Source organism: Labrus mixtus, chromosome 12 (genome assembly GCF_963584025.1).
Source record: "Labrus mixtus chromosome 12, fLabMix1.1, whole genome shotgun sequence".
Lineage (NCBI taxonomy): Eukaryota > Metazoa > Chordata > Actinopteri > Labriformes > Labridae > Labrus > Labrus mixtus.
This window is the reverse complement of record NC_083623.1, coordinates 22,588,601-22,647,481: the sequence shown is the minus strand read 5'-3', so window position 1 is coordinate 22,647,481 and position 58,881 is coordinate 22,588,601. Positions and strand designations below refer to the sequence as shown.

Below are 58,881 nucleotides of genomic sequence, written 5' to 3'. Positions count from 1 at the left end.
CAGGGAGCTAAAGCTAAAGTCAGCTTTGAGGAAGAGGAGGAGGAAACTGAATTTCAAGTTTAACTTCAAGACCAAACGAGTCGGGTTTTGGTTATTGCTATTAATAGAGACATTGTCATCTACTGTATAAGCACATACACCCATACATATAGATTTCAACACCAATAGGCTGATAGGCACGATGATGGCAGGTGTAGTCAAATATTCAAAATGTCCACACATCTGTAAAGATCACCTTTCAAATATAACATCAGGAAAAGTGAAAGGTAAATAAAGGTAAAATATATCTAGTCATATATCCTATAATGAACTATTTTTTCTCAAACACTTGACCCAATATTAAAAAACATTTCGGACACTACTTGCTCACTCAAGTCGCTAACAGTCACATCATTGTATAGTGGCGTGCAGCTTATCTCCATCCGAGGATCAAAAATAACGGTACACAATGGCATGAACTTCTGTGATTTCACATATTTTCGTCCCAAAACTCATTTATTTATGCTTACAGACTATAATCTCTCATGCCTGTCGTCATCATTAGGACAAACTAACGTTTGTATGAAAATCCTTTACATGTTATTAAAAACAGCTTCGAGATATAAGTTAGTAAGTAAATCTTTGAACCGCAATGCATGATGGTATAAATGACTTGGAAAGTGACCATCGGTTGTACACTACTTTTGGTGTATTCACCATAAAGTGCACTATATAGTGAATATTGAGCGATTTCAGACACAGCCAAAGTTTAAATGTGAAACGTAGAAACATACAACAAAACAATAATGTTATCTTTTAAGTTATAAGGTACAGTACTTATCTTTAGCACAGAGCTGCTTATTTACTCACAGTTTTGAATTGTATAATTGATGTGTTAATGTTCTCCTGACCCAGTGTGATATAAAATATATTTGAAATGAAGAAAGTTAAGAAAATCAACACATTTCTTTTTTGCTGCATTCACCAAGTTAGCCTTAATGCTTTGTATAGAAAAGTAAGCATGGATTTCTCTGCATTGTCATTTTGCCGTTCTTTTATTCATTTTACACCAACAAAGCTGTTGCGCAGAGTTAAAGAAGACAATAAAAAAGCTCTTTTATTGTGGGTTTGTTGCCCAGTCTCATGAAAAATTAGGATAAGCCCGGCTACAACAACAAATCAGGAGGAGGGAAAAATCTCAGACATTGAACAAATAAAAGCTGCTTCATCGTGCCGATTAAAACACCCTGATCGCTCTAATGTATTCATAAAAAGCAACCTGAAATAGACATCAACATAATGACAAATAATAAAAAATTGAATAAGTTGATGCAACAATTATTCTACAATCACCCAGTATAAATGAACGTTTGATTAAAAATAATCTTGATAGAAAAGAAGATGACCTATAGTTGGTGAATTCCATTTCTGCACTTTTACATGATTTGATTTGGTTTTATATTTGACTCTTTTTTTTGTTCTCTCTGAAGGTGTACACGTGTTTTCATGAAAATTACCTTACGTTCTTTTTAATGTATCATATGGTTTGAATTGTGGATTTTATGGTGTCTGAGAAACTGGATCGAACAAATCTGATTGGTTAATCATGTGTTGTACACCTTGAAGAAGCTCGAATATTCACTGACTTTAGACACGTTTTTTGTTGTTGTCTAAATTAACTTCCAAAGGGAAACATGTTGATTCTTTGGCTCCTAAATGAACCATTTTGTCAGCAGTATTTCCATGAATGCTTGGCTTGGTTCAATGAATGTTTAGACAGTGTGCCGGAGTTTACCTTCAAGTTTTTGATAGACACATTGATCTCCTACGCACCTGTCTTATGAAATGGATGTGCAAAGGTTTTTTCTAGTTATGCTCCTAAATGAACCATTTTGTTACCAACATTTCCATGAATGGTACGTCTTGACTTGGCTCAACTGGAAGCCAATGGTTTGGATATTTCCTCGTTCTACTTTTGGTACCTTGGTCAAGGTTCCAAGCGAGATGAGCTCATACTAATAAAAAGCAGTTGGAGTTAACCTAAGCAGTATAAACTTCTTTTAGTAGGAAAACTCTTTCTGAAATGTTATTCAGTTAAGACAGTGAAGACAAAGTGGGCAAGCAAGCACCTTCCATTCCTGCTGTGTGAATGAGTGAGTGCTAGAGGTAAAAAACTTATTTCCATGATGCTACCATCATGTCATCAACACTAATAAACACTCAATATGTATCATCGGATGTTTCATATAGAGAAAGCTCTCAGGACCTTGAGTCAGGTCTTGTTTTCTTCCCCGAATTTCATGCATGACTCATGCTAACATCCCTGCAGCAGACTCGGGCTGGGTATTTGCTCTATAGTGTTCAGTCTTTCATTCGCTGAGAAGAAAAAAGTCTCTTACTCAGGTGTGTCATAACCACCATCACAAAAGGCTTGTTTTTTCCCCCTCCTGCCCCAGCACTGAGAACCCATATCGATCCATGATCTTCTCCATGGCACTGCTTTCCTCCACTGTACACAACATACACTTCTTGAGTTAAAAATCTCATTTGAGGCGTTATTGTCTTCTCGACCTTGGCAGCAGGTCGCTGTTGAGGTCGAGGGTTTTATGGACACCTTAGACATAGGAATTCTGGATCAATCTCCTGGTGGATGATGCATATTTTTAGAGCCCCATTAGTTGGCTCGATGAAGACGAAGCTGGTGGCGTAGGCGATGCCTCCTACGTCATTGCGGGCCACGCTTTGTGTGCCTCTGTTCGGAAGGGTTTGTGCGTAACAGAATGGGGGAATCCACCCTCTCTCTTGCTCTCCTCTATGATGTGAATGGTGATATACAGGAGGAGGGAGGGGGGGAGAGATCTGGAGGGTTGAGCCAGGACGGAAGGGGTGTTGCCATTATAAGAAGCCTCAGAGGAGGCATGCTTTCAGTTGTTGAAACCCTTAGCCTAAGGATACCAGCTGAGCCACCAAACTCTCATTAAGACGCAGAAGGAGGACTCTGAGTGAATTTTCTACGTCACAGACACAGGTAAGGAAGAACTCAAGTTACACTTCTTTTACCTTTGAGTGATGTATGAGTGTGTTCCTGTACCTGTGTGTGGGGATTGTGCTGTTACATAGAAAAAAGCAGAGAGAAGACACTTGTTTAGAGATGTGAAATGAGTTCATTAGGAAAGTACTTGTTGTCTCCTGTATGCAGAAAGCAGCATCTAATAGATCTTGGGAGAATACTGCCGCACAAGGACAGACACCGAGAGTCCATCATTTGTGATTTATCTGTTGGTGGATCTGTGTTTTGTTTTTTATTTTGACCTCAGGTGATCCTAGAGTAATGTTCTTTTTCCCAATTACATTGTTTGTCCCCCTGAGGATTTCAAGGCACAACAGTCACCGTCAGCAGTGCTCACCTCGCACCTGATTACTACTTAATTAACACGAGAGAAAGTCACCGATCATGCTGAAAAAGCAGTTACTCACTCAGCTGCTTGGGGTTAAAGGCTGCCTGACTTTTATACAAAGCAAGTCAAGCACATACTGGAAAGATAAATCATATAAGAATGAATAAAACCTCTGATATCAGATGAAGCAAGTAGAAAAGGCGTTTTAGAAACATAAATACTCTCAGTAGTTTTCTATACTTTTAAGGCTGAATTATATTTTTTTGTCACTGAATGCCACTCCAAAAGCAGTCTTTTTTTTTTTTTTTAATGCTTTGCTTCTTCGATTGACCATGAAGTACTTAAAAGTCAGGTGAAATACACCGCAATGAAACAACAAAGAGACATTGACAAAAGCTGTTTTATTCTTCCCAGAGAAGCTTCAGTGTCGTCCCGAAACAAGAGGGGGGAAAAAGAGCCAGAGAAGTGAATCAGTTGAGCGCCGTTATTATGCTAAGCGCGTGATAATGATGATTTTGATGATAATGGTAATGAATGTGCATAATCTTTTCCCATTATCAGTAAAGAGGATACTGGCATAGACAGGGGAGAAAATGGGTGGTTAATGTGCCATTGGCAGATTGATGACTCCACACTGGAGAAATGTTTAATAAAGGATGGGACATGTTTACAGGACAGAGTCAAATATTGTATTTAAGAGGTGCTTCTTGTTAATCCAAACGATGTAGCCAAGTAAATTAGGTTGTTAGAATGTTTTTTTCTTCTAAATTCAAATGATTTCTATTAATTCTGTGTAAAAATGTTTATCTTAAATAAAAGCCCTCTTTGTTTCAGGGAGGCAAAATGTTGTCAGGTTGATGTGCTTGTAGGCTTTTTTTCAAAATGAATCCAAAATGATCTGATATTTGATTTAGAAACATTCTGTTTCCAATCCAAGATTTATTACATATCTAATCATACACCATGTTATGGCAAATTTAGTCACAATTAGCTTTGCAATTATTTGTTTATCCCTTTAGAAAAGGAACATTTTTTTCCCCCTGGTATGTCACGAGCAGTCCTGGCAAAAAAAAAAAACAACCTCTCATGATTGCTGCTGTCTATACAATTGTAAATTCATTGCACCGTTAATAGGATTTTTTGGCCTTACTGTGGATATCCATACAGCTTGTAGTGTTTTTTTTAGACGATCATTGACTGGTGTTCTGAGCGTTAAGAGTAGCAAAGTGTCCAGCGACGCTCATATCTGCTGCCCTCCCCTGCTCCAGTATTTTGCACCTCATCACATTCTCCAGCGTCACTGTCCTCACCTTGATAAAAGTGGGGAGCTCGTCTGGCTGTGCTAGATTGCATTCCTCTGACTCCATGTCCAATGGATTAGTGCAGGTGTCAACGCAGCTTAACAGCAACTAGATCAACGATGACACCACGTCAGCTGACGAACACTCTGCAGGATTTCAGCCATACAGTGTGTGGCTGAAAGCGTAAAACACTGCAGGAGTGAGTGCATCATTAAGGGCATTTGTCCTTCTTGTGTTAAAATCTTAAACTTTTTTCTGATGGCCAATAACTAATGTTGCTTTGAGAATAGACTTTTGATTTTCATGGTATTTTGAATGTTTTTATTTTTGTTGGTTTGTCTTGATTTCCGCATAAAGACATTTTGGCACATGTCCTTTTTGTTGGGGGCTAAATAACCTTAACTCCCTTTGTTTCTGTGGGGAGTGGCAATGCAACAAAGTGTCATGTGAATGCACTTCCTTTTAATCTCAAACATTGTCCATCCTCTATACTTTAGAGCAACACCCACAGACTCCCACACTTTATGACTGTTCATCAGTCAATGTGTCTGCACTGCACTCTGCGTTCTCACTGTGCTCTAATTTAAGCTGAACAGCAGCACACTGGAAAATGTTATAGTTTTGGGGGCTATTAACACAGCTTTGTGGGAACTAAAGGATATGATTGTTGGTGTGGTTTCTCCCCTATGAAGGACACATCAGATGCTGGGAATGATTGCTTTGGAGATGTCACCCAGTTGAGTGTACACCCTCAGGTGCAAATGTCTTCCCAATTAAAAGAAACCCTACATCTGCAATTGATGGAAACAATAGTAATGATATGCTCAATTGATCTGATATGATGGTGCCTCGAAAATGAACTGAATAGGAGTTTAAAGAGAATCATATCGCCACTAAATATTTGTACTAATGTGTGTGTGAGTGTTATAGCCTATGCGGGATACGAGGAAGATAAAAAAGATTGCGTGCTCTACAAGCTGTATAAGATAAGATTCCCTTAAGGCACATAGTTATCAAGAAGCATGAAGAATGATTCTTCCAGCAGATATGATAACAATACGACAAAGAAATGTTGAAAGTTAGAAGTGATAAAAAGTTTCTTAGTTCCATTTAAGTGCATGTTGTCTGAGTTATCTTCCTATGCTTGAATTTAGCAGCTTATACAACCAATTCTTGAACCTGACGCCATCAACTCTTGATCACTGTCCCCTTAATGATCCGTAAAATTCATATGTGAAGATAACGCCACGCAATCACTGCACCTCTGGATACCTTCTGACCTTAGATGCAACAAGAGAGCAGATAAACGGCATTATCAAGAAATCTGGTACAGCGGTGGCAGTCACGTCTTAATCACATTAGACATTACTTCAGGATCCTTTCTGAGAGGAAGGGTACTACTGCACCTTCTCTTGAGCAGTGACTCATGTCTCTTTAGACTTATTTCCTTGTTCCCTCTCTCCTTCACTTGACATCCTTGCATCTTTCCATGCATCGCTAATGGGAGGGACAAAGACGCAAGTAAAGGGCGCAAGTGTTGGATGCATGGATGCAATTTAAGAAACATAGGATGTACCCGTGGTCCTCTCAACCCTTTGTCTTAGGCTGCTCTGGATGGGTTTGAAATGCTGATTCAGAAACAATCCTGTGGCTGTGTGTGTGTGTGTTCATTTTCCTCAAAGGTCTACAAATCCCCCCAAATTCAGAGAAAAGTCCATCCTCTCTGTCTTTTGCCTGCTCCACTTTCCCACAGCTAGGTGTTTGTTCTGCCCTCGGAGTCTGCCTTCTCACCGTAAACAATAGGACATGGTGCAAGAAAGCCTGAGCCCTTGCAGAGGGGCGTGGTCATACACAGCTCATTTACATTTAAAGGTACAGACACAGAAACAGCCTGTTCTGAACAGGGCTGAAATAGAGGGGTTTATAGACATGATCAAATACAGGATCAGAGTGGATTTAGAAGAAACTTCACAGACATGTTTTGAGGAGCTCTGAGACTTATTTAAACTGGTTGAAAAGGAGGAAAATATGTGACCTTTAAGGTATTTTGGGAGTTTTTATGTGTCTTTCAAGTGGTCACATTTTGTGTAAAGGAAAAACAAGTCCTCTGGTCATTTACTGATTTCTGATCTCTAAACAAGAAATGCAAAATGTCTGATCTTTTTTGGAAGAATTTTGCTTTCGAAGACATCTCTTCAGGCCAGAGACAATTGTGATCAGCATTTCTCAACAATTTTGGATATGGATGGACTCAACAATTAATGAAACAATTAAATGGGGAAAAGCAGTTAACATAAATCAAAGGAATGACCACGTCTGCTGGTTTAGTTTCCTCTATAGTTGTGTCATATAACTTTGATTAACTTCAAAGATCACTGTGCGTTTATAGCTTGAATTTTTCACTTGAATTAACCGGAGAGAAAAGCTTTATTTTCAAAACTGATATAGGAATTCAATGTCAAAGCAGACAAATTAGGAGCCCTAAGAAGTATCCTCAAATAAACAAGATGACAGCCTTTTTTACAGCCTGAAAAGCAGAACTCAGGGCTGAGAAAAATAACAGAAATGACTAAAGCACCAGTCACTGCTGCTTGTTTAGCGCTTTGCTCTGAGCCTTACCTCTGGTTTTAACCTCAAGGAGACTCAACATTTTCATTAGTTCAGGTGTTCTGACATCTGGAGTTTGGCAGCTGGACATCCGGATAAATACATTTTAAAATCTAACACTAATAAAGTGGGAATTAAACCCCTTTAGAAATGCAATGGCCACATTTTGGATTGGGATTTTAATGAGTACAGGGACATTGCAGGCAGTCAGTGATCTATGAAGAACAGTATCATGTTTACTGTCTAGACACTACATAATGACAGTTATTGTCATATGTTGCAGGAAGCATGTTTTGCACCACTAAACTGGTTAAGATCAGTATAAGGATAATGCCTTACATAACATTTTAAAGGTTAAAAGCCACTTGATTAGTAATAACTGCATTAAAAGTTGAAGATGATTTTAAGGTATTTTTGTGGGAGCAGTCATTGATACAAATAATCTTTCTTTTTCTGGACTATCTATTTTGTTGAGAGCTGCAAAGAGTTCAAGTCAATCCTTTCTTACACTGAGCTTTAGGCATTGTGCTCCAGACAGATCGTCATCCTGAGACCATTTAATGATAGAGTGAAACACGACAGAGACGACAGAGAAGTGATTTGGAAAAAGTGCGAGAAATTAGGTTTTCGGTTAAATCATGAGAAGTATAGTGTTTGCCGTACTTCCAGTCTCTGCTGCATATTCATATTTAAGTCGGGTTCGAATCTGATTTGTGGCTCCTTCCCACATGTCATTCCCCATTCTCTCTATCTCCCCAATTTCTGTCCTATCTACTGTTCTATCCCTACATAAAAAAAAGCCATCAAAAGCCCAAAGAATGAACCGTCAAATAAAAAGAGAGAGGTCTTCTACGTTGCCTCAATAGCTCGTTGTCCATATGAGTATAAGCAGTGGATGAAGCCTCTATCATTGGTTTGTAGACTAAGGTTTTTATTTGTCAAGTTCAACATTAAGGTTGGGTCCATCATTGATCTTAGAGAGAAACTCAGCTTTATGTGTAGCTGAGTTGTCAGACACTAACTAGGATCAACATCTAACTTTTGATATGCGTAGAACATAACAGTCTTGATATAATAATCCAGATTCCCAGGGCCTTTGAAGATGATCATCACAGGAAATAGTTACCAATACCACCTGCTGGGAGGCGCTCTGCAGCAGCCTCTTCATGCCTGTGTTGCCTCCGCAATCAGCCTTTTTTCTGGGGACCTTTTTTTTTTCACGTAGCTTCTTCATTAGGTGAAGGGGACTGTGTGCATTACATATAGCAGATACAGATGAGCTTCAATGCTGTGTTACAATTTTTCAAACTTTTAACTAGTAAGCAAGATGCACATTTGGGTAGACTGAGCCTTGAGTTATTGGATAGGACAGCTGAAGAGAGACAGGAAATGTTGGGAGGAGAGAGTGAAGGAAGAGCTGCAGCAAAGGGCTGAGGTTGGATTTGAACCCACGGCCTCCATACATCACAAAACATTACCGCTAGGCTATCCAGCACCCTGGCACATTTGTCTTTAACTGAAACAACTTTCTTAAAGTTCATCATAATACCCTTAATCGTAGTGCTTTTCTTGCTTTAACAAAATCATAAAAAGTGTTTAGTTGCTCCAAGAATATTTAATTAAGAGGAGTTTATATTGTTGGGTCAAAAATAGAGATAAATAGTCAGTTGCAGACCATAAATATTAAAAGACGAAGCCTGAGTGACTTCACCCATCTGTTACTGCAGGGGGCTTTGGATTCTCATTGATGGTGGTCTCCATGCTGGAAATCCTGTCTCACCCTAACTTTTAGTCAATCTAACGACAGGCTGAGGACTGCCTGGAGCTGTGGCGGGTTTTAAGCCTCCTGACAAACCGTTATACTGCGCCCGCCTGTCAGTCAGTCAGGTCAGCTGTGTGTCTTATTGTGAGTAACGCTTATCCTTTATGAAATCAAGACTGTTTAAAAAAAAATTCACCTCCCATACAGTGTGTGCCGGTTTGAAACATGAGCTAATCAGACCTATTTCATGTTTTAAACCGGGCTGTAAACATGTTCATTTTTATGTTAATAATTTGAATGGGGTGTGTATGTGACTTCCAATGCTTCTGCAGCCAGCCTCAAGTGAACATTCAACAAACTGCAGGATTTTGCACTTCTGCATTGGCTTCAAATTTTTCAACACCGGAGGTCGCCGCTTGGAATGCAATTATATGAATATCGAAGGTTGCATTTTTCCATTGAACACTCCTTGTAACCTTGAATAATCCATAAACCTTACTGTTCGGATCAGAGTCCCCATGAATGTGTTTCTGTTGAACTTCACACGAGAGATCTGTGCGACTGCTATGGAGAACTTAAACAAGCACAACCCAACACATTTCTAGAACAGCATCAGAACCGAATTTGAAATAACCTAAGAACTCTAAACCTGTCGTTTGAGGCCTGTTGTCGTTTTTCCCCCATCTTCTTTTTATTGGTCAATTATCTCAGTTCAACACTTTTCCAACAAGCGATTAGAGAGAGGCAGGTGATAAAACACTCATCATTCTTCTCGGGTTATAAAGAATTAATCAAGCACCTTTAATGAACCCTGAGATGTAATAGCTAGAACGGGAATTTGAATAATTTTACCTTCCTATTAAGTGACACCCTCACGCCATCCATCTTTGGTGGCTCCTGGCTCTAGTTCGCCCGTAATGAAGAGGAGTTAACATCTTCAAACCACTAGAAGAAACTGGAAACCTCTGCAATATGCCATTAAAGGGGGCGGAGCTCAGCCGTAAACTCCCTAACGTGGGAGTGGAGAAGAAGAAACACTGGGTGATAAGCGGAGGAAGAGAAGGGAGTGTTGGGGCTGAGAAGAGTGGAGCATCAAGAAGAGGAAAGAGGATGCATGAGAGGGAGCGACAGAGAGGGACCCCTGGGTTATCTATGCATTAGCAGACTCCTTTGTGTTTTTCAGCTCCATGCAGACGCTAATGGATGAGATAGAGGGAGTAAGAGCTTTGTCAGAGAAGAGCAAGGAGCTTTTCTTCTCCTCAACTCACATTCATGACACCTTGGCCCCTTCTCCATCCTTCATTAGAGCTGCTAATGCTAATTTATTACCACTGTTAGCTATACTGATACAGCTCACATTGCAACTTTGTACACAGTGCATCAATCCCGCTCTCATCTGCTCTGTTAATGGCTTCAAAAAAATGTTTTTCCCTGAGACTGTTTACAAGCAGAAATGAGGTTGGGAGGGGGGGTTTAATCTAATAATTCTTATAAGGCAATAGTGCTGTAGTACGCGAGGTCGGTCTTTTTTTATCCGTCTCGTCTCGGTCTCAGATTGGGCCGACTTCGGATTTTAAACGAAGACTGGTCAAGACCATCACTGATGGGCTATTTTTCTATTTCATTACCGTGATGAGAAAGGAAAACCCCTTCTTATTATAACCACCCTTACCTGACATATCCAGATACACATCTTCTTTCAAGATATAAAGAAAAAGTTTATCTGGACTCGTCAGGGGAAGTATAATAACAAGAGGCTAGATGAACACATTCGCTTGAGAAGATTTGAGATTTTTTGCATTGTGGTGCTTTGAAAAAATAAAAGTGCAGAGATTTTGTTTGTTGTGGTTTAACGTCAGATAAAAAAAACTTAAATTTAAAAAACATCACAAACTTGTGATGATCTTTCATTGTTATTTATGGTCTTGGTCTTGCTTCAGTCATGATCCCTAAATGTTTTGGTCTTGTCTCGGTATCGTCCTGCCCTAGTCATGCACTTGATTCAGTCTCGATCCCTAAATGTTTTGGTCTTGTCTCGGTATCGTCCTGCCCTAGTCATGCACTTGATTCAGTCTCGATCCCTAAATGTCTTGGTCTTGTCTCGACCTTGGAGCACTCTGGTCTGGCATGTCTTGGTCTCAGTTAGTTTGGTCTTGACTTTTTTCACGCATGTCTCCTTCTTACCATATCTTCAACTTGGTATAAAAACGCAGAAAACAACAATATGTTGTTGTTGTTGTTTGTTGCTTTGTTTTAACGAGTAAAAGTTATCTAATATTAGAAATAATTAGATACCCTCTTAAAAAAAAAAACCTAAGAATAAATAACATCCCTTTTATTCCTACTCCTTCATCCCCCCACTCCAATTAACGCACACATACATTTTAAAAAGCTGATTAATGCTCTTTTGCCATTTCTGACTCACGCATTTACTCAGAAAACCAAATGCAAGAGACAGGGGCCCTTTTAGGAAGGTTTTGATTGCTTCCTGTTTGTTTGAAAAACCCTTTGAAAGATGTTCAGGGTCTTAGTTAACTCTAATGGAAGCACAAACAGTCTATTTGTTTTGGAAAGAACTGGGTAAAAGCATTCATTTGTGCAAGATGGAAAGACTCATCTAAAGGAAAAGAGACATTCGGTCCTTCACTATATAATCCATGTTCTTTTTTTTTCTTTCACCAGCATCATTTGGAGGGGCAAGGTTGTTTTTATTAGTGAATAAAAAAGATCTATTTTTAAATAAGACTTCCTGCAATGAGTTCACCGTCCCTGGATGAATCCATCTTGGTGATCTGTGAGAAGCCTTGTACGACGGAGCCTCCTTTTCTCAGTGATCATCATTTTATCCGTCATATATCAGCCCCCTGTGCCCAGTCAACTGTCTGCTCTGTCAGATAGATTAAACAAATGATTGCTCATGTGAAAGATCGCCGGAATAGAAAGCTAATTTATAGGCACTGGGGGCTAAAAGGCACCAGTGGCAATACCAAGACCGAGAGCTATATCATTACTGAAAGAGAGCAGAGAGAGGAGTGTGTCATGGTTTCAATCATGTGAAGACACCCTCTACTTTGAAGTTGAGATATGGAGAAGTTTGGAGTCTTTCTGGCCCCTTGCTGTCAGGAGCTCATGAGAAAAACGACAGGTTCATTTGTTAAACTACTTAGAAAAGTGTGATAACCAAGGCATAAGAATTCATTTTGAACATGCCATCCAGAAAATAACTCAAAACCTGCCTCACTGACTCCACAAGTACATTTGGTTAAATTAATACGTTTTTATTTGTTACATCGCTCAGTAGTACAATACTTGTTGTTGTTGTATGCTAACAATAAAATCTATATTTTTAAGATGTATTTCGGAGCTTTGTTGTCTTCATTTGAGAGGACTGTGGCTAGAGTACATATCTGGGAGAGAGAATGGCCAACGAAATGCGCAAAAGTACCCACTACTGTTTTGCAAAACCCTGAACTTCTTTGAGTCCACTTGAGACTTAGCTAGGAGCCCCGGAAGTCTCACACACAATACACAAAAAACTGTTTTTACAGTAGAAATGAACATGTTTACATCCTGGCTGGTACAATAAACGATTTTGTTCTGATTAGTTATTGTCCTCATGGGCACACACTGTATGGGGGTAGACATTTTTTTTTAACTCATCTGTTTTGATTTTATGAACGATATGTGCCATAGTTAGGCGCATAGCTGATATGAGATCTGCAGAGTCCCTCTGCACCTTTAAGAAAAAGCTAAAGACCCAGCTCTTTCATGAATACCTACTAACTTAATGATGATGGTCTCCATATTATTGATGATGATGATGGTTGTGACAATGGTTTTTGTTTGATAACGATGACTTATAAGATGGTTTCTATACTAATTAGAGCTCTCAAGAACTGCCGTCAATGTTGTGCTTTGCCTCTGTGCAATGCCTGTCTGCACCTGTGTGTCCTTACTGACATTGTTCCCTTTTTTCTAGATCCTTGCTTGTGTTGTACTTACTCTCTGATGTACGTCGCTTTGGATAAAAGCGTCTGCTAAGTGAATTGTAGAATTGTAGAATTGTAGATGAGGTGGGCGCGATGCAACGCTTTGTCAGGAGGCTTAAAACCCGCCTCATCTCAAAATCTTAGCCTGTCTTCAGGTTGACTGAAAGTTAGGCTGAGACAGGATTTCCAGCATGGCAGTTTCCTCGGATGAGCCTCTGGAGCCCCTTGTAGTAACCGATGACGTCACTCAGGCTTTGTCCATTATATTTACAGTCTATGCTGATAACTGGCAACCTTAACAAATCTGATCTTATCCAAATTAGTCGGTTCACCTTCTGAGCGATGAACTAAATGATTGACTAAGAGAATGGCTACACCCATGCTCCTGACATTCAGAGTCCAGTGTATCAGGTGACTCAAAAAGGATATCAGTCCAAAAGAGAGAAAACTTTGACAGTAACAGCCAAGTGCTTTTTCATTTATCGTTTTCAAGAAACAAACCAAACTTCCCAATTGACCTCAATATACCCTTGATGCTCTCAAAGGTAAAAAATGATATCTTTCCCTGCTCTTGAGTGACCACTGTTCAATTAAACGTGCACTCCAGCAATTTAGTGGTGCACTTCTATAGTTTGTGTCTCAAATAAGACATATTGAAAAACAGAATTGTAAAAATTGAAGCAGAAGAGGAAGATATATCCAGACTTTTCCTTTCCAGTGAAGCTTCAAACTTCTTAAACACTGACCTACATGTTCCATAATGGAACTGAAAAGCATCTTTCATTAACACCTCCTCTTTTACTATGAATCTATTTTAAGCAAAGCATTAACAGGATCAGGCTTTTTCCCATCAATCATAAAAGACAAATTTAAACCCATTATGCAACATACTGTAGCTCGATCGGCTGTTCAGACTCATAAATACACAACCTGGAAGTGGCCATATGATGGGTAATGCAAAAAGCGTGGTCAATGTCGCAAAGTCAGAGCAGGACTGTGTCATGTTAATGTGATGTAATTGTGGATATCCATCCATCCATCCATCCATCCATCTACCCATCCATCCATCTACCCATCCATCCATCCACCCATCCATCCATCTACCCATGCATCCATCTATCCATCCATCTACCCATCCATCCATCCATCTACCAATGCATCCATCCATCCATCCATCCATCTACCCATCTACCAATGCATCCATCCATCCATCCATCCATCTACCCATCTACCAATCCATCCATCCATCTACTCATCCATCCATCCATCCATCTACCCATCTACCAATCCATCCATCCATCCATCCATCCATCCATCTACCCATCCATCTATCCATCCATCTACCAATGCATCCATCCATCCATCCATCATCTACCCATCTACCAATCCATCCATCCATCTACTCATCCATCCATCCATCCATCTACCCATCCATCTGCCCATCCATCTATCCATCCATCATCTACCCATCCATCCATCCATCTACCCATCCATCTATCCATCCATCTACCAATGCATCCATCCATCCATCCATCCATCCATCTACCCATCCATCCATTTACCCATGCATCCATCTATCCATCCATCTACCAATGCATCCATCCATCCATCTACCCATCTACCAATCCATCCACCAATCTACTCATCCATCCATCCATCCATCCATCTATCCATCCATCCATCCATCCATCCATCTACCCATCCATCCATCCATCTACCCATCCATCCATCCATCCATCCATCTACCCATCCATCCATCCATCCATCCATCTACCCATCCATCTGCCCATCCATCTATCCATCCATCCATCTACCCATCCATCCATCCATCCATCCATCTACCCACCCATTCATCCATCTACCCATCCATCCATCCACCCATGCATCCATCCATCTACCCATGCATCCATCCATCTACCCATCCATCCAGTCACCCATGAATCCATCCATCCATCTACCCGTGCATCCATCCATCCATCCATCCATCCATCTACCCATGCATCCATCTGCTAGCTCAAGAAACTTTACATAAAGAGTAGGTCTAGCCAGTACTCTTTATTAAATTATTCACAAAGATCCAACAGTAATCCGCCATGGGTCCAAGCCCGAGCCGCTCGAACTACAGGATTTTATAATAAAGGCACGTTTTAAGTCTACTCTGAAAGGTAGAGAGGGTGTTCGTCTCCCAGTCCCATACAGGGAGACTCCAAAAGAGAGGGTCCTGATAACTTAAGGCTCTACCTCCCATAGTAAGAGGTAGTAAAGGGTTAGGTGTATTATGCCATGTAAGCTCAAGAGGTGTGCAAACAGAATAGAGTGTTTAATAAGCCAACAATGTACGAGTGCAGTAACTGCCAAATAACAAGTTAAGAGAGTCAAATCATTATCTCTGATATCCAAACACCTTGAAGCTGCAGCTCGATAGTGTAGCCTCTTGACATTTAATAACCTTGTCAATTGTTTCTTGCTAACAGAAATGGCGTCTATTCAAAAGAGAGAAGGCAGCAGGCGATGTCTTGATAATATTTGTTCTCTTAGTCAAAAACATGCAGCTCAGTAAATCATTGATTTCAAAATCAAAGGTGGTAATTAAAATAAATGAATAAACCAATCTCAATTAGAGGTTTGCACTCCTAAGCAGCTTTCATCAAAAGTTTAGTTTTAATCAGTGTCTCATCTCGTGCCTCTCATGTCGTGTCATCCTTTAAGTATACTATACTGGAAATACAGAGGAAATAGAATGGAATAGCAAGTTTCTTAATAAAGCACATTTCATTACAGGTTTGCGCTAAACGCTTTACATTAAGGGTACAAATACAAGAATACAAGAAACACAAGTTTTTTTAACAATCATGAATAAGATACAGAAATTCAATTTAAAAAAAACACACACAATCCACATCAGAGACATCACATAGAAATCAAACACCAATAAGTATCAAATAAAAATAAAATAAAAACCTAGAAATACATACTTCACTTACAACCAATGACACAAGTGATAACTGGGGCCCACATTGGGGCCCACATTTGGGTGCCCCATTTTGGGGTTTGATCTCTTGTTCCTGCAGCAGACATGTCTGATGTGTTCTCGGGCAAGACACTTGACCACAAGTTGTTCCTGGTGTTTCATTTGAGGCGTATAAATGTGTATAAATGGTATTAATTAATATACATATATACTAGCCTTAACCGCCAGTGTGTGAATGAGTAGGTGTGACCTGCGGTGTAAAAAGCACCATAAAAGTCCATATTCCATTTACATTCCCACTAACACACACACACACAAACACACATACACAAACAAACACGCACACACACACAAACAAACACACACACACAAACAAAGACACACACAGTAACTAGGCGAGGATCCAATGGAGTGTTTGAGGACGGGAGTGATATGTTCAAATGTTCTTGTCTGTGTCAGGACTCTAGCCGCTGAATTTGAAATAAGTTGAAGTTTTCTCACAAATGGTTTGGATAGTCCGGCATACAGAGCATTGCAGAAGTCTAACCTGATTAAAATGAATGCATGGACTCATTTCTCTGCGCCTGTTTGTGATATGAAGGATCAGGGTTTTGATATGTCCTTTAAATGGTAACATGCTGTTCTGGTAATTCAGGAGATATGAAATAAACCTAGAAAACAGCGACACTGTTTTTTCAAATTAAATACTTGATGAGATCCTTTAGTTGTGTTCACACTGATTATGTGATGAACTTCAGGTTCTCTGATACTGTCAACTTTTTGTTTAGCTAAAAGCCTAAATCACAATAGTCTAATATGATCCTTTGAGTGTGTGGAGGCAACAGACATTGTACATCTTTTCTCATTAGTGTTATTCAATAGTGATGGAGAAAAGGCCCACAGTGAACTCAAACGCTGGTTCCTATCAACACACTATTGCAAAATAATAATGCGTGAAAGCCTCATCTTTGTTGTGCTGGAGTGTATCCGGGAACGAGTTTACTCATTTTGTTCAATTAGCTCAGTAAGGGGCACCTAAGGGAGAGTATAACAAAATGAAAATGGCTTAATCAGCATGCTGGCAAACGATCATTGCATAAAACATCTCAGCAAGGCAAACAAACATGTTGCTTTAATGATTTCCCATAAAGCCATTTATGTATTTTTTAAAAGGGCCTTAGTCACACATGACCTGTTTCATCTGCTATTGACTAACAGTGGTAATGTGCTAAAGTGGAAATGGTCACAGTGCTGTAGTTTTTACTTTTCATTCACTCTCATCCGAGGCGTCTGCACACTGGGAGATCGGGATGCTTTCATTATGAGCAAACCTGCGGAACCATTGTAGACCAGCATGTGACCAGATAAAGATTAATGACATTGAATATATTTACATTTTATTTTGTCATTTATATTTGGAATGTTTCATTTAAGAAAATAGACAACTTTCTCATATCCCAAGTACAAATGTATCTCAACTTGTTTTTGGAAATTTACCTCTTAAATCAATAGTAGTAGTTTGTTTTCCTTGTTCCCCGCCTAAAGTCATATATTGCTGTCAAAAAGTAATACTAGTTTTAACAATACATAAAGTCCCATAACAATTGGCCTCTCAGACTCTTTCTAAACAAAATGCCTTTATTTAAACTCTCCATGGTGTTTTTGTTTGGTCCCTCTGTAAAGCATCCTTAGGTCCCTTGAAAGGCGCTTTATAAATGAAATCTATTATAGTGATAAGAATCACAATTATTATTATATGTGTAAACCTACTTCAATATGGGAAACCTGACCCGGTTGGGAACAACTGTTTTAAAGCATATCCACACCTGGTTGAAGTATTATTTATTTATTATTTATTATTTTATACCAGGGTATCAATGCCTGTGCTCCTACATATTATATATCAGTTATTTTTAGTTTGTTGATCTGTGCCATCTATACAAAAATTAGCTTTCACCTGACATCACACATACAGAGGCTTCCTACTGCTGCATGCTATGGAGAGGTTACTGGTCTCATTTGCTGCCTACGTGTTTTAATCAGTTTTATTTTTTTATTTTTCAAACAAAATACAGTCGTTGTTGAATTGTTTGCACTAACCAACAAGCGGAGAAGCCCAGGTTTTAATTCTACAGAATCCCATCTGGAAAAAAAAAAAAACAAGCTGTGAATGCAAGACTTTTGTTGTTTGTGGTTTTTCTTAGCAAAGCCATCCCAAGTTCTTCACCAGAAATCAGTCCACAGGATGTTAGAGGCAACTAAGGGACACAGGGATGTTCCACTACCATACACAAATCCACACCCTGGACTAGGCGCCAGCCTATCACATGGCTGACATACAGAGACAAACAAACTTTCATATTCAGACTCACACCAACAGGCAATTTCGAGTCACCAACTAACCTACTACTGTAACAAGCATGTCTTTGGAGTGTGAGAGGAAGCTGAAGTTGGTAATTCAACAGAATAAAGTACATTATAATTCTTTCAAATAGTACCTTAGAAATATAAAGGTCAAAGTAATAATTATCAAATTAAAACAATATCTTAAATCTCTGAAATATTTATTTTCTTAAACTCTGACCTTGGCTCATGTAAGACATGGTCTTGGCTTATAGATCTACAGAGGCTGCAGTCCGTGTGTCGTGTGAGACAGAGGCAATCTGTGATGTCCTGAGTGGATTTTTTTCTTTGTTATCTGTTATTGGATGATGTATCAGTGAGTGACAATTGATTGGAGTCAGAGAGTGGAGGTCAAGAAACAAACACTGTGCACCTGGTCACAGATTTGCAGCTGGCGTCAGAGACCAAAATATGATCTGAAGTTTACTCATCCCTGCAGTTATCTTCTTTCAGCTTACACATTTAATAATAGTTTTAACGTTTGGTGTACTAAAAAAAAGCCACCTCTTCTCCTAAAGTCTTTTATGTAGTTGAAACGTGCAGGTTTTATTCAAACACACCAATGCAATCCCTCCTTATATCAACTATCTGAATGTACACAGTTCTGTGTACCTTATTTTGGGGCTTTAAATGATACATGCTATGACCAACAAGGAACATCAAGCAAAGATCAACAAAGACAAGGTTCAAGGTTGTCTTTACTATGCCTGTAAGAGGGCAATTTGTTTTGCAGTGGGCAGTAAAAAGATACATATAGTAAATACAGCCAATAATCAGCATACAACCTAAGAAGGACGATATGAAGTAAATGAGACCAGTAGACAATAAATGCAATGGACAAAAAAAAAACGGTTTCAAAAGCAACACAATACTGTGATGGGACAAATTAACTTCTAAGTCTCGTTGTCCTACATGCTGGCAGGCTGACTCTGCGGACAGATGGAAGTAACCTAAACTCCTTAGACAAAGGATGACTGTGACTTCAAAGTCTTGAAGAAGGCCCAGGGCAGGGGCATGTCCAGAGGGGTGGCAAGGGGTGACATGGGCCCAATCTATGATTGGCTGTTTGTGTAATTAGAGGCGGGACTTAAGTACAAATCAACTTTTCTGGCTGTTTCAATAGGCTAATGGTTGTACCTTCAGTTATAAATAAATACTTTGCTCTTTCCATAAAAAATGAAAAAGAAAGAAAAGAAAAACGTGTGCACATTGTCTACCTTGTAATGGATTTAATTCCCAATAAATGTATTTGTGCAACTTAGACAGCGTATAAAGGCGTACTTGTAATTTTATACTTGAAATTGTGACTTTGCACAACCATATTTATTTTTGAGTCACTAGAGAATTAGTTAGATTTATATGTTTCCAAACTGTGTTTCACATTATTAGTGGGAATATGAAGGGTCAAAAAGTTAAATTCATTTTGAGCTTGTGCCCACAAACGTCATGCCACCCCTGCATTAGTCAGTGCCCCAGGTGGGCCACCCCAGTTTAAAAAAGTCTGAGTGACGAACCTGCAATTTTCCCACACAATTAAATAATACAATAATGCTGCGTGACCCGTACTATGTGACTATGTAGAAAGTTCAGACCGATTCAATAAAACAAAAACATCTTCATACAAGTGTTGAAATCTCAGAATCCTACTGCATAAGCTCCATCAATGACCAGACTAGGGACTGCTTCCTGCATACTAAAACCATTATCACTTAGAGCCCAGGTGTTGCTCTCCCAGCAGCACAACAGCATTGCCAATCACCTGTTGTTGGCAGATCTCTATGGGCCAACATTGTGACTGATGACTAAAATCAAGCTGTTGAGCTCTATGATTTGAGAATAACTAAATGTTTCTGTCACTTTGTCTGCTTTCACCCTATAGGCTGGACCCACACCTCAGACGCTTTATTTCTTACGTTCTCCAATTGCTGACACTTGTTGTAGAATCAACTCTTCGACCTGCTTGGCTCCTGTTTTTTTCCCCCCTGCCTGCCTGGCTGTGCTGAGCGATGAAGATCCCTCTGTGGTACCTGGTGGTGCTGCTGGCATGTCTCTTCTCTCCTGGACGCGGTGACTGCCAGGGGGAATGTGTAGCGTGTGGTCTGCTAATGCAGCAGCAGCAGCTGCAGCGAGCCTTCAACACCATGGTGAGTGTGTGTGTGTTTGTCCCTGCTAGAGTCACTGTAGATAAGAGCCTCCAATAATGCTTATCAACACTATAGTGTGTCAGTGTGGGTACAGCTGCCCCAAGCCCTCAACTACCTGATAATGGTGTTTGTTGTAGTGATTGTCTGAGAATTTTTGTTTTTTTTCATCACAGAGCAGATGTTGAAAATGCATTTTGGACAGTGTGCTCTTTCTCTGTTCATATACAAGTTTGAGGGCAGGCGACAATATGATTTTTGTTGTCACTAGTTTTTATTTTTCAAACAAGTATCTAAAAATAGATAAGAAATAATTCCTTTGTTAAATTGGGGATTTTGTTGAGGTAAAAACAAATACACTGTTCATATTTTTGTTGTCCTCTTGACTTTATACAAATCAACAAGTGAATAAAAGATTCCTGAAAGAGATTTTTTAACATAATCAGTAAAAATACATTTGTCTGTGTAACAATATGTTACAATATGTGGAGTAAAATGTCTGCATCGGGAAATCCAGACACCATTGTGTCATAGAAAAGCATAAAATGACCACAACTTGACTGCAGTTTTTGTTAGTGGCATGTAATGTGTGATCAATTGCATTTCTGAGGGCGCTGGTAGCTGTAGTGATTAGAGGGCACGCCCATAGGAGGACAATAGTCGTCCAAGCAGGTAGCTCAAACACCTAGCTGTGGTAGTGTCACCCACCTGGGGGAGGGGTTACTGCCATTTGTGATGTCACAAAGGGAAAATGTCCAAAAAAAAGGGGGAAAGTGGAGCAGGCAATAGACGGAGAGGGTGGAATTTTCTCATGATTGGGACAGACTAGAGACACACATGAGGGTTAGAAACATATGTTAAAGTGTTGCATAATATGTGGCCTTTAAATAAATTCAAAGCATCATTTAGCTCACTGGATATTGTCAGTAAGCTTTCATTTGCATTTTGCATCACTTGAAAGATAAAAAAATTACTAGTGTGGATCATTCTGTTACAATTCAGACTTATTTGTGCTTCAATTGTCCGTGTCCCTTTTTCTATTTAATTATTCACCACTTTAAAAAAAATGTTGAGTGGTTTATGAAAACAGAGGAATGAAGGTCCTCTGGTTGTAAAGTATCACAAATGCATGAAAGAGTGACAAGTGAATAATGTAATGGTTATCGTGACTTTCCCCTATTGGGTTGGAATTTAAATCTGAATTGGATTATTTGCATGAGTAATTATCTTAAGCACCTGTGTGAGGCTTCGTGACCAACGTTAAAATTCCTGCCTCTGCACTCAGAAAATGCGATAGCTCTCCAAACTCAAACCGAAAACTTCAATGCAGCACACAATCTCATTCCCAAACAGTGCAAGACACGACAGCGGGTAAAAATAGTCTGTGGAGCGTCCATGAATAGCTGTAGGACGGCTAATTTAGCTGATAATGATGCAGAGAAAGACAGCTGGGACCTTTTTGCGAGTTGTAATAGAACTCTGTAATTGACTGCTGCTCAGTATCATCAGCCCAGGCTTACATCGGTGACTGACACATTTTATCAGCCCCTCATTGTGTTAGCGGCTTTCCCATTGAGCCACAGATGGAATCCACTGAGCAATTCTATTGTTTCCTGCTCCAGACGGCAGGAGCATGTGCAAGGTGAAGGTGTTTCTCTCTCTCTCAGGAACCATTGATTTATCAGTACACACACCTTCACACTGGGAGCGTTTCACATCAAACATTATAGAGCATCATCCATTCCACTGAGTACATGCATTGTGTGAAGCTAATCGTAAAGGGAAATGCCAGCCTTTGTTTACATTTGTGCTAATTGTCTGTGCTACAGTTATTATTATTATCAGACAAATTTACATAATCCAGAGCATCCCATGCATATTTTCTTCTGTAAAATACCATCCTTTCTTTAACCCCCTGTAGGGGCCATTAGACATTACCCACTTCTGTCAGGCTAAAAAAACAAAACAGACAGTTTCAGTTGTGCTTAAAGGTCACATATTATACAAAATACACTTTATCATGTTTTATATCAAACACTGATTTGTGTCCCTATAGCTTGTCGCAAACCCCCAAATAATGAGGAAATTCCATCCTCTGTCTTTTGCCTGCTTAGTTGTTCAGAAAATGTGTGCTCAAAAAGGCTATTTGGAGATTTTCCCTTTGTGACATCACAAAGGGCAGTAACCCCTCCCCCATGTGGGTGACACTCCCACAGCTAGGTGTTTGTTCTGCCCTCTGAGTCTGCCTTCTCACCGTAAACAATTGGGGCATGGAGCGAGAAAGCCAGGGCCAACCAAGCCCTTCCAGAGAGGGGGCGTGGTCAGACACAGCTCATGTTTGTACCAGGCTGTAAACATGTTCATTTCTGCTGTTCAAATGGCTTTTTTGTTTGTAGTGTGTATGTGACTTCTGGTGTTTCTGGAGCCAGCGTCAAGCTAACTTGAAGAACTGCAGGATTATGCACTTCTGCGTCTGAGTCTGGCTTAATTTTTCAACACTGGAGGTTGCCGCTTGGCTTAAATACAGGATACAGGAGTGGATTTTTGAACTTTTTAAAGTTAAAAAAAAAAAAAACGAAAACATGAAAAAACTACACATTTAAGTGAAAGAATCAAAGATTACACAGTTAAGAAGTGACAACGTGGGTATCTACAGCAAGAGTGAGATTGACCCCTTGGTCAAGAATAAATCCTGTCTTAGTTGAGATTGTCTCACAACATTTTTAAGTACCCGGAGGTTGCTGGAACAAAATGGCAGTCAGCCAACAATGTGTATGCTCTGTATGGCATCAAGGAAGGCATCGCCATTTTCAGGGGTCACTTTTGCAAACCTCTGCTCTGCCAACAACATTATGCCAAATAATTTAGCTTCATGGTGGACATGTGACAAAGACTACGCTTTGCAAACCGTCCTGCAGACTCTGTCGATCCAAGTTTTTAAAAGTACACAACTGGAAGGAGGTGGAGTGAAAATCACAAGCGAGGAAAAATAGAATTACAGAGTGTTCTTGGCTGTCCTTAAACCTTATTGAAGCTCACACCACATTTATATCAATGGATAAATCATCATTTGTGAATGGTTTGCTTTTGATGTTGTCAGTGGTAACTTAAGCAGGACGAGGCAGGGGGATGCACTGCACCTCGGGCATCAGCAAAATGAGAAATCTGGTTCTTAGTTATTTTTTTACCCCTATATTTTAATTTAGTCTTTAAGGCATGAGCTGAAGGGAATGACCAGATGATATTTAACAGTGATTGTACACGTACATGTCTTTGTAGGATCAAGTTCATTAAAGTTACTTTTTGGGTCTTTTTGCCTTTATTAGATATGACAGCTGAAAAGCGACAGGAAATATGGGGAGAGGAGAGTGGGGGGGGGGGGGGATGGCACGCAGCCGAGGTCAGAGGCTGAATTTGAACCCACAGCCGCTGCGACAAGGACTATAGCCTCTGTACAAAGGACGCGCGACAAAACCGCTAGGCTATCAGCGCTCTTTGTAGGATCACGCTAACTCAAATAATTGACTGAAAGAGGTGAACCAGGGATTACGGCCTTTTTTAATCCCAACATTATAGTAAAGTGCCAACCTAATAAGCTAATAACCCTCACTCTTTGAAGCCATATGAACAAATCTGAAAACCTTTTTATCCTCCGGCCCTCTAAAGCATATAAACACACACACACACACACACACACACCGTCTCACTCATAAACTCCTCTAGATTGCTCCATTGATCTGACGTGGAGAATCCCCTGGTGTGCTCATTTCATTTACGATGGATAATTAATTTCCGTTGATAGATTCACAGCGGAACTCCCTCTTCCCTCGTTCCCTTGATGTGGGCAGGTTTTCTGATAACAATGCAATTTATCTCATTTGAGTGGGATTTGACGAGTAAATGGGATTTGCTTCTTACCTCAAGCAGAAATTGAACTCAGTGGGCTCGTGAGTTTGAAAAAAGGAGGAAAAGGAACAATTTGGTGCAAATAAGTATATCTACAGTGTACAAACACGGCCTGGCAGCTGTAGATTATTAGTTTATATATGAAGTCAGTCTGAAGGCAAACTGATGCACTGAGGTTTAAAATAATGTCAGTGTGAATCATTTCAGGAAGCATTAAATATAAGGAGAAATAGATTCAACATAAGAAAATATAAACGGTAAATATTATCCTTAAAGCAGTTCAAATCATTTTTTTCATTAAACTGCACCTGAAATGTTCTTCATACATCATCGTCCTTCCCTTGTGTTTCCACCAGGAGTGTATGAAGGTTTGGTCAGGTGTGACACTACAAGAGAGGACAGGAAGGTCGTTTAAAACGTCACAGAGTCCGTGATTCATCACAGAAAAAGTTCATTATATATTAAAAGTTCAATTTGAAAACACAATATATGTAATATTATTTTCTCTCAAAATCAGTCAGAAGTTAAAGAGCGAGTCTGAAAATCATTATGTCAGCAAAGGACATCGTTTACTCGCTGTCCTTCAAACTCATTTATAATTTTTTTTCCAATTTTGTGCTGTCAATCACTTTGCAGATGGAGACGTCAAACGTAATAAATGATTGACGTCCAAATTAGCACTAAACTTCATACACAATGAATGTAGCAGGAACAACGACTGACTCTCCAAGTCAGAGACTGCTGTCTCACCCTGGGTCTGAACACGGTCAGCTCACTAATAAGCTAGAAATGTGTTATTTCATCAAGAGCTACCCTGTGTGACTGCGATTTCATTTTTTTGCCTAAAATGCGAAGCCCACTTAGATTTAAATGAGCTTTCAACCTTCCCAATCCTAACTTCTTGAGTGATGAAGGGTAAGGTGACATGCACTCAGGAAGACGTTCTGCAGTTCTAGCTTATTCATATTTCAAGCTATAGTGAAGACCAAACATGGCTTAAAGATCAGCTCTCATTGGGCTTAATGAGGACTGACACCTGACTCCACAATCATGACACGACGTGTCTGCTGAATGTCAAACCCATCAGTCTGTAAATGTGCACACAGCAGCAGAGATACACCTCTCGCCGGTTGTGATGAAACACACAAGGGTCTGTTCAATTGCTTAAAGATTTAGATGCAATATGCAGAGTGAGCTTAGGCGGAGCGGCAGAAGCTCAGTCCGTATGGACTAATGCCGGTTGAGGTGCTAGTTCACTTCCTGAGCACCGTCGAGATGCCCTCGAGCAAGACACTGTCCATATGATCCTGTCTGTGCATGTGTGTATTCCTGCCCTATGTGTGTAGCATGTGGAATAACACAGTGAAAAACTGAATATGGCCTGAATTTGATTTCTGGTGTTGTCATAGTAATAAATCAGGTATTGAGAGTTTAACTGTAGTGGGTATTAATGGAGCTATAATTGTTGCAAAACCATTTGCAAAGTCATAAATAATTCTACAAATGCACAGCAACCGTTTATAATGTAAGTGTTAACAATTAATTGGTAAATGGACTTGAGCTTGTAAAGTTATTTTCTAGTCCTCTGACTACTCAAAGCCCTTTTACACTGCAGGTCACACCTACACATTCACACACTGATGGTAGAGGCTGCTGTGTAAAGTGACCATCAGTATTAACTCATCCATTCATACACATTCACATGGCGCTCATGAAGCAGTGGGACCAACTTGGAGTTAAGTGTCTTGCTCAAGGACACATCGAACATGTTGCTGCGAACCCCCGACCTTCCGATTGATAGACGACCGACTCTACCGCTGAGCCACAGCCGGCCATCCGTCACACCTGTTGCTTTTAGTTTCTGACTGAAATAGTCTGTTGCAATTTCCAGTTGCATTCTTTTAATCAATCAAGTTCATAAATGAACCATTCATTAAGTTCTGGCCCTCTATCTAGTTGCTTTTAAATATTTTGGCCTAAGACCAAACCAAACTAACTTCTGCAGACGTCTCCAGTAGACCAGCAAAGCTTGTAATAAGCTTGTGAAAGAGTGAAGCATCGAGCAGAGTTCATCATCAACTTGGGGTTAGGCCATCTAACCCCCAACCCCTCGGTAGAGGGTCGACCGACTCTACCATTGAGACACACCCACCAATTTGTCTCATTCCCAAACATTGTTTATCTGCTCTTCTGATTTGACTTTAAAAGTCACTGATTTTGGCTGCAAAAGACGTGTTACATGCAGTTGCATGATTGGCGGTGTCACTGCTGCCCTATTGGCACTGGAGGTACAGTGAGTTTCCCCTCTCGTAAGACTGGAGGTCTAATTCCAGCACATTGTACATGTCAATGTGTCCTTTCCCTGCATGGGCGAGACACTGAACCTTAATCCCATCTGAAGACATGTCCTTTGGTGTGTCAATGAATTATATTTAGATTTGATATGGAGGCTGGCATGTTGAAGGGTCGCCCTTTTTTGGATTTTGTCATGGATTTATACTTTCACGAAAAGGAAAAAAAAAAGATATAGCAACTAAGGAATCCTGAGCCTACCTGTCATTGACATTGCTACCATGGCTATAATCTTGTCTTTATATGGCTGCCTGTGAGGATTTAACTCAGTTTAATTGTCAGTGCCTTTCATTGGGTTGGCATGGTGAGAGACCAGGATGTTTGGCAGCCTGGTTAAAGGGCAGGGAAAGTGCAACATGAGGTTTGAATTTGGCTCTTAGGTGTTACACCAAAGGTAGGTTGGTGCTTAAAACTATCCAGCTATGACATGGCAGGATTTTGACCAGAGATCCTTTGGTCATCCAATTGTATCATGAAGTTAGTCACACTAATGTTTGAATGTGATACATTAACACACTGCTGTGTCTTCTCCCTCTGCAGGTGTGTTTGTTGGAGTGTGAGGGTCACGTCTCCTCTTCATTCACATGGAAGCTGTGTAAACGTGCCCTAAAGCTATCGCACCATCCGACAATATCTGAGGAGGGCGCTCTTTTCAAGAGAGCAGGAGGGGAGCTGACCTCTGTCGACCTGAACTCAGACAGTGAGCTGCTGCAGTCGGCAGCCGAAGAGCACTTCCAGGAGGGCGATCGGGATGAGACACCCTTTGAGCAGCGCAGTGTCCAGTATGACTCATCACTGCTGGAATCCTCTGAGGAGGGGGAGGGCCTGCGGGGTCTGGTGGATCTCAGTCTGGTGGATGAGGACAGGAAGCCAAGGGAGGAGAGGAACGTGGGGAGTGACAGCCAGCTAGAAGTGGATGAGGATGATGCCTCAGAGGCCATCACCTTATCCAAACGCTTTGGTGGATTTCAGAGGGGCCGCCATGGATACAGGAAGCTTATTGGCTCACCGATGAGGCCCCTACAGAAGCGCTATGGTGGGTTCATAGGTGTCCGGAAATCTGCCCGCAAGTGGAACAATCAGAAGCGGGTGAACCAGCTGCTCAGGCAGTACCTGGGCATGAGGAGCAGCCGCAGCGGCAGGTTCAACAACGTCCCTGTAACTCGCGTTTGGAGGCAAAACAAACTGTAATGAGAGTAGTCTCGAGCTCACAGAATCCTGTCCCTGTTACCTCGATCCGTCATGTTTTCAACAGCTCCACTCCACTCTCAAGTCACCGTCGCCACCAGAAGGACAGACTCTGCCATCTTATTTCACCGCTCTTTGTGTCTCTGAGTAACAAGGAATGTTTTGACCGTAATGTTCTTCTTAAGCATATTTACATGCCAGTCTGTGAAATAAAAGAATTAGAGAAGTGCAATTGAATATATTTTTGTGTGTTGGTATAATAAAAAGGGCCAAATAAGTTTGGTAAACTGGTTCACTGCATGTTTTTCCACCAGAGATGACACCTTAAAGTTTGACTTTCATGCATATCTCCATGGCACTGACAACTTGGCTTCAGCAGGGTCTTTTTCCACACTGTGGTTTGTGCTGAGAAATATTACTAATTCCCAGCCTCTTTAATGCACTAATGTGTTTCCACTTAGGTATCCCCATTTAAAATGACAAATGTTGACTGGCCATAACTGCCTACCCTCCCAAATGTTTGGAACGTGTAGCTAGTATTATCAAAGTGTGAAAGGACTCACTTTCAAATTTAGCAAAACTCTTCATCCCTCAAGAAAAGCCTTTCCATTTTGCTGCATTTAAAATACTGTGAAAAAGAATGTCCCTTACCTTCTTATTGTGTTCTCATTTCGTCCATTAGGAGGACTTTATCAGTGTAGACCCTGCAAGTGAGGAGTTCCTCTTAAGGAACGAGGAGCTGAAAGATGGCCGGCTGCTCTGGACTCTTTGCAGTGTAACAATACTGCCCTCTAGTGTTGGTGGAGGAAACTTTCTGCTCTTTGAAACTGACTTGAAATCAGTTTTGGCAGATATTCATTGGTTTGTAATTCTCTTGGATTGTTACCTCTTTTATGCATTTCTAATGAAATTTAAAAAATACATAAAATGACACACATAATAATGAGGGTGGTGAGCTAAAACTAATATATTTCTTCTCAATAAATAATCCTGAATCCATAAAAAAAAACCGCAACACTATTTTAACTTCTCTGAATCTGGTCATTGCCCTTGGAAGAAACTGCAAGAACCTACGCCCTATATGGGAATTATACTTTATTTTATATATTTTAAAAACAACACAATTCATTTTATTTTTTATAAGTTAGAAACCAGGGATGGAGAGAGTGGGGAGGGGGGGGGGGGAGCCACAGGTGGGATTGACCCTGGGCCGCCTGCTTGGAGGACTACAACCCCCGCACTAACCACTATCGCCCCTTCTAGGCGATGGCAAATTAAAAATTTGAACAGCTCCTTAGATTCAAGCATTAAAATGATAATATAAGAATGACAAGACTTTTGCAACACAACCATCTCCTCACCCCGTTTAAATAATCTTCATACAATCCATAACTCACCCTGACAAGTTTAACGTAGGTCAAACCCCAGAGTCAGGACAAACTGCCTCCCCACTTGTTCTCAAACAGGACAGATGGGTTTGTGCCACAATTTGTCTGAAGTGTTGAAGGCAGCAGGCCCTTTGGCTGTGTCTCACACTGTAAGAATGAAAAAGGTCATAAAAAAAAAGCCACCATCGTAATGAACCCAGTGAGGGAAAAAGTTAGAACTGAAGTGTGCATGTCAACTGTGATCATCGTTATACAGAGTAAGATGTTTCTGCTTTGGTTTAAAAAAACAAACAAAAGAAAAACATGCTGATTTATTTTGCTATCGAGATATTTTGCTCCATTGGCAGGTAACAGCTCCTTTCCTTTGGATCTACATCGTATTGTCGTGTTTACTGTTTGCTTTCTGATGTAATACAAAATGTATGAACATGAATGTGGGGGTGATTGCAGAGAGCGTGACTGTGACTGTGCATGTGTGTGTGTGTGTTTCCCTGTCCATACAAAACAAAAACATGCAATGTGAGAACAGTGTTCATTTCAGACAACATGCCTCTGTTCGGAGTCTTCATACAAAATGTGTATAGAGAAAAACGTCAATAAAATAGTTTGCTATTTCTTTTTGTGGACTGTCGTGCAGAAGAAAAAAAAAAGGAAACATAAACATTTTAAATTCTCAGTGCTTTTTAATTTGTGTTTGACAATATATTTCCTCTTTTTTTTTTTTATTGCTATTACAAACTCGTTTACTCTCTAATGCTAGTACCATTACCATGACTCCACAGCTTCATGGGTAAAACCTTTTAACACTGGTTGTATATCAACACATGGGCAGGAAGGATATAGAAAGGTGGTTGAGTCGAAACCAAATGTAGCTTATTCTTGTGAGTTTATATTTCATCAAAGTGCCAAAAAAAAAAAAAACACATTTTCCCCCAAATAGTCTGCCCGGTACGAGGGCGGAACAAAATGTTTAAAAAAAAAAAAAAAAAAAAGAGAGAAAAAATATTGGTATAAAATACTCGTCAAAGCACACGACATCAAGTACATCATAACAACTGTGTCACCACTGGAAGAAAGGGTTGGAATAAGAAAAACAGCCGAGCAGCAGTCTACCAAAACAGTGGAGCTAGAGGAGCGATAATATGAACTTTGGATAGTGGAGGAGTATTGTAGGCTTAGCACATCACATAGTCAAAGTCCAGCAACAGACTACGTTTTCAGGATCAAGTTACAAAGATACAGAAAAAACTCCGTTTGAATTTTCTTTAGGAAAAGAAACAAAACAGTTTTGGAAGAAGAAAACACGTCGTGTAGTAAGAGAACAGTTGTTTTTTCCTTGATGGCTCTCAGGCCCTGGTTTTAATATCCTCTTTGTGATAAAAGTCTTACTCATTCATTCATCCACCACTCCGACTCTCACTCTCTCATTCTCTCTCTCTCTCGCTCTCTCTCTCTCTCTCTCGGTCGGTCACACAGCTGCTCAGTCAGGAAAGCGCTGGCAGGCTTTTTTCCAGCGGCAGGCGGTGCACCACTGATCCTTGCGCTCCACTCCGTACACCTTACGGCACTTTTTGGCCTCTCCACGACCTTTCCTGCAGATTTAAAGGCAAAAAAAAAAAATCACATGGATGGAAAGTCGAGGAAAGATGAAGGGGGAAAGGAAAGGGCACTGCGGCACGTGCTTGATGTACTAAATCTCGAAATAAGAAATAAGACTGAGGGAAAACAGACTGATAACAAATAAGGAGGTTGATTGAATCAGTTTCATCTCTTCTGGCCGAGCCGTTCGTGTGAAATGAATTTACAGAGAGCAACAAAGATGACGAGTTAATGAAACGCTGATGGAGAAAGAAGGTTGAAGGAAACTTTTGCACTTCAGACGCTCCACAAATGGAGGTCGGTGATTTCAGAGAAGAACCACAGTGGACTCCTTCTCTCAGACATGAATCACTTAAGAAGATACCTTTTATTAATCCTGTGAGGGGAAATTCATTTTTACACTCTGTTGTTGAACATGCTACACACACACAGGCTGAAATACACACACATGCACAAACTGGATCTATATGGACATGCACTAATGGAGAGATGTCTGAGTGGGGGAGCTGCCCACAGTGAGCACTCCTGAGCTGGTGGGGGGGTCCGGTGCGTTGCTCAATGGCACCTGGCAGTGCTCAGGAAGTGATCTGGCACCTCTCCAGCTACCAGACCAATTTGCAGACTTGGTTCACACCGGGACTTTAACCGGCGACCCTCCGATACCCAACCCAAGACCCTACAGACTGAGCTACTGCCACGCCAAAAAAATACAAAGGACTAAAGACAAACATACTCTAATCTCATAATCATGATCTTTGAGGAAGAAGAAGCAGTGCATTTAAACGTTAGTCCTTTGCACCTAAATCAATCTGCCTTCAGTGATTTGTGTGCTTCAGTACTTTCTTTAGATCCTGTCTGAGAGAAGGAGTCCACTGAATTATATTTTGACTGGAGAAAGAAAAGCTTGTCAGGCTAGAAAACAGAAAAAAACATTTTTCACTCAATGTCCAAAAAAACGTTTACGTTTCTGAAGGTTCAGTTTAAGCACAATAACACTTTACAAAGTGAAGAGCAGAAACTGTTTCACTCCCAAACTTACTGACAGATGATTTGATTACAGCTGAAGTCAAATCAATCACACAAAAGTAGTGATGATCTTTTGATATCTAAATGTTTGTCAGAAATCTATTTATATGTGGAAACCATAATTATGTATGTTCTAATAGAAATAATAATGAAAGATTAATGACTAATGAAGGTAATACCCCCCACATTCAACTGGGAAACAAGCTCATTCAAGTGTCTCTACCAAAGTTTCTTTAGATAAAACAAGAATATTATCAAATATAAATAGAATCATTGGTGCTACGATGCAACACAGCTACAATGGCAGCTTTTATAATAATGAACTGTTTTAAACTTTAAGACCAAATATCTAAAAGGCTACAAACATATCCTCAGGTTTACTTCATGTTCACTGCTAATCAGCTAACGTTAGCGTCCTAACATTACCGATAACACTAAGCATGTTAGCATTTAGCTCGAAGCAGCTAGCCATGCTGTAGACTCTGTGCCATGTCAACAGCAGGTCAGTGATGGTAAATGTCAGATGGTGAATGGAAACAGACACAGACAGGTGATGCCTCACCTGAAGGAGCAGTGATTGCGGGAGGGCGACACACTTATAGGCTGCAGCCTGTTCTGTTGGAGCCACTGTTCCCCGACACTGACTGACCGGCAGCGAGGTTTAATCATCTGCAGAGACATCAAACCACAAAGCACAGGTTAAGACCACTCTACCATGTAGAATACATAATGAGAGTTGTTTGACACTCGTTCACATGTTTACTTCACAGGATTCTATATTTGGTAATGTTGCATTGATACTGTACTCCTTAAAGAAGAAGATTTGGACCCATAGGTGTAGGATGTCTGGGTGCTGCAGATTAGAACCCCATGCAAACAATTAAATCTGAATTTATAACAACGTTTGAATTTATGTTCACCAGTTTTTGTGAGATACAAAGATATATTACACCTATATGTGCAACTTCTTCTTCTACTACAGTGCTGTGTAACTAGTTAATAATACAGCCAGCAGCAGACTGGAGCTTATCCATCGTTGCAAACACATTTTGGCATGATTTACAAAAAAGGATTGACAGACTTTTCTGCACATTAAATCTTTGTGAATAAGACAAAAAGATGCTGTCTCATTCAATAAACACAAGAAAGGGTTAAATGCTCCTCTAACTGCCCTGCAGGACTAACAGCATCTGTGCACCGTTGTAGTTTTTGCATATTGCAAATGAGCCATTAAACAGTCATTTGGGGAAAAATGACCCCCACGCTCATTGCAAAAACTGTCTAATCCACAAAGTACAGCATTAACAGACAGGCACAGCTAGTGGAAAAACTACTGTAAGCAGAGACCAGGTGGTGATTGTGCTGCAGTATGTATTAAAGAGGACATATTATCCCCCTTTTCCACCGTTTCAAACAGTCCCCTGTGGTCTAAATGAAACATCTGTGCTGTGATTTGGTCAAAATATAACATGAATCAAGCACCAGAGGAGGTTTGTGACCCTGTATAAACCAGCTCTCTCAGAACGCTCTGTTTTGGTGTGTGTGTCTCTTTAAATGTAATGACCCCCCCTGAGTTTTCACTGTAGACATTACTCCTCTGTAGCGAGAGAAAAAATGGCGGACCTGTGCAAAAGTTTTGTTCTAGGCTGAGGGTGGAGTCCATGGGTGGAGATACCAGGAGGGGAGGGTATTTTTTTAACCAGAATCCCACTGTGACATCACAAGTTGAGAAAATTTGAAACAGAGCATATTTCTCTGTGTTTTAAGACTTATACAGACCACAAACAAAGGACTGGATGGATTTATTTCACATTTTGTGGGTCAGTAGACACTCAGGTTACCCAAATATATGTTCAAAAACACTGTAGAAGAGGATTTTTCATATTATATGTCCCCCTTTAAGGTTTTCACATACTAACTTTTCCAGTGATCATGACATATCATATTCCCCCTCTTCTCTGGATGACCTTAATAATAATTGTTGATTTAAAAAAAAAAGTCTTATGGACTCCTGAAGGTGCTGACACACATGAGAATACAACAGAAGAAGACCTACCGGAGTGTTACTGTGGCCGGAGACGGAGGCAGAAGGAGTCCAAACCTGGCAGCCGGGGGGGTTCTTGGAGGCCACAGAAACCTGGACGGGGCTACAGGCCTTCAAAGAGAGCGAGAGCAATGAGAAATCAGTCAATTCATCACATGTACAGGACGGATGACAACATTTTGCTCATGAGGAAGTTTTAGTCATTTAGGGGAAGCAGGACCAGCCCATTATCACAAAGATAATACGACATGTTAGCTAACTCATGAAAAATGTACACATCAACTCTGCTCGATGCTTCGCTATTTCACAAGCTAATTACAAGCTTTGCTGGTCTACTGCAGGCGTCCACATGTAAGTTTGGTCTCGGGTCAACATTTTTACAAGCAACTAGATGGCGGGCCAGAACATAACGCAAGGTTACTTTATGAGGTTGATTAATGAAAAGAATGCAACCGACATATGGTATCCACTCAATCTGCGCCTTTAGAGGAGGGACGTATGGACAGAGGACCTCTCTCTCCCTCTCTCTCTCTCTCTCTGAAGCTGACGACATGCTGCTCTCTCTTGGTTTCACTGCGTCTTGATAACAAGCCTCCCCACAAGAGGCTCACCTGTTGTGATAACGGGGTGGCGAGGGAAACTTTCTCTCGTTGTGTTACACAGCGCCCCCGACGTCTCAGTAAAAGAAAAACATTAAAAAGCTGTTAACAGGGGTGCTGGTGGCGCAGTGGTTAGTGCGCACAGCCCATGTATGGAGGCTATGGTCTTCCAAGCGGATGGCCCAAGTTCAAATCCCACCTGTGGCTCCTGTCCCGCATGTCACCCTTTCCATCTCTATCCACTATCCTATCTCTCCATTAAAGGCACAAAAAGCCCAAAAATTAAAATCTTTACAAAAAATAGAAACGCTGTTTGCAAATCAGAGTGCATGAAACCCCAATCAGTGGGGACGGCTTTATAACCGTGTTTATGGATTTGTGTCTAAAATCCGTGAACACAGTTTACAAATGAGTGCGCTCAGTGAGGTCTGGACGTTGTGCAGAGTATCAGTGCTCTCTCTCTCTCTCTTTCAGCACCAGACGCTGCTCACACACTGTTCAGTGGAGTGAATGTTTGTGTCTGTCCCTGATGGTCAGGGCATTGTTGTTGTTGAGTAAAATGATAAAATAAATAAAAGTCATAATTATCATCACTTGCCGTCCGGATATTATTGCTTGCCGGCCGCTGCTATACCGTATCTGCTGTGCGGGATGTGTGAGTTTATTTCAAATGGATTTTGACGTTTGAACCTAAACTGTTAAGTTTCATGCCACAAATTGTGAGCAATTAAGGGAATAAACTGGAACACTGTGCAGACTGTGTGATGGCGGGTTTGTGTACAGGGAGTTCCAACTGCTGCACAACTAAGAGAAATCACGTTGCTTTGTTGCCCTTTCAAAGGCTGGTGAGAGTCTAGACTCATTTAGTGTGTGAGCAAGTCGACAACTTACTCTCTCACTGTCACAAAGCATCTATTTACAGGCTCAGTGGTTCAGGGCAAACGCAGGTCAGGGGGAAATGTACTGCTTTGTGACGCATAAACAAAGAGGAGCTGGGAGTATGAAGGAGCTCTGAAAACAACAACAAATACATAAAAAACATAAAGCATGTAAACAGGACACAGCAGAGAAACTATGTTAAAATGAAGATCATGTTCTTTGGGATGTGAGGTCGAGAGGGGACACATTGAGGCCGTTTCTAATCCTTTCCTTTTTGATATTCTAAATTCAGGGAAAGGATGATTCTGTGACGTTTGGAAGTAAAAATGGAAAGTCCTGCATTCACGTTCTGAAACCTATGTCTGATATTTAATTATTCATTCTAACCAGGGCTGGCTGTCTCCTTCCATTGCTCTACAACAACATCAGGCCCCGCGGCACGCTCTGCTTTCAGAGGGACACTCGATTTCTTGGACGTAAACAACTTCAGAAATGAAGGATTATATACATTAAAAAGCTGCTTACCACTCTATTACTGGTTCAAGTCAACATGACCTAAACCATCTCAGATACAGGATAGAGTGTCAGCCTGAAAACAGCACTCTGATAATAACTACACAAACACAAATCTTCATTCACACTGGGACTCATTAGACTGTCTCAGTAAAGCTTTTATAGCTGTCTTCAGCACATTTACACCCATACAGGCTGCTGGAATCCTTTCACCTGGTCTGTTGTATAGAACAGAACATGTTAAAAAGTAAATGGACTTGAGCTTGTGTCGCTCTTTTCTAGCCTTCTGACTACTCAAAGCACTTTTACACCTCAGGTCACACCTACACATTCACACACTGATGGTAGAGGCTGATATGTAAAGTGTCCATCAGTATTAACTCATCCATCCATCCATCCATTTTCTTCCGCTTATCTAAGATCAGGTCGCAGCTGCAACAGTCAAAGTAAGTCTTCCAGCTCCTCCTGGAGGGATTCCGAGTAGTTCCCAGGCCAGACTGGATATATAATCCCTCCAGAGCTTCCTGGGTCTATCCCAGGGTCTCATCCCAGTTGGGTGTGCACGGAACAAAAAAACCTCAAAAGGGAGCCAACCAGATGCCTGAAACACCTCAACTGGCTCCTTTCCATGCAAAGAAGTAGCGGCTCTACTCCGAGTTTCTCACCCAATCTGTAAGGCTGAGTGCAGCAACCCTCTGGAGGAAACTCATGTCAGCCGCTTGTTTCCCCGTTCTTATTTTTTCGGTCACTACCCGTGACCAAACGTGAGGGTTGTAACGAAAAGATCGACCGGTAAATCGAGAGCTTTGCTTTCAGATTCAGCTCCCTATTACACCACATCGGTCCGGTACGACGCCCTGCATCACTGCCACTGATGAACCAATCCACCTGCAGATCTCACCGTCCATAAGGAGCCGGGGATCGAACCCGACCTTCTGGTTGAGAAGATAAAAACGTATCAACTCGGTGTGGTCTGGAAGTTACCTATGTCATACGATTGGCATAAGGCAACAAAAGGTGTTTTAACATTTGAAAAATGAAAAAGTATCACCTGGAAAAATGCTCAAAATTAAATAAACAAGCCGACGATTTGTACAAGAAGTGTGAGATTTTATGCAAATGTTTTCTTTGCTTTCTTGCTGGGAGATAACCGAGAGGATCAAGCATATTGTCATATCTGAAGAATCAAAGGAAGCTACAACAAACAGCCGGTAAGCTTAGCAAACTGTACAGACTTGAAAGAGAGAGACTAAAAAGGAAACAAAAGGCCAAAACTTCTGAGAGACTGAGTGAAGGATGCTCCACCCACCTGATAGAGATGTTCCGAGTGGATCTGCCAGAAGCTGCTGGGGGCCGACTGGCTGAGCGTACTGGACTGGCTTTGGCCGGGCCCGGAGCTGGAGTTGGACCTGGGCCTGTAGGCTGGAGAGATCTGGGGCTCTGAGGCAGAGGGGGAGCCGCAGGAGGCCCAGCTGAGATGAGAGGACGACGCCTGGACCAGAGCCGGCTGGAGGGGCACCGGAGTGGAGCCGGTGTCCACAGTCTCACAGGAGATCTTAGTGAAGTAAAAGTCCTCTTCCCTCTGGGACTGATCCGACCCACTGCTGTCCATGTGGGAGAAGTGTGTACAGATGTTTGTTTGTGTTTGGCAGACCAGACGATACCAAAATGAAGGAGAAGAGAAATACACAGTGAGTCATCTGTTTGGACCGTCAGTGAATGCAGCACTCACTGTGGCCCAGATATCATTCTGACAAATGTTTCAGCACGTTCTGCAACTAAGTCAGAGCTCTACTACAATCTGAACATTGTATTTTATCTTGTTTTTTTAATGTTGTTGTTGCAGCTCAGAAATGTCGGACTTTCACTACACTTCAGTCGTCCTCGGAGGAGAGTCAGAAGCCAAAGACGTAGAATACCCTCCTGATAAAACTCTGGAATACACACCTTTGTAATATCAAATACAAATTCAACTAATTACTTCATGTTTAAGAAATGACACACCAAAGGAACCTTGTTATTAAAACCACAAACAAGCTAAAGTAACAAGTTATCAACCCTGAAGATCTTTTTGGCTCCAGCTGAAATGTCCATATTAAGGAATTGGATGCAGAAGTAGTTAGAGTTGGTTTGAGAGCTAATGCTATGCTAAATAAACAAAATATTTTGAATTCAGAAATAATGTCACCCTTACAAGAAGCCTTCCTGCGTGGCTGTGAGAAGAGATCAGGAAGAAACAGGGCTCACACTTTGAAAAACACTTTTTTTGGTCAGAGCTTTAAGTATAAAAATTACTATGAAATATCAGAAATCAGTGTTTTATAATAAGAACTCAATCCTCCTTTCTTTTCTACGTAATGGTGATATTTTTATTTGAAGATATTATCAGGGAGATGGTGTTGGAGTTGGTCAAATGAACTCTTAGTTTCAGGTTCAGTCCTCGCCGCATTGACCCCGAGTTGAGTCCCGCTCTCTGCATTTAGGGTTCATGTGATCCTCACTCACTCTCTTTTCCATCATACCTCCTGATCTGTTTTCACAATCATGAAGGCCAAATAAATGAAAGGACCAATATGTAACTCTGACACCTGGTGTTTAAAAATGGGTACTGCGGTCCAAGTTCAAAACATTGGAGCGAGCTGTCTCCCTCCAGGACACATAGCAGGTTTCCATAATATCTGATGATGTAGTGAGGTCATTTTATCATTCCATAGATATCTTACAGACTGCTCCTTTAAGAGAGGTTTTACTGGGCGGGGCATTCCCTTTTTGAAAAAAGTGAAACTTTTCAGCCCCCTCCCCACTTAACTAAATTGGTACAATCTTTCAGTTAGGTATCTGTACCTAAACTCTGATATTACAGAAACAGAAGGATTGGAACATTTCAAACAATAAGGCAACTGATTGTGAAGATACATCCAGATTATTAGAACTCACCCCAGATGCAGCACACGGATGTGTCTTTTAATCCCAACTGAAGACGTAAGCACCTTGCCACAACTGGGCCACAGACATTTGTAAACACCTCTGAACGAGCTCTGTGAGAGAGGGAGTGTAGCACAGGTGAAGTAAACAGGAGAGAGGAGGCAATACAGAGACAGAGGAAACAGTGTGGTGCTGACGTCTCAGCAGCAAAACATGTTAGTTATTCACCTTTATTTTTTTGGCATTAAGCTCCTCCCCTTGCTCCAGCTCCATATGCAGGCCCTCATCGGGGCTGCTGTCCATCTCAGTGACGGATGGTGAAGGGGCGGGACTCCCGTTGCCGTGGTCCCAGCTCCAGTAGCCACTGCTTCCGCTGTCAGACAGCTCGCCGCCCCCACACTCCATGTCCACTGATGACGAGGAGCCAACTGAAAAACAGAGATTCAGAGTTAGGTTTAAAAAAGAACCTCCAGGTTTTTTGTTAACCTACAATACGATTGTTTTTCTTTTAATACAGGAAAGATGTAAATACTGAAAATATGTCAGCTATTATTCTGCAGTGGGTCAAGTCAGTTTGTGATCCTCAGACAAAATCACTGTAATAATGCATTCTCTCAAAGAGGGGGCATCCGCACTTCAGCTGACGGACATTGCAGGCCAGGGACAGAAAATCACAGCATGAGGGAAAACTTTTGAGCACATGATCCGTTCAGCTATTTGAATACGGTGCCAACACGCTGACGTTTCCTCAGTCAACAGAGAACGTATGTATGACTTCAAAACCGCTCTGTATTGAAAACGCTGCACCGATGACAATCCTTGAGGGACGCTGCCATTCACACGTCGTTCTCTGTTGACTCTGAGGAAGACTCCTGCTGTGTTACAGCGTCAGTCTGTTTGCACTGTATTCAAAGTGCTGAATTGGCCGTGTGCTCACAAGTTTTCCTCCATGCAGGTAATATTCTCTGTTGAGAACTTGACACTGCTCTCTTCTTTCTTTGCCTACCCTGCAGAGAACAGCAGGTAACACACACACAGTTGGAAAAGATGTGAAATGTGTGTGTGTGTGTGTGTGTGTGTGTGTGTGTGTGTGTTACCTGTTTCTGGATATTTTATATTTGACTTTGCCAGAATAGAAAATGTGAAAGTAAACTTTAGTTTACTCCTGCAAACTTTGAATAGGCTACAGCCCAAAGTAAAGCAAGTGGAACCTACTACATCAGTCTTTTCATTTTCTTTATTGAGGCCTGAGCCACAAACATGCAGACGCCCTGATTGTTTTTACTAGAACAACTTTGGGTGGACAGACACGGGTTCAGCTCAGCTAGGAGAGAGACATCAACCTGCAGCGCCGTGCACTGATAGGACGATGTAGGTGAAGGGTTACCAGAGCAGCAGCATCCTCACTATCTGCCTTACAGTCTTTTTTTCATCTCTCTGTCTAAAGAACACACACATTTATACGTGTGTGTGCAGCTATTTCTTAGCCAAAATGAGCACCAAGCCAATGTTGATAATGTGCAGGCATATGACTTCCCTGTTAAAGAAAGAAAAAATAAATGGCCTTGGTTTGAACCCAACCCTTTGCTGCATGTCATCTTTCCTTCTCTTTCCTCTCCTTTCATCATTTCCTGTCTTCAGCGTCATCCAAAAACGGCACAAAAAAAACCCCTTAAAATAAAAAAAACAACTTTGGTGCTGAGATGAAAAGCATTTTGAGGCTCTAAGGACACTCCTCAGTCGTCAGGCTGTGTGCCGGTGAGTTGAAACAAACCTGTCACAGGGTCTGTTTGTGGAGGACTCTGGACCACCGGGTTGCAGGAAAGACTGGTCAGAACCATGGCCGCCATGATCTCATCCATCTCCACCGACTCCGGGCTGCGGAAACTGGAGATCGCATCAACAAATATCATATAAGACTGTAAACGATGTCCATCGCCCCTCCTCCCCCAACGCATACCACTGTTATCCATCTCTCACCTGTATGGCGCCTCCCTAGCAGATGACACGTTGCCGAGGTGCACTGTGGATCCTGTAGTTTTGAAGGGTGCCGCCTTGCTGCTCCAGCCATGCTCCATCCCTCCCTGCTTCACTGACGTCTTGTTCTTTTGTTGCCCTCTCTCCCGAAATGCTTTGTCGGTCTGCACACAGCTCTGTGTTTTCAAAGATGGCAACAGGTGGTGTGTTTTTTTTAATGTTTTTGTCTTGACTTCAAACAGTGGGTGCTCTCAGTCAGTACATTGAAACAGGCGATGTTTGTCCTCCCGTACAAAATGCACAAAACAGAACTGGATTTAAAAAGTCAACAACATTTTGTGGTGAAATTTGGCAGCTAAATGTGTTCACAAATAAAATAAAAACCTGGATGCATAGAGTGATTGATTAAATGAGAAGTGAGGGATGATTATCAAAATAAAATATGATGTCTGACATGTTTAAATAACACGTGTTCTCTCAGTTAAGATGAAAAAGGGGGGCCCTGCCTTCTTTCTACTCACCAGGTTCTGTTGTCTTTCACACTCGCTGCTCTTATGCATCGCTGTGGAGACGCAGACCTGCTGTCCCGACGGGCAGACTGGCAGCCCGCCTGCCTCCGCTGCATCTCCGTCCTCAGGTGCTATAGCTGCCATGGTGCTGTTGCACACAGTGGGGGGGCCTGGGGGGGAGGGTGGGGGGGGGGGGACTCAGCACAGTGTCACTCCTGCATGTACACAAGACAACAGAGTCAACATGAGATTTGAAGCAAACTAATGTCTCTACAGAAATACAAATATTCCTCCAACTACTTCAACAAAAAAAAAAAAGGGTGCAAAGGACCAGCAGCACTGGGTGTCATAATGCAAGATGATTGCAATAGTCATTATATGCTGATGTGTGGTCTCTCATACGGGTCCAGCTTCAAAACACTGAATCCCACATTCACAATTCTGGAAATCGATGTCTTACATTTGAACCTCCCTCTCACCTAAATGTCCACTCTACACATTTCTTATTTCACTAAAGCTCGAGCTAAACACTCGCCTGACATCATCAGTTACCTCTCCTGATGAGCAAGCTCAACTTCAAGTGTTAACTCAATATATTTGACCTTTAAACTGCAAGTGAAATCCATTTTTATACACCAAGAACTTAACTACCACAATAAAAAAAAAAAAGATAGGCCTGTGACATTAAGCTTGGCAACAATTATAAGTATTATTGTCTTTCTGAAACATGAACACATTGATCACACAGAAGGCAGATCCAGTCCTGATTGTTTTAATGTTGGAAAACCCTCATTCACTTTAATCCATCTCGCTTTCCTCTGCCTGTCTGTGCAGAGAAAACACAACAACAGGGTGTTTAAAAATGATGTCAGGAATCTGAAGCGAACACAGGCTGGTTTGAATCTCCATCGTTTTCCAGTTAAAGCTTTGTCGTCTATTCAGTACGTGACAGAAACCGCGTCCCGCACACATAATCTGACGTTTCGGTGTATTCACTGTGTGGCCCGTCGACCAAAACAGATAAAATGGGGGCAATGACGCATTCAGGGCACGTAGGAATTACGAATATTCAATACAAGAGCGCAATAAGTGAACCTAATATTAATGTTTCTTGCTTGGTATGAAGTATTATGGAGAAAATAAGAAGTCCAGCTCATTCATGTCAAGGACTGAGAAAGTTTCACTGAACGACACCCCACCCCTCCCCTCCCCCATTTGATGCCCCAGGCCCCCCCATTTGAAAGGATATTTGTGTTTAGATAGGCTATTTAATAAAGCGTATCAAAACACATGACACAAGATGTATTTTTGGTATTGAAATGGTTATTAACAGCAATATTAAAACATATATATTATGGTTAAGATTATAATAATATATTTTTATAAGCATTACTTATAATTATTATATAGTAATAGTAATAAGCTACAAAATACAGACGTGAATTATCAATAAAGTTGTGTCCATAATACAGTTGAATAAGCTTCATATTGTACTCTATGTCTTCCAGTATAGGTCTCATAAAATGAGTATAATGATTAAATATACCCGTAGTTTATTCGCAAAACTTTTCTGACCGGGTTTTAAAGTCCTATTTTTATAAAGACGAAGAGGTCTGATGTGTCTACCATCTCCTCAATTTGTTCATCACTTCAAACACTGTTCTAAACAGGACTTTAGCGTGGAAGTTCAACTTTCCGATTCTTTCTAGAGCACTCAAACTCAGCATAAAGCCTGATTTCCCCTACCGCTCCCACCAATGAGCTTCCAGCTTCAGTAGTAAACAAGTGCCAAACTGTGGGCGGGGTGCCTCAGCTGATTGGCTGGGCTCAGGTTTTCAGGCACACACCCCCCACTCAGACAACGTGTTCAGGCACGAGTTTCGCCGGGAGGGTTGGAGCTGGTCTGGGGTCTATCGCAGGAAAAAAAGACGTACTTTGAACGCAAAGATTAAATGCACTTTTTAAATGTCAAAATCCAGCGTGTGGCACATTATGCAAAGATCGTCTATAAGATGAATGCAATACATGCGCGACCAGTGTTGCTAAAAATGAACACAATAATAACGATGAAACAACGATGTGTTGTAGTGCTGTAGCGGTTTAAATCCAACTTCTATTTATAGACACAAATGAGAATTCAAACACGGTTACAATAATGCATTAAATCCGTACGAGTCCTCCAACGTATGCTACTGCTAACGTGGTGCAAATACAACAAGAAGATGGATCATAAAGACACTTTTCCGAACAAATTATCAAAGCCCATGGCGGTGTTTTTGGTTAATAACCGAGTAAAAATCCTAGTTTCCCATCCTTCTACTACATCACTGATCTGCAACCGGCAACGCAGATTGAGATCAGGAACTACCCCCTCCCTCCCTCCCTCCTTCCCCCCCAGCTCAACCCACTAAAAGGAAACAGTATATTTACTTTGCTCGCTGCAACACAGAAAACCTACTCGATGAGACTAAAAGAGCGTATCTTGGTGGACTTACTCGGTCGGTGGAGACCTCTGTCCTGTCCGTCCCGTCAGAGCTGCTGCAGCAGCGGGTCGTCGGTGTCTGGCTGTCCCGCCGCTAGCCGGCTCTTCAGTCTGCCGGGGGAAAGAGGGGGTTGGTCGGTCGGATACGCGCCTACGTGTGTCTGCTTGGTGAGCCAATGCAGGCGGTGACAGCTGGACAGAGCGCAGAGACATCAACCTGCAGCGCCGAGCACTAAAAGGATGATGTAGGTGAAGGGTTACCAGAGCAGCAGCATCCTCACTGCTTCCAGTTCTTCTTCTTTTTTTATCTCTCTGTCTCAAGAATACACACATTTGTGTACGTGTGTGTGTGTGTGTGTGTGTGTGTGTGTGTGTGTGTGTGCAGCTGTTTCTTAGCCAAAATAAACACAAAGACAATATTGATGGTGTGTAGGCAAATGACTTCCCTTTCAAATAAAGAAAACATAGATTATTATCATAAATTACATGACATTAAAAAGGCAGATTCTTGACTAAAAAATGCTTTATTTTATTCCGATGCTGCACTGATTTATGCACATAATATATAACATCAAATGTAAAATACCATGTTAGGCTATATGTCAAACATATCTTTTTACTAACGTGCAGATAGAAAATCATATAATAGTATTGACCTTTTAAAAAAAAAATTGGCTTGAAGTTGCAGATTTAGTGACCATTACCCCTCAGGCATCATTAACAGATTTCATTAAAAAGCTCAAAATGAATAAAACCACAGTCACCAAGGCATACTGCATATCAACCCTCTGCATCGCAGGATACATTGCCTGCATAGAGACCAAACAAGACCTCCCTGTGTGTGTTGCAGACCCTGTTCCTGTGTGTGTTTCTGTGTGTGTTTGGGAGACCGGATTAGTGTCGGCTGTCTGCACCCTCTCTACCAGACAAGCAGTCAGCAGGGATTTTAGGGTCTGAGCAGCGACACATTGAGAGAGAGAGAGAGAAAGAGAGAGCGGCAGTAACCCAATCCTAGTCCCAATCTGATTTCCTAACCCGGACAGAAGTCCTCCTCTTCCTGTTTCATTCATTAATGACAGCTTGTAAACTCTACAGGCCTTCTGGCAGCTGCTTTGAGTGCAGGGTTTAACAGTGACCAGATAGTGAATTTACATAGCAGGGTTTACTACATAAACATGTAGAGACCTCAATAAAAACATTTTCAACACATTGCAGGCTCATTTACACAACAGGGAATTATGATTGTTAGTGGACAGCAGGCTATTTAAACAATGTAAGGGTTTATTTCTGGGCTTTTTATGGCTTTATTTGAGAGAACAGTGGATATATTCAGATATCAGGGAGAGAGAGAGAGAGAGAGAGAGAGAGAGAGAGAGTGAGGAATGACATGCGGGAAAGGAGCCACAGGTCAGCTGCTTAAGAGACTACAGCCTCCATACATGGCACAGTATCTGTTATGCTATTGGCGCCCTAACAGCAGGCAAATTTGAAAAACATTAGCTGTGGTTCATGAGAAAATGGTTTCCTCGTCAAGAACTTAAAGTGTCTATCAACAAATCTTGATGCATGCAGCACAAGACAAACTCCATGGGCTAAACTTAAAACAACTTTGAAGGCCCAAGCCAAGTAGTATCAGAACAAAAACATGCAAGCTAATTGTTAAAGCCAAACAACAAACCATTCGTGTTGAGGTGCATTGGTTTCATAAGAAAATGTTTTGCTCTCACGTGACATTTTTAAAATCTGAAATATTCAGTTATATTTTAAAAAACAACTTGTTTGAACGGTAAACTTTTTAGGTTATAACTTGATTGCAAAACACCCTTTCATCAGAATCAGATCTATTAGCCGGGTGCTCACACATACTGTACAAGGAATTGGACTTTGACAGACTGTGCTCTTGATGCACAAACACATAACATTAAATATTAAACTACATGAAATAGACCAAAAATAGTATACAAGACTGTAAGACAACAGTGCAGTAGTGCAAAAGATGCTGGATTGAAAATTATAATAAATTATGTAATGGGGTAATTTACATGAGGTAGAGAGTTATATTTCCAGTATTTACATTGAGGCAGTGTGCATAGGTTAATGTCAGATAACAATATTTACATGATTAAGTGAGTGACCATATATAGATAAATCATTTTACTAACATTGACTGTGGGTGTTTTGTTAAAGGGTTATTGCACAGCGACAGGTCTGACACTCTGTGACTGTGTAGCGTTCAACAGAGTGACAGCCTGGGGGATGAAACTGTTCTTATGTTAGGTTGTTTTGGGGTATACACTGATCTGTAATGTGTACTTGAGGGGAGGAGCTTAAACAGTTTGTGTCCAGGGTGTGAGGAGTATGCAGTGATGTTACCTGCCTGTTTCCTGACCCTGGACCAGTACGAGTCCTGGAAGGAGGGCAGATTAGCACCAATGATTTTTTTCTGCAGTCCTGATTGTCCGTTGCAGTCTGTGTCTGTCCTGTTTGGTTGCAGATTCAAACTAGACAGTGATGGAGGTGCAGTGAACAGACTGGGTGATGGAGGTGTAAAACATATTCAGCAGCTCCTAAAGCAGGTTGATCTTCCTGAACTGACAGTGGAAGTACATCCTTTGCCCTTTTCCTGATAGTGTCTGTCTATGTGAGGGGACCACTTGAGGTCCGGGGAAATTGTGGATCCCAGGAACCTGAAAGTGTTCACAATAGACGCTGTGTTGTTTAATATGGTGAGGGGGGAGTGTAGGGGGCTTCTCCTGAACTAACTGTCTTGAGCAGGTTCAGCTCCAGATGGTTCTTCTGACCACACCAGAGGGTCAGCTGTTCCACCTCCCGTCTGTTTACAGACTCATAACCGTCGGTGGTGTCGTCTTCAAACTTCAGGAGTTTTACAGAAGGGTCCCCTGAGGTGCAGTCATTCATGTAGAGGGAGAAGAGCAGTGTGACGAGAACAGCCCCCTGGGGTGTGCCAGTGCTGATTGTCTGAGTGCTGAATGTGATGCTCCCCAGCCTCACCTGCTGCCTCCTGTCAGTCAGGAAGTTGGGGACCACCACGCAGGATGGAGGCACATTTGTATGCAATTACAAGTAAAAAATCACTTAAAATTGAAACAGTCTGTGGGGAGCTCTTCAGGGTATGATACGGATTAAATTTATTACTGAAGCCTCTATTTGATTAAGTTGTCCAGACTATCAGCTTGAAGAGCCATGATATCCATACAGTTATTTTAAATGCCATCCACAGCTGACAGCCGGTCAGATTCACAGCAGGTTGACCATTTCCTTTACAAAGCTGAGTACTTTAGTCACTTAAATAAGTGAGGACAAGATTTGAAGCAGGAATACTACCATGTGCACATGTACAGGTAATGAGACATATCTCTTTTCTATAAAGAGGCCTCCAAACTCAACACAAAAACCATGTTCCTTACAGCTGCTTTGAGTGAGTATTCAGACTTTTAAATTTATGATATGCACTCACTTTAATGTCTTTTTCACATCCTTCAAACACCTGGCCAACCAGAACCAAAGTCACTCACATTCTGACACCATTTACTATACAAACCATATCTGTGTAAGTTCTCAGTCATCCAGGTCATGGTAAATTCGAGGTTGATCCAAAGGCAGCTGGACTTGATTGATCTTTAACATGCTGTTTCCGATTCATTGATTCAAGATCTTCAATCAAGTCCAGTTGCCTTTGGATCGAACTTCGAACATACAAACCATACAAACTTTCCAGGAACAATTTCGATCCAAATTGAACCTGTAACAACACAGAAGGACACTAAAATTAGAAGAAACTTAGCTATAGTCAATGCTGGGTGGGTTCCTTACCCACCGCCCTCATGTACCTATAGTCACACAATTAACACTCCACAAATGATAGGAACTATGATAATGGCCTGCAGATGAATGGTCCTTTTAAGGTTCCTTACTCGGGCCAGGAGCGTCAGTGCTCATTTCATTCATCCATTAGTATAGGATACAATGGATGGTCCATGTTGACCTTAGAGACTCTAGATGCATCCATCAATAGCTCACACTGGCTAAAGATATGGCTGATTGCAAGCTGTTCAAAGCCATGGACAACTTTAGCACACTGTTCTGGTGTGGGGATGTGGACCATTTCCAGTGGAGACAGGATCAAATATCATCCAATGGACTTATCAAATATATCTGCCTCCAGCAGATCTTCCTCCTGAGATGGGCCATTACTACCTTAACACTGAAGGGGTGGTAATCAAACTGTGCAGTTTCACTGTATCTAAAAAGATTTGTATGAAATAGAGACAAATGTGTTGGCTGCACTACTGCCTGGGGCCGATTTAGTCAGATCATGAATGAACAAGAAGCAGCATGTAAAAGGTCACATTATGAAAAACACACTTTACAATGTTTTTCTAACACTAATATGTGTCCCCATAGCCTTGTCTACAAAAAACCCAGTTATGAGAAAAGTCCATCTTTTCTGTATTTTGCCTGCTCCACTTTTCAGAAAATGTGTGCTCAAACAGGCCGTTTGGAGATTTTCCCAGATGACATCACAAGGGGCAGTAACCCCTCCCCCAGGTTGGTGGCACTCCTACAGCTAGGTGTTTGTTCTGCCCTCTGAGTCTGCCTTCTCACCGTAAACAATAGGACATGGAGCAAGAAACCCCGAGCCATCCAAACCCTTCCAGAGTGGCGTGGTCACCTACAGAGCTCATTTACATTTAAAGCTACAGACACAGAAACAGCCTGTTCTGAGCATTGCTGAAATAGAGGGGTTTATAGGCATGATCAAATAAAGGTTGGCAATACACTTCAAGGACATGATTTGGGGAGCTCTGAGACTTGTTTAAACTTGTTTAAAATAAGTAAAATATGTGGCATTTAACCAAAGCACTGAAGTCTGTCTTTTATGAAAAGTAACGTTTGTTTGGTGATGTATTCATTTCATCATTTCACTTTTGAAAGCTTTTCCAATCAGTCATACAAATGGGGCTAAAGATGAGAAAAGTGAGGGAATCGTTTATATGCCTGAAACAGGATGTAAAGAACTGACTGGTTAACAGATCTTAATAGTTCAATGCTGGAACACTGAAGTGTCCCCATTGTAGACTTACATCAGTAATATCCCATCATCTGAATTTATAGGATTGGTGGCGTCTGTTTGTATCAGCACTGAGTTCTTCTTCACACCTTTCTTTGGCCTCATGATGTTTTCCATTGAGTTCAAGAAAAAATGGTAAGTAACATCCATTGGAAGTAATTTATAATACTTTTAAAAGCATTGAAGATCAAAATTCTAAATGTGTTTGACATTTTTACTTTTTGCCTTTATTTCAAAATAAAAGTACCCTCAAATAATTCTTTCAGAATTAACCTATACTCAAACTGCTTTCAAATAGCCTATTATTCATGAGAATGATGAGGATCATTGATGCGTGAAAACTGAATAAAGCCTGAATTAAAGATTTAATCCAATAAATAACACACTTCAGGAAGCACTTTTATCCAAAATCTAAAATATACATTTAGAAAAAAAAATTAAGACCATAAAGACTTTCCAATAGTTTTATGGAATGTTATTATACAGTATTTACTATGAGGGAGCTGAATCCCAAAGAATCTCGAAAAAAGTTTGACACTTGAAGCCCACGTCAGAGCCCTCCACTGGTTGACATCAGATTTAATTCAAATGCCAGTGAATGATTTTTATGCTCTATATGACACCAACACTGCCCCGCCCACTGAGCATTGGACAAAAATATAATAATCTCATATGTGAAATAAAAAAGTGTTTAACCTAAGTAGAACATTTTGTGTAAGACATTAATAAACATGTGGTTTCTAGGTTTTTAAGGGTCAACAGAAGAATATCACTGAAGTTAGTGTTTCACCAGGGTGTGTTTCATTTGAACAGATCTGTGGATTAAATGTCAGTGCGTGACAACTGGCATTACAAGAATGACAACTCCACCCTGCTCAGTGTTTTGCAACCTTTTGGTTTGCTCTGAATAGTCAGTATAGGGCCAGGTGCCACTCCCATCACAATCAACCAGGATGGGATGAAAGGTGGCTTTTAAACTGTCTTTATTTCCAGGACAAACAGACCAAGAGAATCATGAATGTTCAAACATGTTTACAATAGGTTACACTACATAGACTTTATCGGCACAAGCTGGCCAGACCAGTCACTGTTCAGCCATAAACATCGATAAAGATTGGAACAAAAATAAAAATTATACAAAAAGAATAAAATACAAACAAACATTCGATCCCATCATCAGTAATGAAAAGTGCACCCAAAGTTAGAAAAATCTCACATCACAAATGATCAGCATCAACACAAGTAGTACACGAACAGCTAAAGGAAAACTATATTTTGGAAGCATGTAACTGAAAAATTGTTTCCTACAACAGCAAAAAGTCCCAAGGCCATTTGCAGGAGTATTTTCAGGATGTTTATTCCCCTTGGAAAGCCACAGCTATCGATTATATTTTTTGGATTGATTGATTGATGTCAGGATGTAAACACAACTTCAATAAATATGTGAACAGCAGCTATCTTAGATCAGCACAAAAACTGTATAAGATCCGCTCAGCTTAAGATAACAATCCAACATCATCCAGTGAGGACACACATGCAGCCCCGTATCTTCTCAACTAGCAGGCCAAACTTTTTAAAACCCTAGGCGACCTGTCTGAAGTTTAAACAGCGCCGCTAAATTGCTGTTTAGCAGTTTGGATTACAGGCACAACCGTTAGCTACAAGCCTATCGTTATAGATATCGTTAGCCTACATGTTGGTTGTTAGGCAGACTGCCTCCTAACGTCAGCACTAACCGTTAAAAGTTTTAGCAGTGAGTAGACTGAACAGGTTTGAAGATTCATTCATTCCTGTGTCTGTAAAACTTTTAAAAAGTGGCAAATAAAACAGGATAGGCTCCGGACTATAATTTCTCTTTGCATTTTTTCACTGGTATTTCGAGAACCTGATGTTATTTTTATTCTTTACATTATGTAATGATGTTCATGGTTTTATGTTTAATGTGAATTATGTCGACTGTTGTCTTTTTATGGCTGCAGCATGGGTAAAGACCCCAAGACAAATTTCTCACTTTGTGGCACAGATAAAGTTAATCTTGAATCTTGATCTTCACACTCTCAGACTCAGATGTACTCAGATGAATGATCAGTACAGTTCCTGTGCAGGTTTTGACAATAACAATAAAGCAATGTGATGGTGAGAGTGATTTGTCTTCTTGCCTGCTTCTGAAACCTCTGAAATCAGAAACCTCTGTGGTCTGTGGTGTGATGTGTAGCTGTGGGGTTTAGTGTTCAGGACTGTAACAGGCTGGTTAGTTGGTGTATGCCGTAGATCTATTGAGTGTGCTTGGAGGCAGTTTGTGGTCCCTCCAATTTGAGGAGTCACCAGTCCCATGGTCTGAAATTTAGATAAGAACATGTTAGTGAAATGCAAATGATTGATTGAAAGTGTGTTTCCTTTAACAGAGAACTTACCAGTGTTTCCACCGGTCCTTGTGCCAATTCCCCCATCAGTTTGCTACATAGAAAGACCATAAGAGTTATAAGCACAGTGCGGACAAAGGGATAAGGATACATTATACAGTCAATTTAAGGGAGCGTCTTCATGATAAAAGTATTCAATGATGAACATGGCTTGTTTTACTCACTGGTGAGGGCAGGACATGCTAGCTATGCTCACTCTCTGTACATGTCAGTCACCATGTCAGTATTTTGCAAAAGAGTGCAAGTCTGTAGCATTTTGGTGAAAAATTAGGGGGCAGAGATTATTTTTGGAGTTCATTTACAGATCTACTGAGACAAAAGTGTTGCCATATGTCTTGTATTAATTAAAGACTCACAGCTAGCAATTACCTCGATAGTTATCTTGTGTAAAAGACAGACAGCTGGTGGACTGAGCTATTCCAAATCTCTGTTGTGTTTTTAAGTGCATTATAATAAACTTTTTGGCTGGTTGCATTACTTTAAAAGTTACATTTAATTGTGTCTATCTTGACAGTCCAACATGCTGACATAGCTGTAGCTCATAATGCTAAACAGCAAATAAATAGCTGTTAGCATTTAGCGTTGCCAGTCATTTAATCAAGGGGTCTGCATGAGTTTTAGCTAATGTGACCAATAGCAGGAACAACACAACTGCCTCTACTCTCCACTTGTTCAATAGTGATAGTAAGCCACTTACTGCTCCTAATTGAAAGGTAACGGACAGCAGCTAACACTGCCTTTGTTTCTGTTGCATGCATAGGGTGAGGTCTTGAGACAGGCAGGTGAAGGGATGGAAGTAATTTTAAAACAGAGAGAGGAACATGAAAAATAAAGAAGCAGTTCATACCGCGTTCACGTCATAGGCATTACCGCTGTTCCTGTGGATAAAACAAAGTCAAATTAGTGGCTATCAGATGTTATGATCATATTCTACATGTGTACTCAGGGTGTAAAGGACAAAGGTGCACTCTGTTCTATTTAAACAAGTGTATGGCTCAGCATCTCTAAAACTGTCACCTGTTCATGCCTTTGGCTTTTTTTTTTAAAGTTTGTATCCTTGTTCTTGTTTCAAGCAAACACAGGTATACTGGGTTCTTCTTTCACATCCCCATATTGTCCTTTCAAAACAGCTTTGTGTTGTACTCAGTGTTAATGCATATAAACAACGCAATGCAGTGCAGAATTAATCCTTATTTTTTCCTAAACTCAGCATCAGTTGACTTGAGTGGCTCGGCTGAGAATTTGTTTTTAGTCTTCTTAAAAGGAATTTTCTTGAGTTTTTGTTCATGTCCTATCTGTGTGGATGGTGAATGTTAGTTGAGGCAATACATTCCTCTAGACATGCAATACTGCAGGAAACCAAAGTTCTCCTACTTACAGTGAAAAGTGAGCCATATGTGCTAGGATGCAACGTGGGCAAGCAGCCCAAGATTTAGCCTCTGGTCAAACTAGCCAAAACGCTCTTCATTTTGTGTACTATAAGCCTTAAAGAGACAAGGACCTTGGAGACAGGGTTGGACATTTCCCTTTAAGTCTGTCAGTTACTGTCAAGTAAAAAAAAAAAAAATCTAATTCAGGATTTTACAGAAATATTCTGGACCAAACGTTTTTAGCCAGTTGGTATTTGCTTTTGATATAAGTCTTGTTATATCTAGCGACGAGGCTTTGACCAGTTTTTCCACTAAGATTATGTTTGTGCTTCCTGCCTTTATTCAGAGGAAAGGTCAGTGGCTAGAGAAGGAAAGTTGGATAAGAGAAAAGTGCCATGGGTTTGATAGAACTTGGCACCAGACATGGCGTTAACTTCTCATATTGGTCCACTCTTATGACTGGGAGAAGAACCTAAAATACAGTCTCCTCTTTCAAAAATGTAGAGATTAACATTTTACCCAGGCTTATAAAACTAGCACAGGCAAATGGCTCCTTGCTGGACATAGTTTTCTGTCAGTGGGACAGAGAGAGGTCAATATGTGGAGAGCAGGGTCTTAACTTTCACCCAGGTAAAAGTCAGTACATTTCTCAAGGTCGATGTCCAGCATACCCTCATCTATCTCATCCACAATGACTGACACTCCTTGTGAGAGAGTCACGTCTACTTTCATAGCCTAGCTGTAAAGACTTTTGCTGAGACTGACAAATCCCAAAAAAACAACGTAGGAGGGACAAGAGGCAATGTCGAATGTCCCTGCCTGGTCTTAGTGTCTCCATTTTGTCTTAAAATCACATATATACTTTTTCTGTTGACATAAGCTCATAAACAGAGGCACCGCTTGTCAACAGACAAGGCAGGCAACTGCTTGTGGCCCCAGACCAGTAGGGGGCCCCAAAGCAGTGGCCTAAAATGTGAAAATTTTGCAATGACGGTAGGAAACCTCCCTAAGGGGGCCCCATCAATCAGCACTTATTCATGTTGCCTTGCTGAACGTTGGTCAGAGGGCCCCTCCATTCATTTTTGCCTAGGGCCCCAATAGCCTCTAGAATCGCCACTGCTCATAAAGAGTCAGCATAGAGCGCCTCTCTCTCTCTAATTCAAAGTCAATAAAGCTCGCCCATCAACTATAGCTCTCTCCCTCCCCACTTTCAACATGAACAGATATTATTCCAACAAGGTTGTTAAAAAGGACATTAAAAAAATAAGTTAAAGGATGTATTGGTCTTTTACACCCATAGAATAAAACAGGATTGCACTGTTACTTTATTATCATCAATGTTGGATTGGGCAATATAGACAGCATGTTTTACTCATGTGTCAGTGAACATATGAGTATAGTCGGCAGGTGATAAAAAGGCTGTCTCGGTAACACAACTGTTTCAGAGCCAAAATTACGTGGGCCAATCCAAAATGTATTTCCTGCTTGACACTTTAACCAAACCTGCTTTGACAGACCTTGCAATTATTGTTGCATCAATACTGGTGACAACTAGGACTTCATCTGATAATACTTGTGACTTAACTTAGGAATGGTTTGTTGATCTAAGACCAGACATAGATATTTCTGTAAAGTCTTTGAATAGCTTGGACGAGCTTTGGACACAAGTCTGGAGTCTTTTTTTTGGAGAGGATTAGTGACTAGAGTTGGACCGGCTTTGATAGACTTAACTTGACATTCCTTGCTAAGACTCGAGACTTTATTCAGATGTTTACAGTTTTTAGTACTTGTGATTTTGTCGTGCATTAAATCTGCGAGATCATAAGTCATCAAAAACTTCCTTGTGTAATTCCTTAAAGAATACCTTGATGCCACATAGCACAGCATTGAGGTTTTTTTGTTGCCTTGATTGAATCAACACACGCCCTGGCACCAGTGTGTTCCTGTCCTTTGATTATACATACTATGCTCTGTGCTACGAGTTATGCTTCCCATCTTTCACCACAGTCCCAATCCTGTTGCATTCTTTTGGGTGACAAACCAGCCCTGGTATGTACAGAAACAGACTGCAGGAGATAAGACTATTGTTCAAAAACCCCACAGTACCTGTATGGTATTGTCACTGGTATGTTTGGTGTGACAACATTAGCAATGGGCGGACAAACACACACGTGCATATGTGTGGGAATACATTCTCATATGTATGCACATACACAATCACAAAGATAGAGAACAATGTGAGATGTGAAGTGAAATGATCCAAGCCTGTTCGGCCTGAATGCCTCAGCCCTAAAAAAATATATTTATCTCCACTTCCCTGCTTCCTTCTTTTCAAACAGGCAACACCCCTCATCAAAAACCGCCCATCGAGTCAAGCAAGTCGCTGCTCTTGTGCAGCTGTAAATTTATTAAGAGCAATTATTGTCTGGGGAGAGTAAATTGTTTAACGTATTATGAGCAGCCACTCCAAACAGGACAGGGCTTGTTTGAAACTGGGTGGCAGTTTTGGTCACGATTACTCATACTTGAGGTGACACCATTCTTTATGCCTTTAACTCCCTATGAGTAACAACATTTTCAGAGGCAGTTCCTATCTTGTATTAGGAGAACAGTTATGACTGGACACACAGGTATACTTAGATTAATGTCACTTGCTACCTTACCTGTTACACCTGATACATAGGGCGACGAGAGTGATGCTGAGGACGAGGAAGACGATGAGGGAGATGACACCCACTTCAGGGGATGAAAACCAACCTAACATGTCAACCATCCCTACTGGAGCCATTGTCCAAGGGATCTGTAAAGAAGGCAGAGTTCTCAAAGTTGGCCCACATAGTTAAAGAAAAACCCCATGAAGGACATAAACACATTTTTATCAAATGTTTTACAAAGTGATGTCCAGTTATCTTCAAAAATGAACCATCATGTTAGACAATCCAGCAAACATAAAACAAAAGAAAAGGGCTGTTCTTAACTTACATTGTATGCTGCTTCACTCGGCTGTTACTCTGTCACCAACTGCTGTCTGTCATTCAACTGCCTTCGCTTAGTGTGGCTCGCAGAAGGCATGCACCTGAGGGAGGGAACTCCTTGTTCATTGGGCAGCCTGCCTTTAATGAAGGAGGTGCTAAAACAAGAGGCGATAAAAAGCCTGTTTTCTTTTTTTATCACAACTAAATGACATCAGCACCTGAGTGCCTCGACATCTCAGACCCAGCTGTAGTGAATGAACATCGACCCCATAGCTTATTTCCATGTCCAGGAATGATAGTCTGGTATTGAGGATGTTATTTCTGTTGAAGGACAGAAGGAAAGTCAGTCCAAATTGCTTGAAATAGACGCAATCCTTAACCACCTGTTAAAACATTTCATAACAACAGACATAAGAGCCACTTGATAAAAGTCACTCAGGCGGGTCTCGTAAACTTGGGAATTGGATAAATGGAGGACTTCTTGAGATGTAAGGGTGTGACCGATTGAGCCTGAGACAGGTGGAGTATCATGAGAAACACAAGCCCTAATTTGCCATCAGGAAATAACTAGCTTCATCATCAGCATGGTATTGCATTCATCGGGGACCTTTGTTTCATTTGTTAACTATTGCAGGTTTGCTCTTGAATAGATGAATTGCTAACTCTCATAGCTAACTGGTCAGGAAGAACCAGTTCTGTTTTGGACTTTCCTCTGGACTCTGTGGAGGAGTTGGGGGTGAGGAGGATGTTAGCGATGTTATGCATCATGGACAACCCCTCTCACCCCCTGCATGACACTTCAGCAGCAGAATCAGACACCCACCCTGCAAGAAAGAGCGCTACCGCAGGTCGTTCATCCCATCTGCAGTCAGGATGTTTAACAGCATCACATGACTCTGTATAATAATGTTCATCACAATCAATACGGCTACACACTGTGTGTCCACAAGTAAAAGTGTACATAGTATATATTCCTATTATTTTATTTCTATTGTATTTTTCTTCCTATATTTAATTAATGTAAATGTGTTTCTTTTTAACTTTTTGCTATTTCTGATGATTATATTCATGTTTTCTTTAGCTGTTGTAACAACAACATTTCCCCCAATGGAGGATCAATAAAGTTTGATCATATCTCTTAATGTAGCAAATACTGGACTCCATGGATTACTTCAGCTAATTCATCCTAGACCATGGGACTGATCAGGTTGGTGAAACTGGCTTGCCATTTGCACTACTCTTCATCAGCTAACCTCAAATCAACCAACTTGGGTAATGTGATCCATGATAGAAACTTGTGTATTATCACAAACTCTGCTGCTGTGGCTTATGATGAATGTTGAAGCCATCGCTTCTCAGCAAAGATGAACAACTAACTTGAAGCAAGGCAGTCATATATAGTCGTGTGTATGTTTAGTCACTGTTGACAACCGCAGGTCCCCTCAATGTCATCCATGTTAAAATAAAAAATATAATTAAAAAAAGATTTTCTGAATATTTCACCAGGGCCAAACAGCTTATGGGTACATTTTATCTCATTTGAAAAGATAGGATTTCCTTCTGCTTCATGTCCCTTTAATTACGCTAAATAAGAAATATATTAGAGAAAATTTTGCAAAAAAAGTATTCATGTAAAGTGGCGGCTGTGGATCAGTGGTAGAATCGGTCCTCTCTCCAACAGAGGGCTGTGGGTTCAATCCCCAGGTCCTGCAGCCACATGTCTGATGTGTTCTTGGGCAAGACACTTAATATTAAGTTGCACCTGCTGCTTTGTTGTTGGGGTGTGAATGTGTATAAATGGATGAGTTAATACTAATGGTCACTTTACATATCAGCCTCTACCATCAGTGTGTGAATGATGTGTGAATGGGTAGGTGTGACCTGCTCTAAAATACAAGCTCAAGCTACATTTACTATTTAAATGCAGCCTGATCTCTGATTCTAACACTTGACAGTCCTCAGAGTAATACTCATCAACTAACATATTAAAGAGTCACTGCACACCTAGACATGTTTTTGAGCAGTACATCAAATGACCTGACTAGTCTGATATAATCATCATCATTATCATGCTTTTTCTGGTTTTATATGCCCTTTAGTGTGTTTTCCAAGTGTCCTGTGCATGTTTAGGCACATCTATGTGCAAAAATAGCATTAGCTGCAGGTAACGCTCGGTTACGCTCGGTAAGTCCGACGTCATTGTCAGTGTGAGATCACTGATCTAAGTCCATTGGCTCGTTGTGGCAAGCCCTGCAGCTCATGTTGAAATTTCCGAGACGCGTGCTGAGCAACTGACCAATAACGACAGAGCGGATCGGCAGACCAATCAGAGCAGACTTGGCCCACGTGGGGGCTCAACAGAGCGTAGCTGACGGACTCGGAGCGTAGAGGGAGCAAGGAGGAGCAGTACATGAAAACAGACACTTTTTTCGGATTTTAGCTATTGTGAACGTACAAAAGTAGGTACATAGATTAAATATACGAACCCCAAAAAGGGCATAATATGGGCTCTTTAACACGTTAAAGCTGTATGACATTTTTTGAAAAAACTACTTTTCAAAAGTTGAAAATTGATAATAAAAAAAACATGTTCTTCAAAGCTTCCAGATCTAGTGCTTAGTTAACCAGTTGGTACACAGGCCCCCTCCTCAGCCTTGTTTCTACGAAGGAGTATGAGGGCCACATTAAGAGGAACATTTTTGAAGATTTCCAGATTAAAGTGATACATTTAAGATAATTAAGTCTTGAGATCAAAGTATTTATTTTAGTCTGTAGATATATTAGCAGAGCAGCAGCCGCCTGTACAAAAATGAGGAACGTGGAGCATCTTGTGAAGTTATACTTTAGTAAAGGTTTCACAAATAAGGAAATACTTCATCTTTTGGCACATCAGCATCACATTGTCATACGTATCAGGACCCCGAAAGAACCACACTGACTTGGAGGAAATTGTCTGTTTTGTGGCAGAGAAAATTACTTTGAGGGTTCCCCTTTTGTCATTTTCACCGAGGTGGATGGCTCATAAACTCAATAATACACAATACATACAAAGTGCAAATGCATGGTACATGGGAAAAAGTGCA

At 40.9% G+C, this 58,881-nt stretch overlaps 2 protein-coding genes across 5 annotated transcripts; one reads left to right on the top strand and one right to left on the bottom strand.

The window, feature by feature from the left end:
• The first annotated feature begins 2,870 nt into the window (after positions 1 to 2,870).
• Positions 2,871 to 29,134, top strand: pnocb (prepronociceptin b). The gene is made up of 3 exons (XM_061052600.1): positions 2,871 to 3,007; positions 20,290 to 20,554; positions 27,350 to 29,134. The coding sequence occupies exons 2-3, from the start codon at positions 20,417 to 20,419 to the stop codon at positions 27,998 to 28,000; spliced, it is 789 nt and encodes a 262-aa protein (XP_060908583.1). The 5' UTR covers positions 2,871 to 3,007; positions 20,290 to 20,416; the 3' UTR covers positions 28,001 to 29,134.
• A 914-nt stretch (positions 29,135 to 30,048) lies between these two features.
• Positions 30,049 to 44,157, bottom strand: znf395b (zinc finger protein 395b). Of its 4 annotated transcripts, XM_061052598.1 has the most exons (11): positions 43,952 to 44,155; positions 42,254 to 42,282; positions 41,469 to 41,671; positions 40,951 to 41,123; positions 40,745 to 40,857; positions 39,199 to 39,398; positions 38,983 to 39,083; positions 37,355 to 37,649; positions 34,067 to 34,165; positions 32,573 to 32,679; positions 30,049 to 30,977 (listed from the first exon to the last, which is right to left on the bottom strand). In XM_061052598.1, exons 3-11 carry the CDS (start codon positions 41,598 to 41,600, stop codon positions 30,866 to 30,868), a joined length of 1,332 nt encoding a protein of 443 aa, XP_060908581.1. In that variant the 5' UTR covers positions 41,601 to 41,671; positions 42,254 to 42,282; positions 43,952 to 44,155; the 3' UTR covers positions 30,049 to 30,865. The 4 variants fall into 4 exon arrangements, with proteins under 4 accessions (XP_060908581.1, XP_060908582.1, XP_060908579.1 ...); XM_061052599.1 differs by lacking the exon at positions 42,254 to 42,282 and having other exon boundaries at positions 37,355 to 37,646; positions 43,952 to 44,157; XM_061052596.1 differs by lacking the exon at positions 42,254 to 42,282 and having other exon boundaries at positions 43,952 to 44,154.
• Between the last annotated feature and the right edge of the window lie 14,724 nt (positions 44,158 to 58,881).

Bases quoted from the DNA above. Each gene is read 5' to 3' on its own strand.
- pnocb (XM_061052600.1), top strand. From the start codon at position 20,417: ATGAAGATCCCTCTGTGGTACCTGGTGGTGCTGCTGGCATGTCTCTTC. The intron at 20,555-27,349 runs GTGAGTGTGTGT...CTCCCTCTGCAG, and splicing joins AGCGAGCCTTCAACACCATG to GTGTGTTTGTTGGAGTGTGA.
- znf395b (XM_061052598.1), bottom strand. From the start codon at position 41,600: ATGGCAGCTATAGCACCTGAGGACGGAGATGCAGCGGAGGCAGGCGGG. The intron at 40,858-40,950 runs GTGAGAGATGGA...TGCGATCTCCAG, and splicing joins GCTAGGGAGGCGCCATACAG to TTTCCGCAGCCCGGAGTCGG. The intron at 37,650-38,982 runs GTGAGTTCTAAT...CCACATGGACAG, and splicing joins ATCCGTGTGCTGCATCTGGG to CAGTGGGTCGGATCAGTCCC.